This window comes from Oncorhynchus masou, unplaced genomic scaffold (genome assembly GCF_036934945.1).
Source record: "Oncorhynchus masou masou isolate Uvic2021 unplaced genomic scaffold, UVic_Omas_1.1 unplaced_scaffold_2697, whole genome shotgun sequence".
Lineage (NCBI taxonomy): Eukaryota > Metazoa > Chordata > Actinopteri > Salmoniformes > Salmonidae > Oncorhynchus > Oncorhynchus masou.
Window position 1 is genome coordinate 1 of NW_027009131.1, and position 53,894 is coordinate 53,894.

The 53,894-nt window shown below is 43.3% G+C and overlaps 1 protein-coding gene and 1 pseudogene across 1 annotated transcript; one reads left to right on the plus strand and one right to left on the minus strand.

Moving 5' to 3' along the window:
* Nucleotides 1-1,340: 1,340 nt before the first annotated feature.
* On the plus strand, nt 1,341-2,625 carry LOC135533834 (large ribosomal subunit protein eL32-like; the record flags this gene model as incomplete). Its single annotated transcript, XM_064961049.1, has 2 exons — nt 1,341-1,522; nt 2,446-2,625. Coding segments are annotated over 2 exons (342 nt in total), but the record flags the coding sequence as incomplete, so codon positions are not given.
* A 5,381-nt stretch (nt 2,626-8,006) lies between these two features.
* Nucleotides 8,007-45,132, minus strand: LOC135533835 (cullin-associated NEDD8-dissociated protein 1-like; annotated as a pseudogene).
* Between the last annotated feature and the right edge of the window lie 8,762 nt (nt 45,133-53,894).

Sequence of the window (53,894 nt, forward strand, 5' to 3'; positions counted from 1 at the left end):
CTACGCCCTTACCTGACCAGTTCAGGTGAACGGTCTGTCTTAACTGTCCTACGCCCTTACCTGACCAGTTCAGGTGAACGGTCTGTCTTAACTGTCCTACGCCCTTACCTGACCAGTTTAGGGTGAACGGTCTGTCTTAACTGTCCTACGCCCTTACCTGACCAGTTTAGGTGAACGGTCTGTCTTAACTGTCCTACGCCCTTACCTGACCAGTTTAGGTGAACGGTCTGTCTTAACTGTCCTACGCCCTTACCTGACCAGTTCAGGTGAACGGTCTGTCTTAACTGTCCTACGCCCTTACCTGACCAGTTCAGGTGAACGGTCTGTCTTAACTGTCCTACGCCCTTACCTGACCAGTTTAGGTGAACGGTCTGTCTTAACTGTCCTACGCCCTTACCTGACCAGTTCAGGTGAACGGTCTGTCTTAACTGTCCTACGCCCTTACCTGACCAGTTCAGGTGAACGGTCTGTCTTAACTGTCCTACGCCCTTACCTGACCAGTTCAGGTGAACGGTCTGTCTTAACTGTCCTACGCCCTTACCTGACCAGTTTAGGTGAACGGTCTGTCTTAACTGTCCTACGCCCTTACCTGACCAGTTTAGGTGAGCGGTCTGTCTTAACTGTCCTACGCCCTTACCTGACCAGTTTAGGTGAACGGTCTGTCTTAACTGTCCTACGCCCCTTACCTGACCAGTTTAGGTGAACGGTCTGTCTTAACTGTCCTACGCGGTCCTTACCTGACCAGTTCAGGTGAACGGTCTGTCTTAACTGTCCTACGCCCTTACCTGACCAGTTTAGGTGTCTGTCCTTACCTGACCAGTTTAGGTGAACGGTCTGTCTTAACTGTCCTACGCCCTTACCTGACCAGTTCAGGTGAACGGTCTGTCTTAACTGTCCTACGCCCTTACCTGACCAGTTCAGGTGAACGGTCTGTCTTAACTGTCCTACGCCCTTACCTGACCAGTTTAGGTGAACGGTCTGTCTTAACTGTCCTACGCCCTTACCTGACCAGTTCCAGGTGAACGGTCTGTCTTAACTGTCCTACGCCCTTACCTGACCAGTTCAGGTGAACGGTCTGTCTTAACTGTCCTACGCCTGACCAGTTTAGGTACCTGACCAGTTTACCTGACCAGTTCAGGTGAACGGTCTGTCTTAACTGTCCTACGCCCTTACCTGACCAGTTTAGGTGAACGGTCTGTCTTAACTGTCCTACGCCCTTACCTGACCAGTTTACGGTCTGTCTTAACTGTCCTACGCCTTACCTGACCAGTTTAGTCAGCTGGCTACTGCAGGATATCACCTTACTACTCGCCTCACTTATGTTTTTATCTTTTTTGTAGCAAAACTGGCGAAAACCCCGTGGTATCGACAACCGGGTGCGGCGGCGCTTCAAGGGCCAGATGCTGATGCCCAACATCGGCTACGGCAGCAACAAGAAGACCAAACACATGCTGCCCTCCGGCTTCAGGAAGTTCCTGGTGCACAACATCAGAGAGCTGGAGGTCCTCATGATGAGCAACAAGTATGTTCCCATATTTATTTCTTCCTTTCTCTGAACGTGTACACTTGCGCTCTCCCCCGTCACGTCTTTAAAAGCATTGGATTGGTGTACGCATTGACTGGATGAGCTTTTCAGCATTGTTAAATACGTGACAAGAAGGGTTCAGAAATGGAATCCCACCTGTGATCATTCAGCGGGGCTGCGTTCAGCTCAGCGGGGCTGCGTTCAGCTCAGCGGGGCTGCGTTCAGCTCCAGCGGGGCTGCGTTCAGCTCAGCGGGGCTGCGTTCAGCTCAGCGGGGCTGCGTTCAGCAGGGCACCACGTTTGTGGAACATTCACCTTAGAAAATATGTTATACAACTCCATATAATAGACATGTATAATAAGGAGTCCTGTTGGCTTTATTCATGACAGTTCATGAACAACGTTTGGGTTGCCTACTGAACGTAGCCCAGGGGTAGAAAGTAGACTGATGGTTCAGCATGTGGTGCAATGTTATGGTTTGGTTTGTCTTAAGTCTTGTGAATCTTTTTCTTAGAATCCTATTCATTAATTTTGAGGTGTTCATTCAAGTGCAATATTTCATTTTGGCTTATGTTTGTGTCCTAGCCTGGTTAAAAACAGCCGGATCTCACAGTAGCTCACATTCTGAAATGAAATAGGGGGGTCGCGGTCTGTCTGCTTGACCAGGCTATGTGGATTAACCCTTGTGCATGTGTGTCCTGTAGATGTCCTGCATATAATGACTTATAAATTTAGTTAAGTCTAATTCCATTTGAATTACATAAGCATTGAGGAATTAGAATTTCGTGGTTTACTTCCTGAATTGAAATTTAATCGACCCCTAACCCTGATGACATCCAGTTGTTTCCGGAGAAATGAAATCTCCCCTTTTTCACCCTCTTGTGTCTTGTTACTATAACCATCTCCCTACCCCCTCCCCAGGACTCATGCTGCAGAGATAGCCCACAACGTGTCGTCTAAGAACAGGAAGTTGATTGTGGAGAGGGCAGCTCAGCTGGCCATCAAGATCACCAACCCCAACGCCAGGCTACGCAGCGAGAACACGAGTGATCTGGGACCACGACTCTTCGTCTTTCAATAAATGATCTATACACCTGTCAATAGTATTTACTGTATGTGCCTGTTATATTAGGGTGGGGGTCATAATGCATTATAATGGCTTTAGTGTGATATATTAGGGTGGGGGGGTCATAATGCATTATAATGGCTTTAGTGTGATATATTAGGGTGGGGGGTCATAATGCATTATAATGGCTTTAGTGTGATATTAGGGTGGGGGTCATAATGCATTATAATGGCTTTAGTGTGATATATTAGGGTGGGGGGGTCATAATGCATTATAATGGCTTTAGGGTGGGGGGGGGGTCATAATGCATTATAATGGCTTTCGTGTGATAGGGTGGGGGGTCATAATGCTTTATAATGGCCTTAGGGTGGGGGGGGGTCATAATGCTTTATAATGGCCTTAGGGTGGGGGGTCATAATGCATTATAATGGCTTTAGGGTGGGGGGTCATAATGCTTTATAATGGCTTTAGGGTGGGGGGTCATAATGCTTTATAATGGCTTTAGGGTGGGGGGGGTCATAATGCATTATAATGGCTTTAGGGTGGGGGGGGTCATAATGCATTATAATGGCCTTATGGTGGGGGGGGGTCATAATGCTTTATAATGGCTTTAGGGTGGGGGGGTCATAATGCATTATAATGGCTTTCGTGTGATAGGGTGGGGGTCATAATGCTTTATAATGGCCTTAGGGTGGGGGTCATAATGCATTATAATGGCCTTAGGGTGGGGGGGGTCATAATGCTTTATAATGGCCTTAGGGTGGGGGGTCATAATGCTTTATAATGGCCTTAGGGTGGGGGGTCATAATGCTTTATAATGGCCTTAGGGTGGGGGGGGTCATAATGCATTATAATGGCCTTAGGGGTGGGGGGTCATAATGCTTTATAATGGCCTTAGGGTGGGGGGTCATAATGCTTTATAATGGCCTTAGGGTGGGGGTCATAATGCATTATAATGGCCTTAGGGTGGGGGGTCATAATGCTTTATAATGGCCTTAGGGTGGGGGGGTCATAATGCTTTATAATGGCCTTAGGGTGGGGGGGGTCATAATGCATTATAATGGCTTTAGGGGGTCATAATGGGGGTCATAATGCTTTATAATGGCCTTAGGGTGGGGGGTCATAATGCATTATAATGGCTTTAGGGTGGGGGGGAGTCATGCATTATAATGGCCTTAGAGTGGGGGGGGTCATAATGCATTATAATGGCCTTAGGGTGGGGGGAGTCATAATGCATTATAATGGCCTTAGGGTGGGGGGGGTCATAATGCTTTGTAATGGCCTTAGGGTGGGGGGTCATAATGCATTATAATGGCCTTAGGGTGGGGGGTCATAATGCATTATAATGGCCTTAGGGTGGGGGGGTCATAATGCTTTATAATGGCCTTAGGGTGGGGGGTCATAATGCATTATAATGGCCTTAGGGTGGGGGTCATAATGCTTTATAATGGCCTTAGGGTGGGGGGGGTCATAATGCATTATAATGGCCTTAGGGTGGGGGGGTCATAATGCTTTATAATGGCCTTAGGGTGGGGGTCATAATGCATTATAATGGCCTTAGGGTGGGGGGGTCATAATGCTTTATAATGGCCTTAGGGTGGGGGGGTCATAATGCTTTATAATGGCCTTAGGGTGGGGGGGTCATAATGCATTATAATGGCCTTAGGGTGGGGGGTCATAATGCTTTATAATGGCCTTAGGGTGGGGGGTCATAATGCTTTATAATGGCCTTAGGGTGGGGGGGTCATAATGCATTATAATGGCCTTAGGGTGGGGGGGTCATAATGCTTTATAATGGCCTTAGGGTGGGGGGGTCATAATGCTTTATAATGGCCTTAGGGTGGGGGGGTCATAATGCATTATAATGGCCTTAGGGTGGGGGGGTCATAATGCTTTATAATGGCCTTAGGGTGGGGGGGGGGTCATAATGCATTATAATGGCCTTAGGGTGGGGGGGGGTCATAATGCTTTATAATGGCCTTAGGGTGGGGGGGGTCATAATGCATTATAATGGCCTTAGGGTGGGGGGGTCATAATGCATTATAATGGCCTTAGGGTGGGGGGGGTCATAATGCATTATAATGGCCTTAGGGTGGGGGGTCATAATGCTTTATAATGGCCTTAGGGTGGGGGGGGGGTCATAATGCATTATAATGGCCTTAGGGTGGGGGGTCATAATGCTTTATAATGGCCTTAGGGTGGGGGGTCATAATGCATTATAATGGCCTTAGGGTGGGGGGGTCATAATGCTTTATAATGGCCTTAGGGTGGGGGGTCATAATGCATTATAATGGCCTTAGGGTGGGGGGTCATAATGCTTTATAATGGCCTTAGGGTGGGGGGGTCATAATGCATTATAATGGCCTTAGGGTGGGGGGGGGTCATAATGCTTTATAATGGCCTTAGGGTGGGGGGGTCATAATGCATTATAATGGCCTTAGGGTGGGGGGGGGGGGTCATAATGCTTTATAGTGGCCTTAGGGTGGGGGGTCATAATGCATTATAATGGCTTTCTTGTGATAGGGTGGGGGGGGTCATAATGCATTATAATGGCTTTAGGGTGGGGGGGGTCATAATGCATTATAATGGCTTTAGGGTGGGGGGGTCATAATGCTTTATAATGGCTTTAGGGTGGGGGGATCATAATGCTTTAATGGCTTTAGTGTGATAGGGTGGGGGGGTCATAATGCATTATAATGGCCTTAGGGTGGGGGGGGGTCATAATGCATTATAATGGCTTTAGGCTGGGGGGGTCATAATGCTTTATAATGGCCTTAGGGTGGGGGGTCATAATGCTTTATAATGGCCTTAGGGTGGGGGGGGTCATAATGCTTTATAATGGCCTTAGGGTGGGGGGGGTCATAATGCATTATAATGGCCTTAGGGTGGGGGGGTCATAATGCTTTATAATGGCCTTAGGGTGGGGGGGTCATAATGCATTATAATGGCCTTAGGGGTGGGGGGGTCATAATGCTTTATAGTGGCCTTAGGGTGGGGGGGTCATAATGCATTATAATGGCTTTCGTGTGATAGGGTGGGGGGGGTCATAATGCATTATAATGGCCTTAGGGTGGGGGGTCATAATTCATTATAATGGCCTTAGGGTGGGGGGAGTCATAATGCATTATAATGGCTTTAGGGTGATATATTAGGGTGGGGGGGTCATAATGCATTATAATGGCTTTAGTGTGATATATTAGGGGGTCTTAATGCATTATGTCGGCTTTAGGGTTTATTTTTTTTATTTTACCTTTATTTAACTAGGCAAGTCGGTTAAGAACAAATTCTTATTTTCAATGACGGCCTAGGAACAGTGGGTTAACTGCCTGTTCAGGGGCAGAACGACAGAGTTGTACCTTGTCAGCTCGGGAGTTTGAACTCGCAACCTTCCGGTTACTGGTGTGATATATTAGGGGGTCTTAATGCATTATGACGGCTTTAAGGCTGGGATCATCAACTTGATTCAGCTGCAGGCCAATTACAAAGTATGTTGTTCAGATGGTTGGGGGGCCGGGAACATAATCCCAAAAATAATTAGCAGACTGCAAATTGACCGCAAGACGTCCTAACAGATATATTTTAAACTTTGCCTACGTTTATATATAATCTTGTGTTTTCTCTGCGTGGGAATACTTGGAACCGGTTTACAAAATTAAAATCACTTGGAGCTGATTTCCTGGTGGCTGATGTAAAAGGGCTTTATAAATATGATTTGAGTTTTTTAAATGTCCCGACAATAAATGCAAAATAAAGCCACTCGTGGGACGCCAGTTGGGGAACCCTGCTTCAGTATTACAACCTTAGTCTGAAATGGATCACAAAAAAAATAAATCTATGACTAAGTGAAAACAGGTTTAAGACGTTTTTGCGAATGTATTGAAAAGAAACATACAGACCATTTGCTTTGTAGAAATTGAGCTCTGGGGGATCCTGTTTTCCATTGATCATCCTTGAGATGTTTCTACAACTTGATTGTCGGTCTACTTGTGGTAATTGATTGGACATGATTTGGAAAGGCAACACATCTGCCTATATAAAGGTCCCACAGTTGACAGTGGAAAAACCAAGCCACAAGGTCCACGGAGTTGTCCGTGAGAAACGGGATTGTGTCACGAGACAAATCTGGAGAACGGCACCAAAACATTTGCTGAATTGATCGTCCCCAAGAACAGTGGGGACTTCAATAAATAAACTTTGGAACCACCAAGACTTCCTAGTGCCGTCCTCCCGTCCGAACTGAGCAATTCGGGGGGAAGGGCCTTGGTCAGGGAGATGACTATGGACCTGATGGTCACTCTGACAGCTTCCCTACAGTTGAGCATGGTGGTGGCAGTGACTGGGGAAGGATTGAACGGAGCAAAATATAGAGATCCTTGATGAAAACCTGCTCCGGAGCGCTCAGGGCCTCCGACTGGGGCAAAGGTTCACCTTCCAACAGGACAACGCAGGAGAGGCTTCGGTACAAGTGTCTGAATGTCCCTGAGTGGCCCAGTCAGAGCCCGGACTTGAACCCAATCGAACATCTCTGGAGAGATCTGAAAATGGCTGTGCAGTGACGCTCCCCATCCAACTTGACAGAGCTTGAGAGGATCTGCAGAGAAGAATGGGAAAAACTCCCCAAATAGAGGTGTGTCAAGCTTGTAGCGTCATACCTATGACGACTCGAGGCTGTAATTGCTGCCGAAGGTGCTTCAACAAAGTACTGAGTAAAGGGTCTGAATACTTATGTAAATGTGATATTTAAGATTATTTTGAATCGTTTTGTAAAAATGAATTTAAAAAAAAAAAACGTTTTGCGTTGTCATTATGTGCTATTGTGATGTCATTATGTGCTATTGTGATGTCATTATGGGGTATTGTGTGGAGATTGATGAGGGAAAAACTATTTAATCCATTTTAGAATAAGGCTGTAAGGTAACAAAATGTGGAAAAAGTCAAGGGGTCTGAATACTTTCCAGAATGCCCTGTATATTAGTAGGGGGCTGTAATGCATTATGCAAGTCTTACATGTTACACACTAGACGATGCACAGTTAAATGAACAAAACGTTTGTTTATTTGCAATGTATTCACGGAGAATACTGTATCAATATCACAGCCCTACCAAAATGGCACTGAATACCACTGGCCTTAAAGTCCTTGATCAGTAGGCACGTTTTCATCTCAACGTTGATTAAGGCAGATGAATAATTGCCATTGATTAGGCCCTACGACATCCCGACTAGCCAATAAGGCACGTTTTCAACTCAACTTTCAAGGCAGAATATAAATAATTTCAGTGGCAGTGAATACGGCCTATGACAGTCATACAATTTTGCATCTAGCCAAAAATGCTGGGCATTGGCTTCGGTTTCTGTTCTATTTTAAAGAATAACTTCAAATTATCCTGGGAGGGTGTCCCCTCCTATCGTTTGGTTCTAACTGGTGTCCATGCTTTCCACTGTGCTGGAGCGTGTGTCTCCCTGAATGCTCTCTAAGATGGAGGCCATCTCTGCGTTGGTGCGTATCTGGTTGGCAAAGTCGGCCATGGCAGGACTCTTCTCCACCTCGCTGATAGAGAGCAAGGCTGCCACGGCCCTCATCGCTGAACGACGCAGCTCCTCCTGCTTCTCAAACTCCTGCTTCACTGACCCCGCCTTCACCTGGGACGACGATAGGAGAAGCAAATGTTATGTAAGCGCTGTCATCTTTTATTGGCAACGTTAACGTAAATACAGTGAGCTCAAAGTATTGTGCTATTTTGGAGTCACTTTAAAAAAATTTTTTTTTAAATAAGAATAGAATGTTTCTAAACACTTCTACATTCATGTGGATGCTACCATGGTTACGGATAACCCTGAATTAATCGTGAATAATGATGAGTGAGAAAGTTACAGACAAATATTGTACCCCCGAGACATGCTAACCACTTACCATTACAATAACTGGGGAGGTTGCCAGACCTTACAGGTAATTTTATGTGGTGTACAGAGATGAGGTAGTCATTTAAATATCATGTTAAACACTATTGCACATAGAGCTATGTGTTCACAGCACTAAACTAACAGGTTAAATGAACTAACGGGTTGTAACTATGTGTTCACAGCTCTAAACTAACAGGTTAAATTAACTAACAAGTTGTAACTACAGTATGTGTTCACAGCTCTAAACTAACCGGTTAAACTAACTAATGGGTTGTAACTATGTGTTCACAGCTCTAAACTAACAGGTTAAATTAACTAACGGGTTGTAACTATGTGTTCACAGCACTAAACTAACAGGTTAAATGAACTAACAAGTTGTAACTATGTGTTCACAGCACTAAACTAACAGGATAAATGAACTAACAGGTTAAATGAACTAACAGGTTGTAACTATGTGTTCACAGCACTAAACTAACAGGTTAAATTAACTAACAGGTTAAATTAACTAACAGGTTAAATTAACTAACAGGTTAAATGAACTAACGGGTTGTAGCTACGTGTTCACAGCTCTAAACTAACAGGTTGTAACTATGTGTTCACAGCACTAAACTAATAGGATAAATGAACTAACAGGTTAAATTAACTAACGGGTTGTAACTATGTGTTCACAGCACTAAACTAACAGGTTAAATGAACTAACGGGTTGTAGCTGTGTGTTCACACCTCTAAACTAACAGGTTAAATAAACTAACGGGTTAAATGAACTAACGGGTTAAATGAACTAACAGGTTAAATGAACTAAAGGGTTGTAGCTATGTGTTCACAGCACTAAACTAACAGGTTAAATGAACTAACGGGTTAAATGAACTAACAGGTTAAATGAACTAACAGGTTAAATGAACTAACGGGTTGTAGCTATGTGTTCACAGCACTAAACTAACAGGTTAAATGAACTAACGGGTTGTAGCTGTGTGTTCACACCTCTAAACTAACAGGTTAAATGAACTAACGGGTTAAATGAACTAACGGGTTGTAGCTATGTGTTCACAGCACTAAACTAACAGGTTAAATGAACTAACAGGTTGAATGAACTAATGGGTTGTAGCTGTAGTGTTCACAGCTCTAAACTAACAGGTTAAATTAACTAACAGGTTGTAGCTATGTGTTCACACCTCTAAACTAACAGGTTGTAGCTGTAGTGTTCACAGCACTAAACTAACAGGTTGTAGCTATGTGTTCACAGCACTAAACTAACGGGTTGTAGCTATGTGTTCACATGAACTAACAGGTTAAATGAACTAATGGGTTGTAGCTGTAGTGTTCACAGCACTAAACTAACAGGTTAAATGAACTAACGGGTTGTAGCTATGTGTTCACAGCTCTAAACTAACAGGTTGTAGCTATGTGTTCACAGCTCTAAACTAACAGGTTGTAGCTATGTGTTCACAGCACTAAACTAACAGGTTGAATGAACTAACGGGTTGTAGCTGTAGTGTTCACAGCTCTAAACTAACAGGTTAAATGAACTAACGGGTTGTAGCTGTAGTGTTCACAGCTCTAAACTAACAGGTTGTAATTATGTGTTCACAGCACTAAACTAACAGGTTGTAACTATGTGTTTACAGCACTAAACTAATAGGATAAATGAACTAACAGGTTGTAGCTGTGTGTTCACAGCACTAAACTAACAGGTTAAATGAACTAACAGGTTAAATGAACTAACGGGTTGTAGCTGTAGTGTTCACAGCTCTAAACTAACAGGTTAAATGAACTAACGGGTTGTAGCTATGTGTTCACAGCACTAAACTAACAGGTTAAATGAACTAACGGGTTGTAGCTATGTGTTCACAGCACTAAACTAACAGGTTAAATGAACTAACGGGTTGTAGCTGTGTGTTCACACCTCTAAACTAACAGGTTAAATGAACTAACGGGTTGTAGCTGTAGTGTTCGCAGCTCTAAACTAACAGGTTAAATGAACTAACGGGTTGTAGCTGTCGTGTTCGCAGCTCTAAACTAACAGGTTAAATGAACTAACGGGTTGTAGCTGTCGTGTTCACAGCTCTAAACTAACAGGTTGTAGCTATGTGTTCACAGCTCTAAACTAACAGGTTAAATGAACTAACAAGTTGTAGCTGTAGTGTTCACAGCTCTAAACTAACAGGTTAAATGAACTAACGGGTTGTAGCTGTAGTGTTCACAGCTCTAAACTAACAGGTTAAATGAACTAACGGGTTGTAGCTGTAGTGTTCACAGCTCTAAACTAACAGCTTAAATGAACTAACGGGTTGTAGCTGTAGTGTTCACAGCTCTAAACTAACAGGTTAAATGAACTAACAGTTTAAATGAACTAACAGGTTAAATGAACTAACAGGTTAAATGAACTAACGGGTTGTAGCTACGTGTTCACAGCTCTAAACTAACAGGTTGTAATTATGTGTTCACAGCACTAAACTAACAGGTTGTAACTATGTGTTTACAGCACTAAACTAATAGGATAAATGAACTAACAGGTTAAATTAACTAACGGGTTGTAACTATGTGTTCACAGCACTAAACTAACAGGTTAAATGAACTAACAAGTTGTAGCTGTAGTGTTCACAGCACTAAACTAACAGGTTAAATGAACTAACAGGTTAAATGAACTAACGGGTTGTAGCTGTAGTGTTCACAGCTCTAAACTAACAGGTTAAATGAACTAACGGGTTGTAGCTATGTGTTCACAGCACTAAACTAACAGGTTAAATGAACTAACGGGTTGTAGCTGTAGTGTTCGCAGCTCTAAACTAACAGGTTAAATGAACTAACGGGTTGTAGCTGTCGTGTTCGCAGCTCTAAACTAACAGGTTAAATGAACTAACGGGTTGTAGCTGTCGTGTTCACAGCTCTAAACTAACAGGTTGTAGCTATGTGTTCACAGCTCTAAACTAACAGGTTAAATGAACTAACAAGTTGTAGCTGTAGTGTTCACAGCTCTAAACTAACAGGTTAAATGAACTAACAGGTTAAATGAACTAACGGGTTGTAGCTATGTGTTCACAGCACTAAACTAACAGGTTAAATGAACTAACGGGATGTAGCTGTAGTGTTCACAGCTCTAAACTAACAGGTTAAATGAACTAACGGGTTGTAGCTATGTGTTCACAGCACTAAACTAACAGGTTAAATGAACTAACGGGTTGTAGCTGTGTGTTCACACCTCTAAACTAACAGGTTAAATGAACTAACGGGTTGAATGAACTAATGGGTTGTAGCTGTAGTGTTCACAGCTCTAAACTAACAGGTTAAATGAATTAACTGGTTAAATGAACTAACGGGTTAAATGAACTAATGGGTTGTAGCTGTAGTGTTCACAGCACTAAACTAACATGTTAAATGAACTAACATGTTGTAGCTATGTGTTCACAGCTCTAAACCAACAGGTTGTAGCTATGTGTTCACAGCACTAAACTAACGGGTTGTAGCTATGTGTTCACATGAATTAACTGGTTAAATGAACTAACGGGTTAAATGAACTAATGGGTTGTAGCTGTAGTGTTCACAGCACTAAACTAACATGTTAAATGAACTAACATGTTGTAGCTATGTGTTCACAGCTCTAAACTAACAGGTTGTAGCTATGTGTTCACAGCACTAAACTAACGGGTTGTAGCTGTGTGTTCACACCTCTAAACTAACAGGTTAAATTAACTAACGGGTTAAATGAACTAACGGGTTGTAGCTATGTGTTCACAGCACTAAACTAACAGGTTAAATGAACTAATGGGTTGTAGCTGTAGTGTTCACAGCTCTAAACTAAAAGGTTAAATGAACTAACGGGTTGTAGCTATGTGTTCACAGCACTAAACTAACAGGTTAAATGAACTAACGGGTTGTAGCTGTGTGTTCACACCTCTAAACTAACAGGTTAAATGAACTAACGGGTTAAATGAACTAACGGGTTGTAGCTATGTGTTCACAGCACTAAACTAACAGGTTAAATGAACTAACGGGTTGAATGAACTAATGGGTTGTAGCTGTAGTGTTCACAACTCTAAACTAACAGGTTAAATGAACTAATGGGTTGTAGCTGTAGTGTTCACAGCTCTAAACTAACAGGTTAAATGAATTAACTGGTTAAATGAACTAACGGGTTAAATGAACTAACAGGTTGTAGCTATGTGTTCACAGCAGTAAACTAACAGGTTAAATGAACTAACAGGTTGTAGCTACGTGTTCACAGCTCTAAACTAACAGGTTGTAACTATGTGTTCACAGCACTAAACTAATAGGATAAATGAACTAACAGGTTAAATGAACTAACGGGTTGTAGCTATGTGTTCACAGCACTAAACTAACAGGTTAAATTAACTAACGGGTTAAATGAACTAACGGGTTGTAGCTATGTGTTCACAGCACTAAACTAACAGGTTAAATGAATTAACTGGTTAAATGAACTAACGGGTTAAATGAACTAATGGGTTGTAGCTGTAGTGTTCACAGCACTAAACTAACATGTTAAATGAACTAACATGTTGTAGCTATGTGTTCACAGCTCTAAACCAACAGGTTGTAGCTATGTGTTCACAGCACTAAACTAACGGGTTGTAGCTATGTGTTCACATGAATTAACTGGTTAAATGAACTAACGGGTTAAATGAACTAATGGGTTGTAGCTGTAGTGTTCACAACTCTAAACTAACAGGTTAAATGAACTAATGGGTTGTAGCTGTAGTGTTCACAGCTCTAAACTAACAGGTTAAATGAATTAACTGGTTAAATGAACTAACGGGTTAAATGAACTAACAGGTTGTAGCTATGTGTTCACAGCAGTAAACTAACAGGTTAAATGAACTAACAGGTTGTAGCTACGTGTTCACAGCTCTAAACTAACAGGTTGTAACTATGTGTTCACAGCACTAAACTAATAGGATAAATGAACTAACAGGTTAAATGAACTAACGGGTTGTAGCTATGTGTTCACAGCACTAAACTAACAGGTTAAATTAACTAACGGGTTAAATGAACTAACGGGTTGTAGCTATGTGTTCACAGCACTAAACTAACAGGTTAAATGAATTAACTGGTTAAATGAACTAACGGGTTAAATGAACTAATGGGTTGTAGCTGTAGTGTTCACAGCACTAAACTAACATGTTAAATGAACTAACATGTTGTAGCTATGTGTTCACAGCTCTAAACCAACAGGTTGTAGCTATGTGTTCACAGCACTAAACTAACGGGTTGTAGCTATGTGTTCACATGAATTAACTGGTTAAATGAACTAACGGGTTAAATGAACTAATGGGTTGTAGCTGTAGTGTTCACAGCACTAAACTAACATGTTAAATGAACTAACATGTTGTAGCTATGTGTTCACAGCTCTAAACTAACAGGTTGTAGCTATGTGTTCACAGCACTAAACTAACGGGTTGTAGCTGTGTGTTCACACCTCTAAACTAACAGGTTAAATTAACTAACGGGTTAAATGAACTAACGGGTTGTAGCTATGTGTTCACAGCACTAAACTAACAGGTTAAATGAACTAATGGGTTGTAGCTGTAGTGTTCACAGCTCTAAACTAAAAGGTTAAATGAACTAACGGGTTGTAGCTATGTGTTCACAGCACTAAACTAACAGGTTAAATGAACTAACGGGTTGTAGCTGTGTGTTCACACCTCTAAACTAACAGGTTAAATGAACTAACGGGTTAAATGAACTAACGGGTTGTAGCTATGTGTTCACAGCACTAAACTAACAGGTTAAATGAACTAACGGGTTGAATGAACTAATGGGTTGTAGCTGTAGTGTTCACAACTCTAAACTAACAGGTTAAATGAACTAATGGGTTGTAGCTGTAGTGTTCACAGCTCTAAACTAACAGGTTAAATGAATTAACTGGTTAACTGAACTAACGGGTTAAATGAACTAACAGGTTGTAGCTATGTGTTCACAGCAGTAAACTAACAGGTTAAATGAACTAACAGGTTGTAGCTACGTGTTCACAGCTCTAAACTAACAGGTTGTAACTATGTGTTCACAGCACTAAACTAATAGGATAAATGAACTAACAGGTTAAATGAACTAATGGGTTGTAGCTATGTGTTCACAGCACTAAACTAACAGGTTAAATTAACTAACGGGTTAAATGAACTAACGGGTTGTAGCTATGTGTTCACAGCACTAAACTAACAGGTTAAATGAACTAACGGGTTGTAGCTGTAGTGTTCACAGCTCTAAACTAACAGGTTAAATGAACTAACGGGTTGTAGCTATGTGTTCACAGCACTAAACTAACAGGTTAAATGAACTAACGGGTTGTAGCTGTGTGTTCACACCTCTAAACTAACAGGTTAAATGAACTAACGGGTTAAATGAACTAACGGGTTGTAGCTATGTGTTCACAGCACTAAACTAACAGGTTAAATGAACTAACGGGTTGAATGAACTAATGGGTTGTAGCTGTAGTGTTCACAACTCTAAACTAACAGGTTAAATGAACTAATGGGTTGTAGCTGTAGTGTTCACAGCTCTAAACTAACAGGTTAAATGAATTAACTGGTTAAATGAACTAACGGGTTGTAGCTATGTGTTCACAGCAGTAAACTAACAGGTTAAATGAACTAACAGGTTGTAGCTACGTGTTCACAGCTCTAAACTAACAGGTTGTAACTATGTGTTCACAGCACTAAACTAATAGGATAAATGAACTAACAGGTTAAATTAACTAACGGGTTGTAACTATGTGTTCACAGCACTAAACTAACAGGTTGTAGCTGTAGTGTTCACAGCACTAAACTAACAGGTTAAATGAACTAACGGGTTGTAGCTGTAGTGTTCACAGCTCTAAACTAACAGGTTAAATGAACTAACGGGTTGTAGCTGTAGTGTTCACAGCACTAAACTAACAGGTTAAATGAACTAACGGGTTGTAGCTATGTGTTCACAGCACTAAACTAACAGGTTAAATGAACTAACAGGTTAAAGGAACTAACGGGTTGTAGCTGTAGTGTTCACAGCTCTAAACTAACAGGTTAAATGAACTAACGGGTTGTAGCTATGTGTTCACAGCACTAAACTAACAGGTTAAATGAACTAACGGGTTGTAGCTGTGTGTTCACACCTCTAAACTAACAGGTTAAATAAACTAACGGGTTAAATGAACTAACGGGTTGTAGCTATGTGTTCACAGCACTAAACTAACAGGTTAAATGAACTAACGGGTTGTAGCTGTGTGTTCACACCTCTAAACTAACAGGTTAAATGAACTAACGGGTTAAATGAACTAACGGGTTGTAGCTATGTGTTCACAGCACTAAACTAACAGGTTAAATGAACTAACGGGTTGTAGCTGTAGTGTTCACAGCTCTAAACTAACAGGTTAAATGAACTAACGGGTTGTAGCTGTAGTGTTCACAGCTCTAAACTAACAGGTTAAATGAACTAACGGGTTGTAGCTGTAGTGTTCACAGCTCTAAACTAACAGGTTAAATGAACTAACGGGTTGTAGCTATGTGTTCACAGCTCTAAACTAACAGGTTAAATGAACTAACGGGTTGTAACTATGTGTTCACAGCTCTAAACTAACAGGTTGTAGCTATGTGTTCACAGCACTAAACTAACGGGTTGTAGCTGTGTGTTCACACCTCTAAACTAACAGGTTAAATGAACTAACGGGTTAAATGAACTAACGGGTTGTAGCTGTGTGTTCACACCTCTAAACTAACAGGTTAAATTAACTAACGGGTCAAATGAACTAACGGGTTGTAGCTATGTGTTCACAGCACTAAACTAACAGGTTAAATGAACTAACGGGTTGTAGCTGTAGTGTTCACAGCTCTAAACTAACAGGTTAAATGAACTAACAGGTTGTAGCTGTGTGTTCACACCTCTAAACTAACAGGTTAAATGAACTAACGGGTTAAATGAACTAACGGGTTGTAGCTATGTGTTCACAGCACTAAACTAACAGGTTAAATGAACTAAAGGGTTGAATGAACTAATGGGTTGTAGCTGTAGTGTTCACAACTCTAAACTAACAGGTTAAATGAACTAATGGGTTGTAGCTGTAGTGTTCACAGCTCTAAACTAACAGGTTAAATGAATTAACTGGTTAAATGAACTAACAGGTTAAATGAACTAACAGGTTGTAGCTATGTGTTCACAGCAGTAAACTAACAGGTTAAATGAACTAACAGGTTGTAGCTACGTGTTCACAGCTCTAAACTAACAGGTTGTAACTATGTGTTCACAGCACTAAACTAATAGGATAAATGAACTAACGGGTTGTAGCTATGTGTTCACAGCACTAAACTAACAGGTTGTAGCTGTAGTGTTCACAGCACTAAACTAACAGGTTAAATGAACTAACAGGTTAAATGAACTAACGGGTTGTAGCTATGTGTTCACAGCACTAAACTAACAGGTTAAATGAACTAACGGGTTGTAGCTATGTGTTCACAGCACTAAACTAACAGGTTACATGAACTAACAGGTTAAATGAACTAACGGGTTGTAGCTGTAGTGTTCACAGCTCTAAACTAACAGGTTAAATGAACTAACGGGTTGTAGCTATGTGTTCACAGCACTAAACTAACAGGTTAAATGAACTAACGGGTTGTAGCTGTGAGTTCACACCTCTAAACCAACAGGTTAAATGAACTAACGGGTTGTAGCTGTAGTGTTCGCAGCTCTAAACTAACAGGTTAAATTAACTAACGGGTTGTAGCTGTGTGTTCACACCTCTAAACTAACAGGTTAAATGAACTAACGGGTTGTAGCTGTAGTGTTCGCAGCTCTAAACTAACAGGTTAAATGAACTAACGGGTTGTAGCTGTGTGTTCACACCTCTAAACTAACAGGTTAAATGAACTAACGGGTTGTAGCTGTAGTGTTCGCAGCTCTAAACTAACGGGTTGTAACTATGTGTTCACACCTCTAAACTAACAGGTTAAATGAACTAACAGGTTGTAGCTGTAGTGTTCGCAGCTCTAAACTAACAGGTTAAATGAACTAACGGGTTGTAGCTGTCGTGTTCACAGCTCTAAACTAACAGGTTGTAGCTATGTGTTCACAGCTCTAAACTAACAGGTTAAATGAACTAACGGGTTGTAGCTGTAGTGTTCACAGCTCTAAACTAACAGGTTAAATGAACTAACGGGTTGTAGCTGTCGTGTTCACAGCTCTAAACTAACAGGTTGTAACTATGTGTTCACAGCACTAAACTAACAGGTTAAATTAACCAACAGGTTAAATTAACTAACAGGTTAAATTAACTAACAGGTTAAATGAACTAACGGGTTGTAGCTGTGTGTTCACACCTCTAAACTAACAGGTTAAATTAACTAACGGGTCAAATGAACTAACGGGTTGTAGCTATGTGTTCACAGCACTAAACTAACAGGTTAAATGAACTAACGGGTTGTAGCTGTAGTGTTCACAGCTCTAAACTAACAGGTTAAATGAACTAACAGGTTGTAGCTGTGTGTTCACACCTCTAAACTAACAGGTTAAATGAACTAACGGGTTAAATGAACTAACGGGTTGTAGCTATGTGTTCACAGCACTAAACTAACAGGTTAAATGAACTAAAGGGTTGAATGAACTAATGGGTTGTAGCTGTAGTGTTCACAACTCTAAACTAACAGGTTAAATGAACTAATGGGTTGTAGCTGTAGTGTTCACAGCTCTAAACTAACAGGTTAAATGAATTAACTGGTTAAATGAACTAACGGGTTAAATGAACTAACAGGTTGTAGCTATGTGTTCACAGCAGTAAACTAACAGGTTAAATGAACTAACAGGTTGTAGCTACGTGTTCACAGCTCTAAACTAACAGGTTGTAACTATGTGTTCACAGCACTAAACTAATAGGATAAATGAACTAACGGGTTGTAGCTATGTGTTCACAGCACTAAACTAACAGGTTGTAGCTGTAGTGTTCACAGCACTAAACTAACAGGTTAAATGAACTAACAGGTTAAATGAACTAACGGGTTGTAGCTATGTGTTCACAGCACTAAACTAACAGGTTAAATGAACTAACGGGTTGTAGCTATGTGTTCACAGCACTAAACTAACAGGTTACATGAACTAACAGGTTAAATGAACTAACGGGTTGTAGCTGTAGTGTTCACAGCTCTAAACTAACAGGTTAAATGAACTAACGGGTTGTAGCTATGTGTTCACAGCACTAAACTAACAGGTTAAATGAACTAACGGGTTGTAGCTGTGAGTTCACACCTCTAAACCAACAGGTTAAATGAACTAACGGGTTGTAGCTGTAGTGTTCGCAGCTCTAAACTAACAGGTTAAATTAACTAACGGGTTGTAGCTGTGTGTTCACACCTCTAAACTAACAGGTTAAATGAACTAACGGGTTGTAGCTGTAGTGTTCGCAGCTCTAAACTAACAGGTTAAATGAACTAACGGGTTGTAGCTGTGTGTTCACACCTCTAAACTAACAGGTTAAATGAACTAACGGGTTGTAGCTGTAGTGTTCGCAGCTCTAAACTAACGGGTTGTAACTATGTGTTCACACCTCTAAACTAACAGGTTAAATGAACTAACAGGTTGTAGCTGTAGTGTTCGTAGCTCTAAACTAACAGGTTAAATGAACTAACGGGTTGTAGCTGTCGTGTTCACAGCTCTAAACTAACAGGTTGTAGCTATGTGTTCACAGCTCTAAACTAACAGGTTAAATGAACTAACGGGTTGTAGCTGTAGTGTTCACAGCTCTAAACTAACAGGTTAAATGAACTAACGGGTTGTAGCTGTCGTGTTCACAGCTCTAAACTAACAGGTTGTAACTATGTGTTCACAGCACTAAACTAACAGGTTAAATTAACCAACAGGTTAAATTAACTAACAGGTTAAATTAACTAACAGGTTAAATGAACTAACGGGTTGTAGCTACGTGTTCACAGCTCTAAACTAACAGGTTGTAACTATGTGTTCACAGCACTAAACTAACAGGTTAAATGAACTAACAAGTTGTAGCTGTAGTGTTCACAGCTCTAAACTAACAGGTTAAATGAACTAACAGGTTAAATGAACTAAAGGGTTGTAGCTATGTGTTCACAGCACTAAACTAACAGGTTAAATGAACTAACGGGTTGTAGCTGTAGTGTTCACAGCTCTAAACTAACAGGTTAAATGAACTAACGGGTTGTAGCTATGTGTTCACAGCACTAAACTAACAGGTTAAATGAACTAACGGGTTGTAGCTGTGTGTTCACACCTCTAAACTAACAGGTTAAATGAACTAACGGGTTGAATGAACTAATGGGTTGTAGCTGTAGTGTTCACAGCTCTAAACTAACAGGTTAAATTAATTAACTGGTTAAATGAACTAACGGGTTGTAGCTGTAGTGTTCACAGCTCTAAACTAACAGGTTAAATGAACTAACAGGTTGTAGCTGTGTGTTCACACCTCTAAACTAACAGGTTAAATGAACTAACGGGTTAAATGAACTAACGGGTTGTAGCTATGTGTTCACAGCACTAAACTAACAGGTTAAATGAACTAAAGGGTTGAATGAACTAATGGGTTGTAGCTGTAGTGTTCACAACTCTAAACTAACAGGTTAAATGAACTAATGGGTTGTAGCTGTAGTGTTCACAGCTCTAAACTAACAGGTTAAATGAATTAACTGGTTAAATGAACTAACGGGTTAAATGAACTAACAGGTTGTAGCTATGTGTTCACAGCAGTAAACTAACAGGTTAAATGAACTAACAGGTTGTAGCTACGTGTTCACAGCTCTAAACTAACAGGTTGTAACTATGTGTTCACAGCACTAAACTAATAGGATAAATGAACTAACGGGTTGTAGCTATGTGTTCACAGCACTAAACTAACAGGTTGTAGCTGTAGTGTTCACAGCACTAAACTAACAGGTTAAATGAACTAACAGGTTAAATGAACTAACGGGTTGTAGCTATGTGTTCACAGCACTAAACTAACAGGTTAAATGAACTAACGGGTTGTAGCTATGTGTTCACAGCACTAAACTAACAGGTTACATGAACTAACAGGTTAAATGAACTAACGGGTTGTAGCTGTAGTGTTCACAGCTCTAAACTAACAGGTTAAATGAACTAACGGGTTGTAGCTATGTGTTCACAGCACTAAACTAACAGGTTAAATGAACTAACGGGTTGTAGCTGTGAGTTCACACCTCTAAACCAACAGGTTAAATGAACTAACGGGTTGTAGCTGTAGTGTTCGCAGCTCTAAACTAACAGGTTAAATTAACTAACGGGTTGTAGCTGTGTGTTCACACCTCTAAACTAACAGGTTAAATGAACTAACGGGTTGTAGCTGTAGTGTTCGCAGCTCTAAACTAACAGGTTAAATGAACTAACGGGTTGTAGCTGTGTGTTCACACCTCTAAACTAACAGGTTAAATGAACTAACGGGTTGTAGCTGTAGTGTTCGCAGCTCTAAACTAACGGGTTGTAACTATGTGTTCACACCTCTAAACTAACAGGTTAAATGAACTAACAGGTTGTAGCTGTAGTGTTCGCAGCTCTAAACTAACAGGTTAAATGAACTAACGGGTTGTAGCTGTCGTGTTCACAGCTCTAAACTAACAGGTTGTAGCTATGTGTTCACAGCTCTAAACTAACAGGTTAAATGAACTAACGGGTTGTAGCTGTAGTGTTCACAGCTCTAAACTAACAGGTTAAATGAACTAACGGGTTGTAGCTGTCGTGTTCACAGCTCTAAACTAACAGGTTGTAACTATGTGTTCACAGCACTAAACTAACAGGTTAAATTAACCAACAGGTTAAATTAACTAACAGGTTAAATTAACTAACAGGTTAAATGAACTAACGGGTTGTAGCTACGTGTTCACAGCTCTAAACTAACAGGTTGTAACTATGTGTTCACAGCACTAAACTAACAGGTTAAATGAACTAACAAGTTGTAGCTGTAGTGTTCACAGCTCTAAACTAACAGGTTAAATGAACTAACAGGTTAAATGAACTAAAGGGTTGTAGCTATGTGTTCACAGCACTAAACTAACAGGTTAAATGAACTAACGGGTTGTAGCTGTAGTGTTCACAGCTCTAAACTAACAGGTTAAATGAACTAACGGGTTGTAGCTATGTGTTCACAGCACTAAACTAACAGGTTAAATGAACTAACGGGTTGTAGCTGTGTGTTCACACCTCTAAACTAACAGGTTAAATGAACTAACGGGTTGAATGAACTAATGGGTTGTAGCTGTAGTGTTCACAGCTCTAAACTAACAGGTTAAATTAATTAACTGGTTAAATGAACTAACGGGTTAAATGAACTAATGGGTTGTAGCTGTAGTGTTCACAGCACTAAACTAACATGTTAAATGAACTAACAGGTTGTAGCTATGTGTTCACAGCTCTAAACCAACAGGTTGTAGCTATGTGTTCACAGCACTAAACTAACGGGTTGTAGCTATGTGTTCACATGAACTAACAGGTTAAATGAACTAATGGGTTGTAGCTGTAGTGTTCACAGCACTAAACTAACAGGTTAAATGAACTAACGGGTTGTAGCTATGTGTTCACAGCTCTAAACTAACAGGTTGTAGCTATGTGTTCACAGCACTAAACTAACGGGTTGTAGCTGTGTGTTCACACCTCTAAACTAACAGGTTAAATGAACTAACGGGTTAAATGAACTAACGGGTTGTAGCTGTAGTGTTCCTAGCTCTAAACTAACAGGTTAAATGAACTAACGGGTTGTAGCTATGTGTTCACAGCACTAAACTAACAGGTTAAATGAACTAACGGGTTGTAGCTGTGTGTTCACACCTCTAAACTAACAGGTTAAATGAACTAACGGGTTAAATGAACTAACGGGTTGTAGCTATGTGTTCACAGCACTAAACTAACAGGTTAAATGAACTAACGGGTTGTAGCTGTAGTGTTCACAGCTCTAAACTAACAGGTTAAATGAACTAACGGGTTGTAGCTATGTGTTCACAGCACTAAACTAACAGGTTAAATGAACTAACGGGTTGAATGAACTAATGGGTTGTAGCTGTAGTGTTCACAACTCTAAACTAACAGGTTAAATGAACTAATGGGTTGTAGCTGTAGTGTTCACAGCTCTAAACTAACAGGTTAAATGAATTAACTGGTTAAATGAACTAACGGGTTAAATGAACTAACAGGTTGTAGCTATGTGTTCACAGCACTAAACTAACAGGTTAAATGAACTAACAGGTTGTAGTTACGTGTTCACAGCTCTAAACTAACAGGTTGTAACTATGTGTTCACAGCACTAAACTAATAGGATAAATGAACTAACAGGTTAAATTAACTAACGGGTTGTAACTATGTGTTCACAGCACTAAACTAACAGGTTAAATTAACTAACAGGTTAAATGAACTAACAGGTTGTAGCTATGTGTTCACAGCACTAAACTAACAGGTTAAATGAACTAACAGGTTGTAGCTACGTGTTCACAGCTCTAAACTAACAGGTTGTAACTATGTGTTCACAGCACTAAACTAACAGGTTAAATGAACTAACAAGTTGTAGCTGTAGTGTTCACAGCTCTAAACTAACAGGTTAAATGAACAAACAGGTTAAATGAACTAACGGGTTGTAGCTATGTGTTCACAGCACTAAACTAACAGGTTAAATGAACTAACGGGTTGTAGCTATGTGTTCACAGCACTAAACTAACAGGTTAAATGAACTAACGGGTTGTAGCTGTGTGTTCACGCCTCTAAACTAACAGGTTAAATGAACTAACTGGTTAAATGAACTAACGGGTTAAATGAACTAATGGGTTGTAGATGTAGTGTTCACAGCACTAAACTAACATGTTAAATGAACTAACAGGTTGTAGCTATGTGTTCACAGCTCTAAACCAACAGGTTGTAGCTATGTGTTCACAGCACTAAACTAACGGGTTGTAGCTATGTGTTCACATGAACTAACAGGTTAAATGAACTAATGGGTTGTAGCTGTAGTGTTCACAGCACTAAACTAACAGGTTAAATGAACTAACGGGTTGTAGCTATGTGTTCACAGCTCTAAACTAACAGGTTGTAGCTATGTGTTCACAGCACTAAACTAACGGGTTGTAGCTGTGTGTTCACACCTCTAAACTAACAGGTTAAATGAACTAACGGGTTAAATGAACTAACGGGTTGTAGCTGTAGTGTTCCCAGCTCTAAACTAACAGGTTAAATGAACTAACGGGTTGTAGCTATGTGTTCACAGCACTAAACTAACAGGTTAAATGAACTAACGGGTTGTAGCTGTGTGTTCACACCTCTAAACTAACAGGTTAAATGAACTAACGGGTTAAATGTACTAACGGGTTGTAGCTATGTGTTCACAGCACTAAACTAACAGGTTAAATGAACTAACGGGTTGTAGCTGTGTGTTCACACCTCTAAACTAACAGGTTAAATGAACTAACGGGTTAAATGAACTAACGGGTTGTAGCTATGTGTTCACAGCACTAAACTAACAGGTTAAATGAACTAACGGGTTGAATGAACTAATGGGTTGTAGCTGTAGTGTTCACAACTCTAAACTAACAGGTTAAATGAACTAATGGGTTGTAGCTGTAGTGTTCACAGCTCTAAACTAACAGGTTAAATGAATTAACTGGTTAAATGAACTAACGGGTTAAATGAACTAACAGGTTGTAGCTATGTGTTCACAGCACTAAACTAACAGGTTAAATTTACATTTACATTACATTTAAGTCATTTAGCAGACGCTCTTATCCAGAGCGACTTACAATGAACTAACAGGTTGTAGCTACGTGTTCACAGCTCTAAACTAACAGGTTGTAACTATGTGTTCACAGCACTAAACTAATAGGATAAATGAACTAACAAGTTGTAGCTGTAGTGTTCACAGCTCTAAACTAACAGGTTAAATGAACTAACAGGTTAAATGAACTAACAGGTTGTAGCTATGTGTTCACAGCACTAAACTAACAGGTTAAATGAACTAACAGGTTGTAGCTACGTGTTCACAGCTCTAAACTAACAGGTTGTAACTATGTGTTCACAGCACTAAACTAACAGGTTAAATGAACTAACAAGTTGTAGCTGTAGTGTTCACAGCTCTAAACTAACAGGTTAAATGAACTAACAGGTTAAATGAACTAACGGGTTGTAGCTATGTGTTCACAGCACTAAACTAACAGGTTAAATGAACTAACGGGTTGTAGCTGTAGTGTTCACAGCTCTAAACTAACAGGTTAAATGAACTAACGGGTTGTAGCTATGTGTTCACAGCACTAAACTAACAGGTTAAATGAACTAACGGGTTGTAGCTGTGTGTTCACACCTCTAAACTAACAGGTTAAATGAACTAACGGGTTGAATGAACTAATGGGTTGTAGCTGTAGTGTTCACAGCTCTAAACTAACAGGTTAAATGAATTAACTGGTTAAATGAACTAACGGGTTAAATGAACTAATGGGTTGTAGCTGTAGTGTTCACAGCACTAAACTAACATGTTAAATGAACTAACAGGTTGTAGCTATGTGTTCACAGCTCTAAACCAACAGGTTGTAGCTATGTGTTCACAGCACTAAACTAACGGGTTGTAGCTATGTGTTCACATGAACTAACAGGTTAAATGAACGAATGGGTTGTAGCTGTAGTGTTCACAGCACTAAACTAACAGGTTAAATGAACTAACGGGTTGTAGCTATGTGTTCACAGCTCTAAACTAACAGGTTGTAGCTATGTGTTCACAGCACTAAACTAACGGGTTGTAGCTGTGTGTTCACACCTCTAAACTAACAGTTTAAATGAACTAACGGGTTAAATGAACTAACGGGTTGTAGCTGTAGTGTTCCCAGCTCTAAACTAACAGGTTAAATGAACTAACAGGTTGTAGCTATGTGTTCACAGCACTAAACTAACAGGTTAAATGAACTAACAGGTTGTAGCTATGTGTTCACAGCTCTAAACTAACAGATTGTAGCTGTAGTGTTCACAGCACTAAACTAACGGGTTGTAGCTATGTGTTCACAGCACTAAACTAACAGGTTAAATGAACTAACGGGTTGTAGCTATGTGTTCACAGCTCTAAACTAACAGGTTGTAGCTATGTGTTCACAGCTCTAAACTAACAGGTTGTAGCTATGTGTTCACAGCACTAAACGAACATGTTGTAGCTATGTGTTCACAGCACTAAACTAACAGGTTAAATGAACTAACGGGTTGTAGCTATGTGTTCACAGCTCTGAACTAACAGGTTGTAGCTATGTGTTCACAGCTCTAAACTAACAGGTTGTAGCTATGTGTTCACAGCACTAAACGAACAGGTTGTAGCTATGTGTTCCCAGCTCTAAACTAACAGGTTAAATGAACTAACGGGTTGAATGAACTAATGGGTTGTAGCTGTAGTGTTCACAACTCTAAACTAACAGGTTAAATGAACTAATGGGTTGTAGCTGTAGTGTTCACAGCTCTAAACTAACAGGTTAAATGAATTAACTGGTTAAATGAACTTACGGGTTAAATGAACTAACAGGTTGTAGCTATGTGTTCACAGCACTAAACTAACAGGTTAAATGAACTAACAGGTTGTAGCTATGTGTTCACAGCTCTAAACTAACAGGTTGTAGCTATGTGTTCACAGCACTAAACTAACGGGTTGTAGCTATGTGTTCACATGAACTAAACTAACAGGTTAAATGAACTAACGGGTTGTAGCTGTAGTGTTCACAGCTCTAAACTAACAGGTTAAATGAACTAACGGGTTGTAGCTATGTGTTCACAGCACTAAACTAACAGGTTAAATGAACTAACGGGTTGTAGCTGTGTGTTCACACCTCTAAACTAACAGGTTAAATGAACTAACGGGTTGAATGAACTAATGGGTTGTAGCTGTAGTGTTCACAGCTCTAAACTAACAGGTTAAATGAATTAACTGGTTAAATGAACTAACGGGTTAAATGAACTAATGGGTTGTAGCTGTAGTGTTCACAGCACTAAACTAACATGTTAAATGAACTAACAGGTTGTAGCTATGTGTTCACAGCTCTAAACCAACAGGTTGTAGCTATGTGTTCACAGCACTAAACTAACGGGTTGTAGCTATGTGTTCACATGAACTAACAGGTTAAATGAACTAATGGGTTGTAGCTGTAGTGTTCACAGCACTAAACTAACAGGTTAAATGAACTAACGGGTTGTAGCTATGTGTTCACAGCTCTAAACTAACAGGTTGTAGCTATGTGTTCACAGCACTAAACTAACGGGTTGTAGCTGTGTGTTCACACCTCTAAACTAACAGGTTAAATGAACTAACGGGTTAAATGAACTAACGGGTTGTAGCTGTAGTGTTCCCAGCTCTAAACTAACAGGTTAAATGAACTAACGGGTTGTAGCTATGTGTTCACAGCACTAAACTAACAGGTTAAATGAACTAACAGGTTGTAGCTATGTGTTCACAGCTCTAAACTAACAGATTGTAGCTGTAGTGTTCACAGCACTAAACTAACGGGTTGTAGCTATGTGTTCACAGCACTAAACTAACAGGTTAAATGAACTAACGGGTTGTAGCTATGTGTTCACAGCTCTAAACTAACAGGTTGTAGCTATGTGTTCACAGCTCTAAACTAACAGGTTGTAGCTATGTGTTCACAGCACTAAACGAACATGTTGTAGCTATGTGTTCCCAGCTCTAAACTAACAGGTTAAATGAACTAACGGGTTGAATGAACTAATGGGTTGTAGCTGTAGTGTTCACAACTCTAAACTAACAGGTTAAATGAACTAATGGGTTGTAGCTGTAGTGTTCACAGCTCTAAACTAACAGGTTAAATGAATTAACTGGTTAAATGAACTAACGGGTTAAATGAACTAACAGGTTGTAGCTATGTGTTCACAGCACTAAACTAACAGGTTAAATGAACTAACAGGTTGTAGCTATGTGTTCACAGCTCTAAACTAACAGGTTGTAGCTATGTGTTCACAGCACTAAACTAACGGGTTGTAGCTATGTGTTCACATGAACTAAACTAACAGGTTAAATGAACTAACGGGTTGAATGAACTAACGGGTTGTAGCTGTAGTGTTCCCAGCTCTAAACTAACAGGTTAAATGAACTAACGGGTTGTAGCTGTCGTGTTCACAGCTCTAAACTAACAGGTTAAATGAACTAACGGGTTGAATGAACTAATGGGTTGTAGCTATGTGTTCACAGCACTAAACTAACAGGTTAAATGAACTAACGGGTTGTAGCTGTGTGTTCACACCTCTAAACTAACAGGTTAAATGAACTAACGGGTTGTAGCTGTCGTGTTCACAGCTCTAAACTAACAAGTTCAATGAACTAACGGATTAAATGAACTAACGGGTTGTAGCTGTAGTGTTCACAGCTCTAAACTAACAGGTTAAATGAATTAACTGGTTAAATGAACTTACGGGTTAAATGAACTAACAGGTTGTAGCTATGTGTTCACAGCACTAAACTAACAGGTTAAATGAACTAACAGGTTGTAGCTATGTGTTCACAGCTCTAAACTAACAGGTTGTAGCTATGTGTTCACAGCACTAAACTAACGGGTTGTAGCTATGTGTTCACATGAACTAAACTAACAGGTTAAATGAACTAACGGGTTGTAGCTGTAGTGTTCACAGCTCTAAACTAACAGGTTAAATGAACTAACGGGTTGTAGCTATGTGTTCACAGCACTAAACTAACAGGTTAAATGAACTAACGGGTTGTAGCTGTGTGTTCACACCTCTAAACTAACAGGTTAAATGAACTAACGGGTTGAATGAACTAATGGGTTGTAGCTGTAGTGTTCACAGCTCTAAACTAACAGGTTAAATGAATTAACTGGTTAAATGAACTAACGGGTTAAATGAACTAATGGGTTGTAGCTGTAGTGTTCACAGCACTAAACTAACATGTTAAATGAACTAACAGGTTGTAGCTATGTGTTCACAGCTCTAAACCAACAGGTTGTAGCTATGTGTTCACAGCACTAAACTAACGGGTTGTAGCTATGTGTTCACATGAACTAACAGGTTAAATGAACTAATGGGTTGTAGCTGTAGTGTTCACAGCACTAAACTAACAGGTTAAATGAACTAACGGGTTGTAGCTATGTGTTCACAGCTCTAAACTAACAGGTTGTAGCTATGTGTTCACAGCACTAAACTAACGGGTTGTAGCTGTGTGTTCACACCTCTAAACTAACAGGTTAAATGAACTAACGGGTTAAATGAACTAACGGGTTGTAGCTGTAGTGTTCCCAGCTCTAAACTAACAGGTTAAATGAACTAACGGGTTGTAGCTATGTGTTCACAGCACTAAACTAACAGGTTAAATGAACTAACAGGTTGTAGCTATGTGTTCACAGCTCTAAACTAACAGATTGTAGCTGTAGTGTTCACAGCACTAAACTAACGGGTTGTAGCTATGTGTTCACAGCACTAAACTAACAGGTTAAATGAACTAACGGGTTGTAGCTATGTGTTCACAGCTCTAAACTAACAGGTTGTAGCTATGTGTTCACAGCTCTAAACTAACAGGTTGTAGCTATGTGTTCACAGCACTAAACGAACATGTTGTAGCTATGTGTTCACAGCACTAAACTAACAGGTTGTAGCTATGTGTTCACAGCTCTAAACTAACAGGTTGTAGCTATGTGTTCACAGCACTAAACGAACAGGTTGTAGCTATGTGTTCCCAGCTCTAAACTAACAGGTTAAATGAACTAACGGGTTGAATGAACTAATGGGTTGTAGCTATGTGTTCACAGCTCTAAACTAACAGGTTGTAGCTATGTGTTCACAGCTCTAAACTAACAGGTTGTAGCTATGTGTTCACAGCACTAAACGAACAGGTTGTAGCTATGTGTTCCCAGCTCTAAACTAACAGGTTAAATGAACTAACGGGTTGAATGAACTAATGGGTTGTAGCTGTAGTGTTCACAACTCTAAACTAACAGGTTAAATGAACTAATGGGTTGTAGCTGTAGTGTTCACAGCTCTAAACTAACAGGTTAAATGAATTAACTGGTTAAATGAACTAACGGGTTAAATGAACTAACAGGTTGTAGCTATGTGTTCACAGCACTAAACTAACAGGTTAAATGAACTAACAGGTTGTAGCTATGTGTTCACAGCTCTAAATTAACAGGTTGTAGCTATGTGTTCACAGCACTAAACTAACGGGTTGTAGCTATGTGTTCACATGAACTAAACTAACAGGTTAAATGAACTAACGGGTTGAATGAACTAACGGGTTGTAGCTGTAGTGTTCCCAGCTCTAAACTAACAGGTTAAATGAACTAACGGGTTGTAGCTGTCGTGTTCACAGCTCTAAACTAACAGGTTAAATGAACTAACGGGTTGAATGAACTAATGGGTTGTAGCTATGTGTTCACAGCACTAAACTAACAGGTTAAATGAACTAACGGGTTGTAGCTGTGTGTTCACACCTCTAAACTAACAGGTTAAATGAACTAACGGGTTGTAGCTGTCGTGTTCACAGCTCTAAACTAACAAGTTCAATGAACTAACGGATTAAATGAACTAACGGGTTGTAGCTATGTGTTCACAGCACTAAACTAACAGGTTAAATGGACTAACAGGTTGTAGCTATGTGTTCACAGCTCTAAACTAACAGATTGTAGCTGTAGTGTTCACAGCACTAAACTAACGGGTTGTAGCTATGTGTTCCCAGCACTAAACTAACAGGTTAAATGAACTAACGGGTTGTAGCTATGTGTTCACAGCTCTAAACTAACAGGTTGTAGCTATGTGTTCACAGCTCTAAACTAACAGGTTGTAGCTATGTGTTCACAGCACTAAACGAACAGGTTGTAGCTATGTGTTCACAGCACTAAACTAACAGGTTAAATGAACTAACGGGTTGTAGCTGTGTGTTCACACCTCTAAACAAACAGGTTAAATGAACTAACGGGTTGTAGCTGTAGTGTTCGCAGCTCTAAACTAACAGGTTAAATGAACTAACGGGTTGTAGCTGTAGTGTTCACAGCTCTAAACTAACAGGTTAAATGAACTAACGGGTTAAATTAACTAACGGGTTAAATTAACTAACAGGTTGTAGCTATGTGTTCACAGCACTAAACTAACAGGTTAAATGAACTAACAGGTTGTAGCTATGTGTTCACACCTCTAAACTAACAGGTTGTAGCTGTAGTGTTCACAGCACTAAACTAACAGGTTGTAGCTATGTGTTCACAGCACTAAACTAATGGGTTGTAGCTATGTGTTCACATGAACTAACAGGTTAAATGAACTAATGGGTTGTAGCTGTAGTGTTCACAGCACTAAACTAACAGGTTAAATTAACTAACGGGTTGTAGCTATGTGTTCACAGCTCTAAACTAACAGGTTGTAGCTATGTGTTCACAACTCTAAACTAACAGGTTGTAGCTATGTGTTCACAGCACTAAACTAACAGGTTAAATGAACTAACAGGTTGTAGCTATGTGTTCACAGCTCTAAACTAACAGGTTGTAGCTATGTGTTCACAGCACTAAACTAACGGATTTTAGCTATGTGTTCACAGCTCTAAACTAACAGGTTGTAGCTATGTGTTCACAGCTCTAAACTAACAGGTTGTAGCTATGTGTTCACAGCTCTAAACTAACAGGTTGTAGCTATGTGTTCACAGCTCTAAACTAACAGGTTGTAGCTATGTGTTCACAGCTCTAAACTAACAGGTTGTAGCTGTAGTGTTCACAGCTCTAAACTAACAGTTTGTAGCTGTAGTGTTCACAGCTCTAAACTAACAGGTTGTAGCTGTAGGGCCTTCAGAATGTATTCACACCTGTCCTGTGTGGCTCAGTCGGTAGAGCATGGCGCTTGCAACGCCAAGCGTCGTGGGTTCGATTCCTGCTGGGGCCACCCATATGTAAAAGTAGTGGCCCCAGCCGACTTGTAAGTCGCTTTGGACAAAAGCGTCTGCTAAATGGGATATATTATTATTATATTATACATGTTTCCTCATTTTGTTGTTATAGCCGACATTTAAAATGAATGAAACTGTGATTCTGTGTCACTGGCCTACACACAATAAATACCCCATAATGTCAAAGTGGAATGACGGTTTTTGAAACATTTTTTTTACAAATGAATAAAAAATAGAAGGCTGAAATGTCTCGAGTCAATAAGTATTCAACCACTTTGTTATGGTAAGTATAAATAAGTTCAGGAGTAACAATGTTTCTTAACAAGTCAAATAATAAGTTGCATGGACTCTGTGTGCAATAAAATAGTGTTTACCATATATTGTTTGATGACTACCCCACACATTACAATTATCTATATGGTTCCTCAGTTGAGCAGTGAATTTCAAATGTTCCAAAACATGCGTCCTGTTCGCAATAAGGCACTAAAGTAAAACTGCAAAATCATGTGGCAAAGAAATTAACTTTATATCCTGAATACAAAGCGTCATGTTTGGGGCAAATCCAACAAAACTCATCACTGAGTATCACGCTTCATATTTTCAACCATGGTGGTGGCTGCATCATGTTATGGGTATGCTTGTCATCGGCAGGGACTAGGGAGTTTTTTTTTTCGGACAAAAATAAACAGAATAGACCTAAGCACAATCCTAGAGGAAAAGCTGGTTTAGTCTGCTTTCCAACAGACACTGGGAGACAAATTCACCTTTCAGCAGGACAATAACCTAAAACACAAGGCCAAATATACGCTGGAGTTGCTTATCAAGACAACATTGAATATTCCTGAGTGACCTAGTTACACTTTTGACTTAAATCAGCTTGAAAATCTATGGCAAGACTTGAAAATGGCTGCTTAGCAATGATCAACAATCAATTGGACAGAGCTTGGAAGAATTATCCAGGCGTGCAAAGCTCTTATTAGAGCCTTACCCAGAAAGGCTCACAGCTGTAATCACTTCCAAAGGTGATTCTAGTATGTATTGACTCAGGGGTGTGAACACTTGTTTTTTTTTTACATGTTGGCAAATGTACTGAAAATGAAATACAGAAATATCTAATATACACATGTTTTCACTTTGTCATTATGAGGTATTGTGTGTAGATGTGTGTGAGAGAAAAAAAATGTTTTAATCCATTTTGAATTTCAGGCTGTAACACAACAAAAAGTGGAATAAGACAATATATATATATATATATATATATATATATATATATATATATATATATATATATATATATATATATATATATATATATATATATATATATATATATATATATATATATGATATATATATATATATATATGTATACTTGTTGATAGGGATAGGGATATGAATACTTGTTGAAGGCACTGTAAGTCAATTTGTCCCAATACTTTTGGTCCCCTAAAATAGGGAGACTATGTACAAAAAGTGTTGTAATATCTAAACGGTTCACCTGATATGGATGAAAATATCCTCAAATTAAAGCTGACAGTCTGACCTTTAACCTCGTAGTCACCTGTATCATTTCAAATCCAAAATGCTGGAGTACAGAGCCAAAACAAACAGAAATGTGTCACTGTCCCAATACTTATGGAGCTCACTGTATATAACATTCTTGCAGGATGAACATCGAATTGTAATTCTGCTATAAATGTCCTTCATGCTTTTTGTGAACGTCAGTTCACACAATTTACTACTTGGCATATTGTCGAAGTGCACATTATACAACCCAAATAGAAGGTTCTTAGACTGTGGACTGGCACAAGCCCGACCTTCCCCTGGAACGAAGATGATGCAATAATGCACATGGTTTTGATTGGTGTTCTTTCACAGTTATATTTCCTAACCAGTATAGCTTAGCATAATAATGGTAAGATGTTTACGGATGGTTAGTCAATTCAAACCAGACGAAAAGTGCAAATATGTGTCCTGCACACAAGTCAAGGTGGATCTGTTCTAGTTTGTTGACATCCACATAAGAAAAGTGACGCTTTTAATAATAATTATAAAAAATAAAATAAAAATGACCCCCAATTTCGTGGCCTCCAATTGGTAGTTATAGTCTTGTCTCATCGCTGCAACTCGCGTACGGACATGGGAGAGGCGAAGGTCGAGAACCGTGCGTCCTCCGAAACACAACCCAACCAAGCCGCACTGCTTCTTGACACAACGCCCACTTAACCCAGAAGCCAGCCACAACAAAGTGTCGGAGGAAACACCGTACACCTGGTGACCGTGTCAGCGTGCACTGCCCCGGCCCGCCACAGGAGTCGCTAGTGCGCGATGAGACAAGGACCTCCCTGCCGGCCAAACCCTCCCTAACCCGGACGACGCTGGACCAATTGTGCGCCCCCCATGGGTCTCCTGGTCACGGCCGCCTGCGACAGAGCCTGTAGTCCAACCCAGAATCTCTAGTGACACAGCTTGTACTGCCTTAGACCACTGCGCCACTCGGATAGGCCCTCGCTTTTAATTATTTGAGGCTTGTGTGGACTGCCATGTCATAAGTCTCCTTACCTTAGTGGTGCAGGTAACCCTGAGAGGTTCGATCAGTCTGTCCAGTCTCTGGACCACAGCATTGGGACACAGACAGCAGAGTCTGGCCAGCATGATGAATGTCAACATCTGGGTAAGGGGAGGGGGGACAGGCAGGAAGACATTTTAGAGAAATAAGATGGGAGAGACATTCTATCTGTTTTCAATGCCGGACGTGCATAATAATGGAGGAATTCAGTTTGAGCACTAGCCACAGAATTTGGAGCGTGCAACATGGTTCAATGTGCCTTTTAAATCAGCACAATCTACTTGTTCATGTTTTCAAATTGCCACCGTCTTGGGAGTTAGAATTGGGGTCATATATACAGTGCTAATGCCGATACAAAACAAGAGGAGAACACTGTAAAATAAGGAGAATTTAGCAAATGAGGAGGTTGTGGTAAACACATCTTTATGGCATTGGTTGACAAATCTCTCATTGCATCAAAGTTGGTCTCTCGTTAAAAAAAAGAGTTCTGGGTGAATTAAGATTTAGATTTAAAGATTTAAAAACCTCCCCAATTCTTTTCTGACAGACAGCGTGTGGCACTGCTCTCATCTAAAACCATTAAGTTGGCTGTGTACTTTAAGCATCATTTGTCCGGTTTAGGAGTGCCCCAACACACTAGTACCATGTTTTAGGGATTTCAAATGGCCTTGAAGAAGTTAAGTTTGCGGTCCTGCTAAGTTTACGTGCAGTCTTACTCTGATGTCGTAGTGGTCTTTAAGGCCTTCTTCTACGCGGTCGAGGAACTCGAAGATGTCCAAGCAGTCCAGACAGCTGTCCAGCAAAGTATACATGCACTCAAACGCTGCCTTTCTCACGTCCAGACCATCGTCCACTGTGTGCTTGAACGGACCCATCTCCACCTGACATAGACAGAGTAATGGAGGAAGAAGAGGAGGAGGAGGAGGGTGAGTGAGTGGAGTGAGTGAGTGAGTGAGTGAGCAAGTGTGTGAATGTGTTTGTGTCTAAAAAGCAAGCTTGTTATTCGTCAATCCGTTTGTTATTTTATCACCTAAGTGTTCTTCGTCGATCCGTTTATTGTTATTGACGTAATGGTTGCCTGTACTGTGATTAAAGCGATACCATCCTCTCATTTTACAACATACACATATTCAACATATAGTCAATACAGGGGATTTATCAAAATGCACACATTGGACTCCACTCGACACACACAGTGGCTTGTGAAAGGATTCACCCCCTGGGCATTTTTCCTATTGTGTTGCCTCACAACCTGGAATTAAAATAGATTTTTTGGGGGGATCTGTATCATTCGATTTACACAACATGGCTACCACTTTGAAGATACAAATATATTTTCTTGTGAAACAAATAAGAAATAAGACAAAGAAACTTGAGTGTGCATAACTATTCACCCCCCCCCCCCCCCCAAAGTCAATACTTTGTAGAGCCACCTTTTGCAGCAATTACAGCTGCAAGTCTCTTGGGGTATGTCTCTATAAGCTTGACACATCAAGCCACTGGGATTTTTGCCCATTCTTCAAGGCAAAACTGATCCAATTCTTTCAAGTTGGATGGGCTCTGCTGGTGTACAGCAATCTTTAAGTCATACCACAGATTCTCAATTGGATTGAGGTCTGGGCCTTAACTAGGCCATTCCAAGACATTTAAATGTTTCCCCTTAAAACACTTGTGTGTTGCTTTAGCAGCTTAGGGTCATTTTCCTGCTGGAAGGTGAGCCTCCGTCCCAGTCTCAAATCTCTGGAAGACTGAAACATGTTTCCCATCGCCATCCATCATTCCTTCAATTCTGACCAGTTTCCCAGTCCCTGCTGATGAAAAACATCCCCACAACATGGATGATGTTCTCGGGGTGACGAGAGGTGTTGGGTTTGCGCCAGACATAGCACTTTCCTTGATGGCCAAAAAGCTCAATTTTAGTCTCCCACATGCCTTTTGGCTAACAGCAACTGTGTTTGCTTATTTCTTTCTTTAAGCAATGGCTTTTTTCTGGCCATTCTTCCATAAAGCCCAGCTCTGTGGAGTGTATGGCTTAAAGTGGTCCTACAGACAGATACTCTAATCTCCGCTGTGCAGCTTTACAACTCCTCCAGGGTTCTCTTTGGTCTCTTTGTTGCCTCTCTGATTAATGCCCTCATTGCCTGGTCCGTGAGTTTTGGTGGGCGGCCCTTTCTTGGCAGGTTTGTTGTGGTGCCATATTCTTTCCATTTTTTAATAATGGATTTAATGGTGTTCAGTGGGATGTTCAAAGTTTCGGATATTTTGTTATAACCCAACCCCGATATGTACTTCTCCACAACTTTGTCCCTGACCTGTTTGGAGAGCTCCTTGGTCTTCATAGTGCCGCTTGCTTGGTGGTGCCCCTTGCTGAGTGGTGTTGCAGACTCTGGGTGTCACGCCCTGACCTTAGTATTCTTTGTTTTCTTTATTATTTTGGTTAGGTCAGGGTGTGACATGGGTGATTATATGTTTTTGTCCTGTCTAGGGTTTTTGTATGTCTATGGTTGCCTAGATTGGTTCTCAATTAGAGGCAGCTGTTTATTGTTGTCTCTGATTGGGAACCATATTTAGGCAGCCATATTCCTTGAGTATTTCACGGGTGATTATCTAGGTCCATGTCCAGTTGCCTGTACTAGTATATTATAGCGGCACGTTCGGTTTATTGTTTTGTAAGTTTGTTAAGTGTCTCTTCGTCTTCATTAAAGTAGTATGTATTCATCTCTCTCCTGCTCCTTGGTCTCCTCCACGAACGTGACACTGGGGCATTTCAGACCAGGTGTATATATACTGAGATCATGTTTTATTTTTTATTATTTATTTAACCTTTATTTAACTTGGCAAGTCAGTCAATAACAAGTTATTATTTATTTACAATGACGGCCTAGGAACAGTGGGTTAACTGCCTTGTTCAGGGGCAGAACGACAGATTTTTACCCTGTCAGCTTGGGGATTCGATCTAGCAACCTTTCGGTTACTGGCCCAACGCGCTTCCCGACTTGGCTACCTGCTGCCCCAAATATGACACTTAAATAAATGACCATGGCAGAACACTGACATTCCTGTCTTGCAGGAAATCACGCACAGAACGAGCAGTATGGCTGGTGGCATCGTAATGCTAGAGGGTCATGTCAGGATGAGCGTGAAGGAAAGGGACCACATGAGGGAGGAGGATGTCTTCTCTGTAACGCACAGCATTGAGATTTCCTGCAATGACAACAAGCTCCGCCCGATGGTGCTGTGACACATCGCCCCAGACCATGACGGACCCTCCACCTCCAAATCGATTCCCGCTCCAGAGTACAGGTCTCGGTATAACGTTTATTCCTTTGACGATAAACGTGAATCCGACCATTACCCCTGGTGAGACAAAACCGCGGCTCGTCAGTGAAAGAGCACTTTTTGCCAGTCCTGTCTGGTCCAGCGACGGTGGGTTTGTGCTCATAGGCGACGTTGTTTCCTATGATGTCTGGTGAGGACCTGCCTTACAACAGGCCTACAAGCCCTCAGTCCAGCCTCTATCAGCCTATTGCGGACAGTCTGAGCACTGATGGAGGGATTGTGCATTCCTGGTGTAACTCAGGCAGTTGTTGTTGCCATCCTGTACCTGTCCTGCAGGTGTGATGTTCGGATGTACCGATCCTGTACAGGTGTGAAACGTGGTCTGCCACTGTGAGGACGATCAGCTGTCCGTCCTGTCTCCCTGTAGTGCTGTCTTGGGCATCTCACAGTACCGATATTGGAATTTATTGCCCTGGCCACATCTGCAGTCCTCATGCCTCCTTGCAGCATGCCTAAGGCACATTCACACAGATGAGCAGGGACTCTGGGCATCTTGATTTTGGTGTTTTTCAGAGTCAGTAGAAAGGCCTCTTTAGTGGTCTAAGTTTTCATAACTGTGACCTTAATTGCCTGCCGTCTGTAAGCTGTTAGTGTCTTAACGACCGTTCCACAGGTGCATGTTCATTAATTGTTTATGGTTCATTGAACAAGCATTGGAAACACTGGGAAACAGTGTTTAAACCCTTTACAATGAAGCTCTGGGAAGTTATTTGGATTTTTTACTAATTATCTTTGAAAGGTAGGGTCTAAAAAACGGACGTTTCTATTTTTGCTGAGTTTAGTAACATGTTTTCACGAGGAAACATATTTCATTAAACTGTTGACCGCCCCTCTACGTGCTCAATAAAGGAATGAAGGAGAGAGCGGATGAGATGGAAACACACGGTGGTCAGATATTCTGTAATGTGTCAGCCTATTAATTATGAAAATATAAAATATGACCTATTACGAGGCTATTCAAAATACAAAATTCACTATAATTGTCGCCCAACTCTGAATACGTTTAGGCTCGACCAATTGCGTACCAAAGACATCTTAAATCAGTTTAAAAAAAAAAAATGTTTTTCTGCCAGGCGTAATAAGCAATAGACTATTGTGACGGACATTTTTCTGTTTGTGCTTTTCTAATGTCTGTGTTCATGTAAGTGACTGATTGAACGAATCCTCACTATCAGTATCTGCAATTTGACAGGACGCCCAGAAACTTGTTTAGAGCAAAGGGATATCTCCGTTTTTTAAGGTCTCAGCTTAGACATCAGAAGCATTGGTCTGTCACATGCATGACAGAGTATTGGTCTGTCACATGCATGACCCAGTATTGGTCTGTCACATTTATGACCCAGTATTGGTCGTCACATGCATGACCCAGTATTGGTCTGTCACATGCATGACCCAGTATTGGTCTGTCACATGCATGACCCAGTATTGGTCGTCACATGAATGAAGCAACCATTAATTATGAATAATCATGCAAATATAACTTGTCGGTATATAAAACATCTAAGTTTGACTGTACTCACTCTAGCTTGCTGGCAATAAACAGCGATTAATCTAAGATTAAACTTCGAGTGTCCCTGTGTAAGAATTTCCAAAACACTATGTATTGCATAATGGCACAATCATTATTTCAATTCAGGGTTGTTATTTTTTTTTCAGTTGTGTTTCTTTGAAACAACATCCGCAACAACCACTTTGTTCCCCACTCAGTTTCAACCTGTTATTGAACCTCTTTCTTCACATGTATCGATCACAGTGGTGAGTTTTAAAAGCACTGATACTGTTTTAATGATACGTGTTTTGATGTGATTCTCCCATCTCATTTGCATTGATGTCAGAGAGGTTATCAGGGACAATAGAGCCCTGATTACCAGGCCATTAGCTTGACGACCCGATGATCGTTATCGAGTTGTCGAGTACTACTAAAGCTCTTCCAGAGTGTATAAGAGGAGATTACAGTGACTCAACGGTCACATGGGTCAGCCATGACACCACATGACATCAGGTGTGGCGGTAACACGGTCAAGGCAACAGCCTCCTTCTTGATTTGTGTCTTGTATGTAGAGGTTAGGTGATATTGAGGCTAGCTGCACACACACACACACACACACACACACACACACACACACACACACACACACACACACACACACACACACACACACACACACACTACCTCTCTGATAAGGTCCTTCTTGATCTGTGTCTTGTATGTAGAGGTTAGGTGATATTGAGGCTAGCTGCACACACACACACACACACACACACACACACACACACACACACACACACACACACGCACACACACACACACACTACCTCTCTGATGAGGTCCTTCCTGATCTGTGTCTCGTTGTAGAGGCTAGGCAGTACTGAGGCTAGCAGACCGCGGATCAGAGAAGGTTTGTTGTGGAACGCTGAGTTGAACATCACCAAGGCCACACGACGCACATTCGGGTCTTTGTCCTGCAGAGTCTTCAGGAAGTCACCTGGCATAGAGAACAGGGTGATGTTCATTAAGAACCAAATGGGAGAAATCAAACAGAAACCGGGAGGCAAACACACCAAAAAATATTTCCCGTTGGAAATATTATTATTTTTTTCATTAACTGAATGAATACAACCCTGGACATTGCAGCATGTTGTGGGTGCATTTTAAATGACACCCCATTCCTCCATAAAGTGCACTATTTTTAACCAGACGTGGCTTTAACCCAAAAGAAGTGCACTACGGTTGAATAAGGCTATCATATAACCAGTGTAGAAAAAGTTATATGTTGCGTCACTTTGACATTTACCTATGCATCCTTTGAGTAGTGAATCTATAGGTACAGGCTGGTCAACGATGGTGAACTTAACAGCAGTGACCACAGTACTGCGGGCCACAGGAGACCCTGAGGACAGCTGTTGTTTGAGCCTGGGCAAGAGCTGAGCCGGGTTGGCCATGGTGAGTTTCCCAGGCACTCCGCCACCACATTCCTGCGTCCCCTCTTCGGGCACACTCGCGGTTCTTAAAGAGCAGAGCCCAGATATCCTCGACGTGGGCCAACAAGCTCTCCGTCGAGCAGGCGCTGATCACCTCTTTGAGGCTGTGTAACAGCAGGTACCTTCTCTTAGCCTGGCTACCCGATCTCCGTCAGCATAAAGGGAAGGTAGTCCTCCAGGTTGCCCACACAGATGTTCCCCAGAGCGCAGGAAGCGGCTGACTTGACTTCCTCGTTGGGAGAGGAGAAGGCCTCCAGGATCACGGTCTTTAGTTCCTTCTGACCCCCAGGTTCATGGTACGCCCGCCTCCCCCAGACACAGGAAAGACAGGATTCTGACGGACTCGGAACACTTGGGGTTCTTGACTTCCTGGATGAAGCCGGTGACCATTCCGGATGCTTCTTTAGGGCACACGGAGGATAGAGCAGCTACACACCTGGCCAAAACAAGAGACAATATAAAACAGAAAAAATAAAAACATCATTTTGTGTTTCTCATGCCTCTACAAGACACTATAGGTATATCACTTATATCTATCCTCTTTATCTGTACGCTCAATCAATCAATCAATCAATCAATCAATCAAACAAACCACTACTCCTACCTGGCCACAGAGTAGTAAGACTGTCTGTGCATGGGTGTGGGGTCTGTAGCCTTCGCTGAGCCGTGGAAAGGACCGGTGAGAGCTTTCAAGAGGTCGTTATATCCCATGTTCCCAGCCTTAGTGACCACCAGGGCCTTGAAGAACTCCAAGATGGCCGACAGAGCCCCTCCTTGCAGCAATGGGGAATGAACCAGATGAAACACACCAGGTAAGACGGTGTTCCCGATCTTGGACAGGGAGGAGGGGCACACCTAGCTATACAGGTGAGAAGCATCACCGCCACCTGGGATATGTGCATGTCGTTCTCCTCGATCAGGGCAGGTAGCTCGTTGAGCACAGCCTCGATCACGGGCGGCTTCAGGCTGTCGCTGTAGTTCATAACTATCATGTTGAAGGCAGTCAGTGTGCTCAGCTTGAGGGCGCGCTGGTTCTTCCTGAGGAAGGAGGCCAGGATGGGGATGCCCTCAGTGAGTAAAGGTCGGAGGTCGATCCTGAGGGGCGATGTGGCGATGAGAGTCAGTGTCTTCACCGCTGTCAGCCTGTGAGGAGAAGAATTGGACCAGTTTGAAACAGAGACAGCCCTCAAGGACGCTCCACAAGTTGTCACAGAAGCCATTATTGGAGAGATGCAAAGATGAACCCTGGATAACATACATTATTGTCATGGAGACACTTTTTGTTTTACACCCCCCCACCCCCCACACACACACAATATACATATAAACCCACAGAGAGCTTTGATGAAAGAGTTAGCCACAGTTTAGTTTATGGGGTTGAGTGTCTTGCTCAATGGCACGAGATAGTATTGGGATACTGATGCCAAAGTAACTCTCCTGTTGCAGGCTCACTTCCCAGCCTACACCAGATGTTGTTTTTACAGTTGGGAGCAGGGATTTGTACCTGCAAAACACTAGGCTACCTACCTGGTGATCTCGTTCTTCAGTCTCTCCAGGAAGATCTGCAGTGTCGGCTGGAGGTCCCCGCCCAGCTGGTCTCCTAGGTGACACACGATGTGACCCATACAGGAAATGGCCCTCTCCTTCACTTCCTGGTCAATGTCTGCAGCCTTCAGCCTCTTCAGAGTGGCAGAGAACACATCCTTCACGTAGGGCTTGACATCGAAGGCGGGTAGTTTATCTAGAGTAGAATAGATACTTTTATTTGGAACGGAATTTCTTATTCTACCTTTCATCCCAACCCCAGTAAAAACAACGATCTGACACCAGTAGCCAGTTCAGTCCTCACAATTTCCTCCCCATGGACCAGGACTTGAACCAGCAACCTTTTGATTACTGATCCACCTCTCTAACCTCTGGGCTACAGTACCTACCTCCCTAACGGGCATATGATCTTGACCATCTGCTGCGTGACCAGTAGGGCTTCGGAGGTGATCTTATAGAAGGGGTCCTCCACACACTGCACCACCGGAGGCAGAATAACCTTCATGTGAGGCTGGAACACGGCAGGAGGATGGCTGCACAGGAGGACATTGAGGAAAGAGAGGGCATCGATCTTCATGTTGGACGAGGTAGACTTGTCTGTCAGGGAGTGAACTATACCTGAAAAGAGAGATGCCAGAGAAAAGGTGAATATGAATGTCGAGATGACTTTTTTGACATTGTATCTATAACCCTTCCAAGCATTATTTCCTTTTAAGTTATAGTACTATATTTTTATTGACGGGAGTTTTCCTGACCACGTGGCTAGAACGCGAAATTGTCCTGACTAACTACAGAGAAGAAATTAACAACTGTTGTAGCCTATAACTACAGTAGGCCCTGAGTTTTTCCTGGCCAGGTCACATGATCGATGCCCTGTCTTTCCTCAAGGTCCTCCTAAGCAGCCATCCTCCTGCCTCAGGAGGACCCCTTCTATAAGATCACCTCCTGAGGCCCTACTCGTCAGCAGATGGTCAAGATCATTTTAAATGTTATGTAGCTCTGTCATTGAGCTGTTCTTGTCTATTATTGTCCTGTATTCTGTCATGATTCTTGTTTATTGTGGAACCCAGGAAGAGTAGCTGCTGCTTTTGCAACAGCCAATGGGGATCTAAATGAAATCCAATTTGTAATGGAAAAACTACTGGCCTCAGAAATGAACAAAGGAATGTAGTAATTTCGATAAGAAGCTGCGGGTAAGTGAACGTGTGAGTGAGGTTGCCAGGGATGTGAGTGAGGTTTACCAGGGATGTGAGTGAGGTTGCCAGGGATGTGAGTGAGGTTTACCGGGGATGAGAGATGGTATGTGAGGGTGTGAGTGAGATTACCAGGGATGAGAGATGGTATGTGAGGGTGTGACTAACTACAGGTTACCGGGGATGACTAACTACAGGTTACCGGGGATGAGGTTACCGGGGATGAGAGATGGTATGTGAGGGTGTGAGTGAGGTTACCGGGGATGAGAGATGGTATGTGAGGGTGTGAGTGAGATTACCAGGGATGAGAGATGGTATGTGAGATTACCAGGGATGAGAGATGGTATGTGAGGGTGTGAGTGAGATTACCAGGGATGAGAGATGGTATGTGAGGGTGTGAGTGAGGTTACCAGGGATGAGAGATGGTATGTGAGATTACCAGGGATGAGAGATGGTATGTGAGGGTGTGAGTGAGATTACCAGGGATGAGAGATGGTATGTGAGGGTGTGAGTGAGATTACCAGGGATGAGAGATGGTATGTGAGGGTGTGAGTGAGATTACCAGGGATGAGAGATGGTATGTGTTTTCCCAGGGCTCCTGGCAGTACGTTGGCCAGCTCTGTCAGCAAACTGAAACAGCCCTGTCTAGACTTCATACTCTTCTCCTTCAGCTGCTTGTGGAGAGCCTTCACTACTGTGGGGACCTGGGAAACAACAACAAAAAGCCCTGAGGAACACCTCAAACGAATGAAAGCTCACATTAAAACGTACTTAAATATGTCTCCTAATTCACCTTGTCATCTCTGTATTGTGATATACACTATTACTGTATGCTCTGCTGATGTCTTGGATGAGGTCCCACTTTAAAAGGCATTTTAGCCCCATGAGACTAACGCCGGTTGATTAATGTTTTAGAAAACAACAACAACAAAAACAACAACAAAAATCAAAACAAATGACCTGTTTCTTGAGCAGAGTGATGGCTGGATCTTCTTGGACTCCAGGCTCTGTTGCCGTGGCGATGAGGCCCTGAGAAGGCCTGGTCTGTTTGAGTAAGGCAACAAAAGCTACAAAGATGTCCGTCCTGACGTTCTCCTCCCTCTCTTTAAACCGAGCCAGCAGGGTTGGAGCTACGGACCCATAGAGCTCCACTAGCAGGTCTCTCCTTGTGCTGATCACAGCCTCCAGACACTTCACAGACGACCTCCGTACCTTCCAGCTCATGTCGTCATCGTCACTGTACTCGTCATCTGACTCTGCAAGGAAAAGAATGTTGACTTTGTTCCAATGTCCATATACGCATACCATATTACAATTAATGTCTAATAGATTGCATTTAAATTCCCTAAATTCCCTTACCCTGACCCTAACTCTAACCTCAAACCTGACCCTAACTCTAACCTGACACTAACTCTAACCCCAAACCTGACCCCATCTCTAACCCCAAACCTGACCCTAACCCCAAACCTGACCCTAACTCTAACCTCAAACCTGACCCTGACTCTAACCTCAAACCTGACCCTAACTCTAACCTCAAACCTGACCCTAACTCTAATCTCAAATCTGACCCTAACTCGAACCTCTAACCTGACCCTAACTCGAACCTCTAACCTGACCCTAACTCTAACCTAACACTAACTCTAACCCCAAACCTGACCCCATCTCTAACCCCAAACCTGACCCTAACCCCAAACCTGACCCTAACTCTAACCTCAAACCTGACCCCGACTCTAACCTCAAACCTGACCCTAACTCTAACCTCAAACCTGACCCTAACTCTAACCTCAAACCTGACCCTAACTCTAATCTCAAATCTGACCCTAACTCTAATCTCAAATCTGACCCTAACTCTAACCTCAAACCTGACCCTAACTCGAACCTCAAACCTGACCCTAACTCGAACCTCTAACCTGACCCTAACTCTAACCCCAAACCTGACCCCATCTCTAACCCCAAACCTGACCCTAACCTCAAACCTGACCCTAACTCTAATCTCAAACCTGACCCTAACTCTAATCTCAAATCTGACCCTAACTGAACCTCAAACCTGATCCTAACTCTATTTAATAATTGCACATCAGCATAGTTGCTGTTGATAGGTTTGTTGATAGTTTGAGTACCTTGGTCCCTCATCCTCTCCGTCCTCTGTGTCCATGGACTCATCCCGTCCTCATCCCGCCCTCATCCACATCATAGTTGTAGTTGGGGTCATAGGTGACGTACCTCAGACACAGCTTGATCACCGTGGACATATGTGGGGACATCTCCTTGGGGCATCTCATATAGAAATAACAGATCAACTATTGAACGAATTTAGTAGTTATGGGTCTGTTTTTTCATCTGTGTCTAATCTTGTGTGAGCACTGGGCTCTGGTCAGCTAGTAATGGGTGGAATAAATCACAAGAGCAACCTCAAGTAGAGAGAGAGAGAGAGAGAGAGAGATTCACTCAAGTTTTTATTTATTTATTTTTTTACCTGCGGATGAAGGCTTCAAAGGCCTGGAAGCAGTACTCCCTGAGTTCATCGTCCTCCACACTGCAGAACGTCATCACCATGGGGATGATCTTCTCCAGGTGCTCACCTGGAACAAGAGCAATAAAACAACCACTTACCCGACCGACCAATACAATGCTTCTCTCTGGTGACTAAAAGTACAACCACTTACCAGACTGACCAATACAATGCTTCTCTCTGGTGACTAAAGTACAACCACTTACCAGACCGACCAATACAATGCTTCTCTCTGGTGACTAAAAGTTCAACAATGTCCATTTTGATTTGCAACCACTTTGACAGATATCAAGTTGGTTTCGGAAAAAATAAATAACTTGGATGTCATTTCATTTCCAGAGCTCAGATTTTTTTTTACTATAAATTCAACAATCAAGCTTAAAGAAACTGATCCCCAGCCAACCTCACCCTACCCTCTATCCTGTTGAACAGCACCTCACCCTACCCTCTACCCTGTTGAACAGCACCTCACCCTACCCTCTACCCTGTTGAACAGCACCTCACCCTACCCTCTTTGAAAATCACCTCACCCTACCCTCTACCCGGTTGAACAGCACCTCACCCTACACTCTACCCTGTTGAACAGCACCTCACCCTACCCTCTACCCTGTTGAACATCACCTCACCCTACCCTCTACCCTGTTGAACAGCACCTCACCCTACCCTCTACCCTGTTGAACATCACCTCACCCTACCCTCTACCCTGTTGAACATCACCTCATCCTACCCTCTACCCTGTTGAACAGCACCTCACCCTACCCTCTACCCTGTTGAACAGCACCTCACCCTACCCTCTCCTGCCTGTTGAACATCACCTCACCCCTACCCTCTACCCGGTTGAAAATCACCTCACCTACCCTCTACCCTGTTGAACAGCACCTCACCCTACCCTCTACCCTGTTGAACAGCACCTCACCCTACATTCTACCCTGTTGAACAGCACCTCACCCTACACTCTACCCTGTTGAACAGCACCTCACCCTACCCTCTACCCTGTTGAACAGCACATCACCCTACCCTCTACCCGTTGAACATCACCTCACCCTACCCTCTCCTGCCTGTTGAACATCACCTCACCCTACCCTCTACCCTGTTGAAAATCACCTCACCCTACCCTCTACCCTGTTGAAAATCACCTCACCCTACCCTCTACCCTGTTGAACAGCACCTCACCCTACACTCTACCCTGTTGAACAGCACCTCACTCCTACCCTCTACCCTGTTGAACAGCACATCACCCTACCCTCTACCCGTTGAACATCACCTCACCCCTACCCTCTCCTGCCTGTTGAACATCACCTCACCCTACCCTCTACCCTGTTGAAAATCACCTCACCTACCCTCTCCTGCCTGTTGAACAGCACCTCACCTACCCTCTACCCGTTGAACATCACCTCACCCTACCCCCTCCTGCCTGTTGAACATCACCTCACCCTACCCTCTACCCTGTTGAAAATCACCTCACCCTACCCTCTACCCTGTTGAACAGCACCTCACCCTACCCTCTACCCTGTTGAAACACCTCACCCTACCCTCTACCCTGTTGAACAGCACCTCACCCTACCTCTACCCTGTTGTACAGCACCTCACCTTACCTCTACCCTGTTGAACATCACCTCACCCTACCCCTACCCTGTTGAACATCATCTCACCCTACCCTCTACTCTGTTGAACATCACCTCACCCTACCCTCTACCCTGTTGAACAGCACCTCACCCTACACTCTACCCTGTTGAACAGCACCTCACCTTACCCTCTACCCTGTTGAACATCATCTCACCCTACCCTCTACTCTGTTGAACATCACCTCACCCTACACTCTACCCTGTTGAACATCACCTCACCCTACACTCTACCCTGTTGAACAGCACCTCACCCTACCCTCTACCCTGTTGAACAGCACCTCACCCTACCCTCTACCCGTTGAACATCACCTCACCCTACCCTCTCCTGCCTGTTGAACATCACCTCACCCTACCCTCTACCCTGTTGAAAATCACCTCACCCTACCCTCTACCCTGTTGAAAATCACCTCACCCTAACCTCTACCCTGTTGAACATCACCTCCCCCAACCCTCTCCTGCCAGTTGAACAGCACCTCAACCTACCCTCTACTCTGTTGAACAGCACCTCAACCTACCCTCAAACCTGTTGAACATCACCTCACCCTACCCTCGACCCTGTTGAACATCACCTCACCATGCAATCTACCCTGTTGAACATCACCTCACCATGCAATCTACCCTGTTGAACAGCACCTCACCCTACCCGCTACCCTGTTGAACAGCACCTCACCCTACCCTCTACTGCCTGTTGAACATCACCTCACCCCTACCCCTATCCTGCCTGTTGAACAGCACCTCACCAGACCTATCCTGCATGTTGAACAGCACCTCACCCTACCCTCTACTCTGTTGAACATCACCTCACCCTACCCTCCACCCTGTTGAACATCGCCTCACCCTACCCTCTACCCTGTTGAAAATCACCTCACCCTACCCTCTACCCTGTTGAACATCACCTCCCCCAACCCTCTCCTGCCTGTTGAACAGCACCTCAACCTACCCTCTACCCTGTTGAACAGCACCTCACCCTACCCTCTACCCTGTTGAACAGCACCTCACCCTACCCTCTACCATGTTGAACAGCACCTCACCCTACCCTCTACCCTGTTGAACAGCACCTCACCCTACCCTCTACCCTGTTGAACAGCACCTCACCCTACCCTCTACCCTGTTGAACAGCACCTCACCCTACCCTCTACCCGTTGAACATCACCTCACCCTACCCTCTCCTGCCTGTTGAACATCACCTCACCCTACCCTCTACCCTGTTGAAAATCACCTCACCCTACCCTCTACCCTGTTGAAAATCACCTCACCCTACCCTCTACCCTGTTGAACATCACCTCCCCCAACCCTCTCCTGCCTGTTGAACAGCACCTCAACCTACCCTCAAACCTGTTGAACATCACCTCACCCTACCCTCGACCCTGTTGAACATCACCTCACCATGCAATCTACCCTGTTGAACAGCACCTCACCCTACCCTCTACCCTGTTGAACAGCACCTCACCCTACCCTCTACTGCCTGTTGAACATCACCTCACCCTACCCCTATCCTGCCTGTTGAACAGCACCTCACCAGACCTATCCTGCATGTTGAACAGCTCCTCACCCTACCCTCTACTCTGTTGAACATCACCTCACCCTACCCTCCACCCTGTTGAACATCACCTCACCCTACCCTCTCCTGCCTGTTGAACATCACCTCACCCTACCCTATCCTTCCTGTCGAACAGCACCTCACCCTACCCTATCCTGCCTGATGAACAGCACCTCACCCTACCATCTACTCTGTTGAACATCACCTCACCCTACCCTCTACCCTGTTGAACATCACCTCACCCTACCCTCTACCCCGTTGAACAGCACCTCACCCTACCCTCTACCCTGTTGAACAGCACCTCAACCCTACCCTCTACCCTGTTGAACAGCACCTCACCCTACCCTCTACTGCCTGTTGAACAGCACCTCACCCTACCCTCTACTCTGTTGAACATCACCTCACCCTACCCTCCACCCTGTTGAACATCACCTCACACTACCGTCTACCCTGTTGAACAGCACCTCACCCTAACCTCTACCCCGTTGAACATCACCTCAACCTACCCTCTACCCTGTTGAACATCATCTCACCCTACCCTCTACCCTATTGAACATCACCTCACCCTACCCTCTACCCTGTTGAACAGCACCTCACACTAACCTCTACCCCGTTGAACATCACCTCAACCTACCCTCTACCCTGTTGAACATCATCTCACCCTAACCTCTACCCTATTGAACATCACCTCAACCTACCCTCTACCCAGTTGAACATCACCTCACCCTACCCTCTACCCTGTTGAACAGCACCTTACCCTACCCTCTACTGCCTGTTGAACAGCACCTCACCCTACCCTCTACCCTGTTGAAAATCACCTCACCCTACCATCTCCTGCCTGTTGAACATCACCTCACCCTACCCTCTCCTGCCTGTTGAACATCACCTCACCCTACCCTCTCCTGCCTGTTGAACAGCACCTCACCCTACCCTTTCCTGCCTGTTGAACAGCACCTCAACCTACCCTCTACCCTGTTGAACATAGCCTCACCATACATTCTACCCTGTTGAACAGCACCTCACCATACATTCTACCCTGTTGAACAGCACCTCACCCTACCCTTTACCCTGGTGAACAGCACCTCACCCTACCCTCTCCTGCCTGTTGAACATCACCTCACCCTACCCTATCCTGCCTGTTGAACAGCACCTCACCCTACCCTATCCTGCCTGTTGAAAATCACCTCACCCTACCCTCTACCCTGTTGAAAATCACCTCACCCTACCCTCTACCCTGTTGAACATCACCTCCCCCAACCCTCTCCTGCCTGTTGAACAGCACCTCAACCTACCCTCTACTCTGTTGAACAGCACCTCAACCTACCCTCAAACCTGTTGAACATCACCTCACCCTACCCTCGACCCTGTTGAACATCACCTCACCATGCAATCTACCCTGTTGAACATCACCTCACCATGCAATCTACCCTGTTGAACAGCACCTCACCCTACCCGCTACCCTGTTGAACAGCACCTCACCCTACCCTCTACTGCCTGTTGAACATCACCTCACCCTACCCCTATCCTGCCTGTTGAACAGCACCTCACCAGACCTATCCTGCATGTTGAACAGCACCTCACCCTACCCTCTACTCTGTTGAACATCACCTCACCCCTACCCTCCACCCTGTTGAACATCACCTCACCCTACCCTCTACCCTGTTGAAAATCACCTCACCCTACCCTCTACCCTGTTGAACATCACCTCCCCCAACCCTCTCCCTGCCTGTTGAACAGCACCTCAACCCTACCCTCTACCCTGTTGAACAGCACCTCACCCTACCCTCTACCCTGTTGAACATCACCTCACCCTACCCTCTACCCTGTTGAACATCACCTCATCCTACCCTCTACCCTGTTGAACAGCACCTCACCCTACCCTCTACCCGTTGAACATCACCTCACCCTACCCTCTCCTGCCTGTTGAACATCACCTCACCCACCCTCTACCCTGTTGAAAATCACCTCACCCTACCCTCTACCCTGTTGAAAATCACCTCACCCTAACCTCTACCCTGTTGAACATCACCTCCCCCAACCCTCTCCTGCCAGTTGAACAGCACCTCAACCTACCCTCTACTCTGTTGAACAGCACCTCAACCTACCCTCAAACCTGTTGAACATCACCTCCCACCCTACCCTCGACCCTGTTGAACATCACCTCACCATGCAATCTACCCTGTTGAACATCACCTCACCATGCAATCTACCCTGTTGAACAGCACCTCACCCTACCCGCTACCCTGTTGAACAGCACCTCACCCTACCCTCTACTGCCTGTTGAACATCACCTCACCCTACCCCTATCCTGCCTGTTGAACAGCACCTCACCAGACCTATCCTGCATGTTGAACAGCACCTCACCCTACCCTCTACTCTGTTGAACATCACCTCACCCTACCCTCCACCCTGTTGAACATCGCCTCACCCTACCCTCTACCCTGTTGAAAATCACCTCACCCTACCCTCTACCCTGTTGAACATCACCTCCCCCAACCCTCTCCTGCCTGTTGAACAGCACCTCAACCTACCCTCTACCCTGTTGAACAGCACCTCACCCTACCTCTACCCTGTTGAACAGCACCTCACCCTACCCTCTACCATGTTGAACAGCACCTCACCCTACCCTCTACCCTGTTGAACAGCACCTCACCCTACCCTCTACCCTGTTGAACAGCACCTCACCCTACCCTCTACCCTGTTGAACAGCACCTCACCCTACCCTCTACCCGTTGAACATCACCTCACCCTACCCTCTCCTGCCTGTTGAACATCACCTCACCCTACCCTCTACCCTGTTGAAAATCACCTCACCCCTACCCTCTACCCTGTTGAAAATCACCTCACCCTACCCTCTACCCTGTTGAACATCACCTCCCCAACCCTCTCCTGCCTGTTGAACAGCACCTCAACCTACCCTCAAACCTGTTGAACATCACCTCACCCTACCCTCGACCCTGTTGAACATCACCTCACCATGCAATCTACCCTGTTGAACAGCACCTCACCCTACCCTCTACCCTGTTGAACAGCACCTCACCCTACCCTCTACTGCCTGTTGAACATCACCTCACCCTACCCCTATCCTGCCTGTTGAACAGCACCTCACCAGACCTATCCTGCATGTTGAACAGCTCCTCACCCTACCCTCTACTCTGTTGAACATCACCTCACCCTACCCTCCACCCTGTTGAACATCACCTCACCCTACCCTCTCCTGCCTGTTGAACATCACCTCACCCCTACCCTATCCTTCTGTCGAACAGCACCTCACCCTACCCTATCCTGCCTGATGAACAGCACCTCACCCTACCATCTACTCTGACCCCGAACATCACCTCACCTACCCTCTACCCTGTTGAACATCCTCACCCTACCCTCTACCCGTTGAACAGCACCTCACCCCTACCCTCTACCCTGTTGAACAGCACCTCACCCTACCCTCTACCCTGTGGAACAGCACCTCACCCTACCCTCTACTGCCTGTTGAACAGCACCTCACCCTACCCTCTACTCTGTTGAACATCACCTCACCCTACCCTCCACCCTGTTGAACATCACCTCACACTACCGTCTACCCTGTTGAACAGCACCTCACCCTAACCTCTACCCCGTTGAACATCACCTCAACCTACCCTCTACCCTGTTGAACATCATCTCACCCTACCCTCTACCCTATTGAACATCACCTCACCCCTACCCTCTACCCTGTTGAACAGCACCTCACACTAACCTCTACCCCGTTGAACATCACCTCAACCTACCCTCTACCCTGTTGAACATCATCTCACCCTAACCTCTACCCTATTGAACATCCACCTCAGCCTACCCTCTACCCAGTTGAACATCCTCACCCTACCCTCTACCCTGTTGAACAGCACCTTACCCTACCCTCTACTGCCTGTTGAACAGCACCTCACCCTACCCTCTACCCTGTTGAAAATCCTCACCCTACCATCTCCTGCCTGTTGAACATCACCTCACCCCTACCCTCTCCTGCCTGTTGAACATCACCTCACCCTACCCTCTCCTGCCTGTTGAACAGCACCTCACCCTACCCTTTCCTGCCTGTTGAACTGCACCTCAACCTACCCCTCTACCCTGTTGAACATAGCCTCACCATACATTCTACCCTGTTGACAGCACCTCACCATACATTCTACCCTGTTGAACAGCACCTCACCCTACCCTTTACCCTGGTGAACAGCACCTCACCCCTACCCCTCTCCCTGCCTGTTGAACATCCTCCACACCTATCCCTGCCTGTTGAACAGCACCTCACCCTACCCTATCCTGCCTGTTGAAAATCACCTCACCCCTACCCTCTACCCTGTTGAAAATCACCTCACTACCCTCTACCCTGTTGAGACATCACCTCCCCCAACCCTCTCCCTGCCTGTTGAACAGCACCTCAACCTACCCTCTACTCTGTTGAACAGCACCTCAACCTACCCTCAAACCTGTTGAACATCCTCCCACCCCTACCCTCGACCCTGTTGAACATCACCTCACCATGCAATCTACCCTGTTGAACATCACCTCACCATGCAATCTACCTGTTGAACAGCACCTCACCCTACCGCTACCCTGTTGAACAGCACCTCACCTACCCTCTACTGCCTGTTGAACATCACCTCACCCCTACCCCTATCCTGCCTGTTGAACAGCACCTCACCAGACCTATCCTGCATGTTGAACAGCACCTCACCCTACCCTCTACTCTGTTGAACATCACCTCACCCTACCCTCCACCCTGTTGAACATCACCTCACCCTACCCTCTACCCTGTTGAAAATCACCTCACCCCTACCCTCTACCCTGTTGAACATCACCTCCCCCAACCCTCTCCTGCCTGTTGAACAGCACCTCAACCTACCCTCTACCCTGTTGAACAGCACCTCACCCTACCCTCTACCCTGTTGAACAGCACCTCACCCTACCATCTACCCTGTTGAACAGCACCTCACCCTACCCTCTACCCTGTTGAACAGCACCCTCACCCCTACCCTCTACCCTGTTGAACAGCACCTCTACCCTGTTGAACAGCACCTCTACCCTGTTGAACAGCACCTCACCCCTACCCTCTACCCTGTTGAACAGCACCTCACCCTACCATCACCCTGAACAGCCCTCTACCTCTACCTGTTGAACAGCACCTCACCCTACCCTCTACCCTGTTGAACAGCACCTCACCTACCCTCTACCCTGTTGAACAGCACCTCACCCTACCCTCTACCCTGTTGAACAG